This window comes from Centropristis striata, unplaced genomic scaffold (assembly GCF_030273125.1).
Source record: "Centropristis striata isolate RG_2023a ecotype Rhode Island unplaced genomic scaffold, C.striata_1.0 Scaffold_30, whole genome shotgun sequence".
Classification (NCBI taxonomy): Eukaryota; Metazoa; Chordata; class Actinopteri; order Perciformes; family Serranidae; genus Centropristis; species Centropristis striata.
In genome coordinates, this window is record NW_026739046.1 from 30,001 (window position 1) to 90,000 (window position 60,000).

The 60,000-nt window shown below is 40.5% G+C and overlaps 2 protein-coding genes across 4 annotated transcripts; one reads left to right on the top strand and one right to left on the bottom strand.

The window, feature by feature from the left end:
• Window positions 1–16,293: 16,293 nt before the first annotated feature.
• On the bottom strand, window positions 16,294–37,192 carry LOC131968013 (integrin alpha-L-like). 3 transcript variants are annotated; one of them, XM_059328761.1, is made up of 25 exons: window positions 36,954–37,192; window positions 36,693–36,857; window positions 35,219–35,336; window positions 34,605–34,696; window positions 34,224–34,303; window positions 34,034–34,118; window positions 33,798–33,928; window positions 33,566–33,708; window positions 30,873–31,023; window positions 30,155–30,290; window positions 29,990–30,039; window positions 29,126–29,240; window positions 28,868–28,998; window positions 28,632–28,774; window positions 28,297–28,447; window positions 27,594–27,729; window positions 27,416–27,465; window positions 27,151–27,268; window positions 26,715–26,857; window positions 24,011–24,151; window positions 23,690–23,887; window positions 22,896–23,026; window positions 18,278–18,444; window positions 17,826–17,942; window positions 16,294–17,462 (listed from the first exon to the last, which is right to left on the bottom strand). In XM_059328761.1, the coding sequence occupies exons 1-23, from the start codon at window positions 37,057–37,059 to the stop codon at window positions 18,312–18,314; spliced, it is 2,847 nt and encodes a 948-aa protein (XP_059184744.1). In that variant the 5' UTR covers window positions 37,060–37,192; the 3' UTR covers window positions 16,294–17,462; window positions 17,826–17,942; window positions 18,278–18,311. The 3 variants fall into 3 exon arrangements, with proteins under 3 accessions (XP_059184744.1, XP_059184742.1, XP_059184743.1); XM_059328759.1 differs by having other exon boundaries at window positions 36,693–37,192; XM_059328760.1 differs by lacking the exons at window positions 16,294–17,462; window positions 17,826–17,942; window positions 18,278–18,444 and adding an exon at window positions 22,348–22,669 and having other exon boundaries at window positions 36,693–37,192.
• Window positions 37,193–51,356: 14,164 nt separating this feature from the next.
• Window positions 51,357–53,589, top strand: LOC131968014 (uncharacterized). The gene has a single exon (XM_059328762.1). The coding sequence runs from the start codon at window positions 51,487–51,489 to the stop codon at window positions 53,587–53,589; it is 2,103 nt and encodes a 700-aa protein (XP_059184745.1). The 5' UTR covers window positions 51,357–51,486.
• The last annotated feature ends 6,411 nt before the right edge of the window (window positions 53,590–60,000 follow it).

Consider the following 60,000-nt stretch of genomic DNA (forward strand, 5'->3'; position numbering starts at 1 on the left):
AATTTCCCACAGCGGGCTGGAAGCAAGCAGGAGCTGACATTAACCTTTTTCTTTTTTTCCCACACATGGAGCTTCACCCGATCGGTGACTTAAAGCTTTAGACTAACCCCTCCCGACCGTAAGTGACCATAAAAGATCGTTTTTAATTAAGAGAATATAAATATGGAATTTTAAGTACTGTTTTATGATTCCCCTTCCCCCCTCTTTTTAATTTTTTCTAATAGAAGCATTTCTTTAAAACTCTGCCAAAGTTTACATGGTTTTAATATTTGTTTCACACTAAAGGGTTAATTTGTTTTAAATCCCTTTACTTCACCAATTTTAAAATCTTAGCTTTATTTTATTGGTTTTTTTATATATTTTATTTTTAACATTTTTTAATTATTTTTTAATTTCTCAAATTCTTTCCTTGTTTTTAACCTATCTCAATTGTGGTTTTTATTGAAGCAGGTTTTTAACGAAGGATTCCCTACAAGCATGAGGAGAGGAAACTGGAACAACAAATTCCAGGTTTTAAGCACTTTAGGGGAAAATAACATTCCCTCTCCACCATCTCCTCCGTCTCGTTCTCCACGTGCTTTTCAAACACAAAATGGTGAGCACCCTCCGACAGAAACAAAACCGGACCAAACCAAAACTTATTTTAAAATTCTGCAGGCAATCCATCACTCCGAAATCATTACGCACTCAATTTCGACAGACTCATTTCCCATTGGAATGAGAAAAAAAGTATCCAACTTAACAACATTCATTAAACCAGCAGCACCAAACCAGACCACTTACGAAAAAATTAAAATAAATACAGACTTATGGATGAGCAATAACATGACAATCCTGGGGCAACACTACGATGAAGTCATTTCAACCAATCTGGCAATACTCTCAACCTTTCAACCACAGGCAATGGAAAAAGCTTTAAAATGGGCAAAAAATAGGTACAGTCGCAAATTAACACAATCCTCCATAACATCCTGGAAATCTATGATACTCAGCATGAGGGATTTCCCAGACTCCACCGAGGACCACAGCATCTCTATAAACGAAACAAACTTCCCTTCCCTGCCCCCCCCTGCGGGTACCCTGGACCTCACCCCCCCTCACCCTAACCTTAAACCCTCCCCCCCCTCTCCTAACCCTAACCCCTCCTCTACCCACCCTACATCCCCCCTCCCTCCTCCCCCCTCTAACCCTAACCTCCCCCCTACCGGCTCTAAACCCCCCACCCCCCCTACCTCTAACCCTAACCTCTCTCCTACCTATCCTACATCCCCCCTCCCTCCTCCCCCCTCTAACCCTAACCTCCCCCCTACTTGCTCTAAACCCCCCTCCCCTCTTACCTCTAACCCTAACTCCTCCCCAACCACCACTAAACCCTCCCCCTCTTTCTCCTCTAACCCTAAATTCCCGCCCACCCCCTCCCTCCTCTCTACTTCCACACCCTCTCATCTTCACACCCGCATAGTTAACGTTACCATTGAACCAACCCCTCTGAAAAATAATCAACCAGAAATCCCTCCACCTTCCAACCATAACTCACCCCCACTATTACATCAGCAAAATCATAACTCATATATCAGTAACACCGCTGTTTTTATTGACGACGATCTTTTACCTGCCTCACTCTCTCCCTCTTCCTCTGCCCCTACAGGAGACAAACAAAGGTCGAAGGGGATCCCACCACAAAATAAAACACCCGACCGGGATGGTATGACACTGGGAGGACCTCAAATGATGAAGGGTAACATTTCGGAAAGTCATAATGACACGAAAAATACCCATTCTGAGTCCTCTTATTCTGCCTCCCCAGCTCCGGCTGCACTATGTGGTGGGTCCCCTCGCAGAGAACCGAAAAGACACATCAATACAGACCGTAAAGTGCGAGACTGGCAAATCAAAATAGAAAAAACAACAATAATCATAGGAGATTCCAACCTGTCCAGAATTCCACCATTTCAAGATGAAAATGTTCAGGTGGACAGCTTCCCGGGGGCGCAACTGTATCACCTGACAGAAATAATTAAAAAAATTGAACCAACAAAGGAAGTAAAACAGGTAATTCTCTCAGGGGGTCTAAACAACTGCCTAAAACAACTCAAAATAACAACAAGCAATAAACAATTACAAATACTAGTAAAAGAAGCAAAAAACAAATTTCCTAATGCCACCATCTACCTCCCGTTAATAAACTACTCGGACAGACTCCCCAACAACCAAAAAATACTCATACAGGAATTGAACAAAACCATAAGCAACAGGTACAACTTTTTAAATGAATTAAATCCCCTCCTTTTTAAAGTAGGCCATGACAATATCCACTGGACAGAAAAAACGGCAAAAGCAATTTTAAACACCTGGACGGATCAGTTAAACTTATAATGGGGGAAAAGGAATCACAGCCCACCCCCCATACGACAAATGTTATGGTTTTATGTTCTAATTTTAAATTAACAAAGGAACAGGGGGAGCTCCTCGAAAAGGGTCTCACGTTTATTCCGACGCCCGGCCCCCCCGACCCGCTGGAGCTGCGTAGGGACCTCCATACTTACCATAGAAGAATCAAACTACTGGACCATTTCAATTACAACTTACAATATCCACATATTCCTTTTACTAAACCGTCAACCTGGGAACCAAAAACAGAAAACCTTTCCGACCAAATAAAAAATTTAATTTCTAAAGACATTACCAGTTACAATAACCACAGACATAATAAAAACACTAAAAACAATATCACAGAAAAACATAAAATAGCATTAAAAAATCTCAAAAACTTGAAAGATATCATCATCAAACCAGCAGACAAAGGAGGCCAAATCGTATTGCAGGATAAAATAAATTATTTAACTGAAGCCAACAGGCAATTGGAAAACAAAAATTATTACATTCCACTCACTCACCCCTTAATAACCACTACCCAAACAATAATCAGAAACATCTTAACCTCACTATATAATCGGAAAATAATATCCTACAAACAGTTAAATTACTTATGGGGTCCAGAAATCCCACGACCCCGTTTATTCTATTTACTCCCCAAAATCCACAAACCACCTGAATCCTGGACAATACCTCACATAATACCAACAGGCAGACCCATAGTCAGTGATTGCGGATCAGAATCATATCACATAGCAGAATATATCGACCATCATATCAACCCCTTATCTCAGACACACCCCAGTTATATCAAAGACACTTATGCTTTCGTAAATAAACTTAAATCACTCACCGTTCCATCTAACACCTTTTTATTTTCCATCGACATCGACTCACTGTACACCAATATAGACACCAATTTAGGATTAACAGCAGTCAAAAGGTCCCTTGCAGCCTCCCCGGAGGCCGGGCGTCCTGACGAGGAGCTCCTCCAATTACTGAAAATTACCTTAACAAGAAATGATTTTGATTTTAACGGTAAAACATACCTCCAAGTATGCGGCTGTGCGATGGGGAGGAAATACTCCCCATCGTACGCAGACATTTATCTTGTGGACTGGGAGAAGACAGCCTTTTTAAAATGCAAAAACCGTCCACTTTTATACCTACGCTACCTGGATGATATTTTCGGCCTCTGGAAAGACACAGAGGCCGATTTTAAAGAATTTTTAGACATTTTAAACAACCATCACCCCAAAATCAAACTTAAGCACAACATACAAAAAACAGAAATAGAATTCCTGGACACAAAAGTTTTTTTTACAGCTAATAATCATCAGACTAAAAAACTGGCAACAAAGGTATTTTTTAAAGAAACAGACCGCCATGCACTCCTTCATAAAACCAGTTATCATCCCAAACATACATTTAAAGGTCTAATAAAATCTCAATTAATCCGTTTTAACCGCATTTGCACTTTCCCAGATGACATCGAAATAGCAACCAAAACCCTCTTTACAGCCCTCAGACCCAGAGGATACAGTAAAAGGTTTTTAAGAAAAATAAAAGAAGAAGTCAGAAACAATTTTAAACAACAACAAAATTTTAATCAAATAAAAAACTCAACCCCGTTAATTCCGATGGTCATCACATATTCCAAACAGTTATCCAAATTAAATTCACAATTCAAACAAAACTTTCAACAGACTCAGAATATTTTCAACCCGATCAAACCATTCAAACAAATTACAGCATTCAGACGAAATAAAAACCTCAGCGATATCCTGGTCCACACGGCATTAAACAAACCAACCGATAATCATAAAGATAAAAAGGACGACCATTTTCTCCCATATACACCATACATTCAAAATAAAATCTCAGGAAAAGGACAACCAATCACCCAAAACATATCACCGCAAAACAATAACGTAGTTTATGTCATCCAGTGTAGCGTTTGCAATAAACTTTATGTGGGAGAGACGGGCAGAAAATTAAAAATCAGAATCAGTGAACACATTAATAAAATCAGAAAACAAGATCAAAATACACTTTTATACCAACATTTTAACTTACACAAAATCGAAAATTTTAAATACAGAGGCGTGGAAAACAATACACTGTGGTCCAAAAAACAAAGACAAAAAGTGGAAAGGCTTTGGATTTTAAAACTAAATACAATTGATCCGATGGGACTAAATGAGAAATTTTAAAACCACTAGCACTTTCCACCGTTCTTAACTGTCAAAAACCAATCTCTCCCAACTGTTAAAATAATCGGACAATGAAGCCTCCCCAAAAAAAAGCACAAACAACCATACATAAGACCTGGCCTCCTAAAAGTATAAAGAGTTTTAAACAATTTTAAATATCCTTTATTTATTTTATTTATTTTATTTTTTGAACCTCTTACTTATTTATTTTTTTATGTACATTATTTTATGAACTTTTAATGCATTTTAGGTTTTTACCAACTCACCCCGAGGAATTTACGCCTGTTTTTTTATATATGCATGAAAGAAATAAAACCAACTGAAACTGAACATACTACCTGTTTTTTATATATATTTTATATTTTATATTTATTTGTGTGATGTTGCATGCCCCTCCTTTCCCTGGTTCAGTTTTATTATGACATATTTTCTTAACTATTTATGGTTTTATGAGGGTGATTTGGTAATACCCTATTTTATGCATTATTAACACAATATTTTTTATCCCTATTTATCCTATAGAGGTTTTTTAAAATTGACTATAAAGCAATTTTTATTCCGTTTTATTGATTCTTATCCCGCTTTTTATAACTCGGTTTTTAGGCCGTTTTTACCAGTATACCGTCGGCCGTTTTGTAGATCATGTTTTTTAAACCTCAATCAACCCAATTCTTAGCACTTACCCCGTAATTTTAGCACTTAAAAACCTTAAAACTCTTAAAATTACACGACCGCATTTCCGGGTCTTAGGAGGTTCACGGACAATAGTATGGTGTCTCCCAGCCGCATGACGCTCCACAAGAGGGAGACAGGGAAACGCCACTGAGGATTTTAGGAAGAATGTTTTTTTTATTGTGTCTTGATATTTAGTTATGTATTCTGAAATGTTTTCCCCCCCTCCCCCCCTCCCCCCTGTATTTTTAACCCCTTTTCTCTTCCCTCCTAATAACACAAAGCACTTTTTTATATATTATATATTTTATGTTTGATGATTGATTATTTATACTATGTTTTAATTGCATGTGTTGATTCTTTTAATATGTTGCATGTTTTTACCAAACAAAAAGGGTTTCTTAAATATATTTATAAAGACCAGAAGAATAATATATTTTTCAAATGGTCTATGCATGGAAATGAAACACACACCTTTATGGAATGATTTTATACACGTATTACTAATCCAACTTTTACCCTTTTTATCATGCTTTTATTTATAACTATCAAATCTATTTATTAAACTATCTAAGTAATATTAGTTTATTTCTTAAGGTTTTATTTGTCCTGTTTTAAATTCTGTAAATTATTATTTTAACATATTTTTTTATTATTATTTTTTATGTTTTATTTTATTTGCTTATTCTTTTAACTTCTTAAAAAATCCTTGGCATAATCCCTGACTCCCCTTGTGAAATAAAAATATATAAAAAACAAACCAACAAGTAGTGGGAGGTAGATTTTTTAACACCAATAAAATAACACAACCTTCTTAAAATAAAGACCCCCTAGGGAAATAAAAGAAATAAAAGACAGTTGCTCTCCCCACACAAAATACATAGGGGAAGCTGTCCCATACTTTTATTTCCGGTTTTTTAATTTACTTATTTTATATTTTATTCTTTTTTTAACATAAGTAAACATATTTTTAATCACAAAAGGAGTTATTTTTTACCAGATGATGGGATTTTAGATGATTTTAAGAAATAGCCTGTGCCAGTGCATGTGGCAAAACAGTCTTGTTTTGCCACCACCTTTTCTTAAACAAAACCTAACCCTAACCCCTAACCCCTAACCCTAACCCTAACCTTAACTTTATTTACAAAGTCTGTGTCATTCGAGTTGACTCTGTGCTGTGCTTTGTGAAACTGCGTGTTATTCTGCAGCTGTGCTCTTGGATGGATCCATCTGGTCTGTTCTCTGCGATCGATTGAGCTGATTCGTGGATTTTCGCGGCCCCGCCGACCTCCAAAGCCCCCGGCTTGGGGCCCCTGTCGGCCGGTCCACCTGGCGGCAGGACTCGGACGGGTCCAGCCCTGGTTCAGTGGCGGGCAGCGGCTATTCGGTGGGTTTCTCTGTCCGGAGCGATGGTTAGCCTCAAAGCTAGCGGGCCTGGGGCCTCTCGCTGCCTCAGCGTAGCTGCGCGGCTCTGCGCATGCGTGGTGCGTTCGCTGTCTGCCTCGGCGGTAGGAAACTTGGGTCCAACCGTTGTCATATTGAGGGAATTCCATCATCAAATATACAATAAACAATAAAATGTTGTGTGTTTTTTAATTTCTGTATTTCTGTAAATACAGGGAAAAAAGAAGGTGTCCTGCACCCAAAAAAAAGGGCACTTTGGGGGTGTAACTGAGTCGGAGGCGGGAAACTTCAAATCAATTTTATTGCAAGGTAAGAAAAATAAAAAAATACAAAAAATATTACAGTATAATTAAACAACGACGTTTCGGTTCAAATTGAACCTTCTTCAGGTGAATTCAATAGCAAAATGAGTGTGTTTTTTTGTGTCTGCAAGACCTTTCAGTTAGCTTCCGACCGTTAGCTGGAAGGCTATGGATGGAAGAGACAGGGCTTAACCAACAACATATTTTAAAAATGGCAGGCCCTACCCAGAAGCCCTTGCGGCCAGCAGTGCCCGTGCGGGCCACAGCGACACCGCTGGTGAACGCCGGCATTGCAGACACAGTTACATGGTAAGTAAATACAACACACAACAGTGACTGTTGATAAATGGAACTTAAAATTACATTTTACATACATTTCAGTGATTAAAACATTACATTGTGCTCAGTGATTCCATTGGGAAACTCCAGAACCGAGAATCACCTCTCAGGTTGTCCCCCTCAGAGTCAACGCCCCTGAAGGCACCACAGATAACACGGTGAGTTCTCATGTTATATTTCTTATATTTTTTCAGAACCGATTGTGATCATATATTTGTTCAGCTGTAGCTGAAAATCATAAAGAAGACTCTTAGTCCCACAAAATAAACAATACATAATCTGAACCTTTTGTCAGTTTTACAGTTATTATTTACAATTTTAATTTTGTTTTTCTTTTTGTTTTTGTTGGACTTCTCCTCTGTATTCCTGGGAGGGAGCTGCAGGACCACGCCCACTTCAGGATGCCAGGAGGAACTAGCCGGTTAGGGTTAGGGTTAGGGTTAGGGGTTAGGGTTAGGGTTAGGTTAGGTTAGGATAGGGGTTAGGGCTAGGGGAACTGCGTTGAGTCCCCCTCCGATAGGAGGGGGCGCGTGCGCGGTCCATCTCCCAGGACCTTCCGCTACCCTGATCCATAGCGGGCAGACGGTTGCGGCGGCCTCTCCGTCCGTACCGGACAACCGTCCACCCGTCCATCATTTGATGGTTTTTAAAAAAAACTTTTTTTTTAATTATGAATTTTTTTAATTATGAATTTTTTTAATGAAAAAATGAAAAAATGAAAAATTATTTATATAAGCAAACAACAAAAGAAGATGTGCCAAAACAAAAAACGACGTTTCGACCCTACTGGGTCTTCATCAGGTAGGCACACAAAAAACTATAGAGCAGCAAGCTAGCTGTCACTGGTGACTTGCAGAGATGTTATCTCTAGGCTTGTCAGGCTCAGAATGAGCTCTCTTCAATGGTCCCTTCTATTTATAGGCTCCGACGAATTTAAACCGTATACCCGGTATTAGGGTTAGGTTTAGGATTAGGGTTAGGGTTAGGGTTAGGGTAGGGTTAGGGTTAGGGTTAGTGAGAATTATCTCGGTGACTCCCCCTGCGTCGTCCGTCGACTGGGCAGTTGATAGGGAGTCAAAGGCAAGGCACTGGCCGGCGCTCGTGTATTTGAACTCTTCGACACATATACTTCCCCTTAGTGTTTTTTTTGAATTTTTATCATTTGTTTTTTGTACGTATCTTTTGTTTGGAAACATTTGTAGTATAATTGGATTAGGATCGTTTTGCACTTTTATAATTATCAAATCCCTGATAGGATAAGTACATCTAAATTTGGTGGTGAGGTGTTCTATTTGCAATTTTTTAGGTAGAGTAGAAATATTTTAGGTTTATTTGTCAAAAAGGCAAAGACACTGGTAGTGGTACTCCTGGGTTTCTGGGATGGGGTTCGATACCCTGCGGTGTCCTGCTGGTCATTTTGGCATTCGGATTGAGGCCAGGTTTAGGATCAGGGTCCTGGGGTTAGGGTTAGGCGTAGGTAAGTGTTAAATTTTAAGATTAGAGTTTAGGATTAGGTGAGTTTTTTAGGGGTAGGTTTAGGTATCTGTAAAGGTCGGGGTCGGTAGCAGTTATAGGTGGAATTTCTGGCTAATCTCTTGTATCCCATTAGGAATGTGTCCGGTCATAGAACGGCCTGGTTTAGGGTTAGGGTCTTAGGGTCCTAGGGTTAAGGTCCTAGGGTTAGGGTAGGGTTTGATTTGGGTTTTAGGGTTTTTTTTTTTTTGTTTTGTTTTTTTAAAATGCCCGTATATTTGGAAATTAAATGTCTAATTCCTCTGTTTTGATTCCAGGTTGAAATTTCTCCTGGAGAGGTCAAGTGGTCAGGGGAAACCCTGTATTCAAATGTTATGAAACTGGGACAAGGTTCACAGTGGATAAATCCTTGTTAACCCAAGTATAGTAAAAAATGAGGGTTAAGACTTAAATTAGGGTTAGGATTAAGTAGGGGTTAGGATTAAATAGGGGTTAGGATTAGGTTAGGGTTAGGGTTAAGGCTAAGGCTAAGTTAGGCCTAAGTTAGGATCAAGTTAGAGTTGGGGTCAAGTAAGGGTTAGGGCTAAGTTAAGGTAGGTTTTGGGAGTAAGTTAAGGTTAGGTTTTTGGAATAAATTAGGGTTAGGTTTTTGGGATTAAGTTAGGGTTAGTTTTTTGGGATTAAGTTAGGGTTAGGTTCTTGGGAGTGAGTTAGGTTTTGGTTTTTGGGAGTAAATTGGGGTTAGGATTTTGGGAATAAGTTAGGGTAGGTTATTGGGAATAAGGTAGGGTTAGGTTTTGGGGCTAAATTGGGGTTAGGTTCTGGGACTAAGTTAGGGTTAGGGTCAGGTTTTGGGACTAGGTTAGGTTCAGTTTTTGGGATTAAGTTAGGGCTAGGTTTTGGGAATAAGTAAGGGTTAGGTTTTTGGGCTAAGTTAGGGTTAGGTTTTTGGGGCTAAGTTAGGGTTAGGTTTTGGGGCTAAGTTAGGGTTAGGTTTTTGGGGCTAAGTTAGGGTTAGGTTTTGGGGCTAAGTTAGGGTTAGGTTTTGGGGCTAAGTTAGGGTTAGGTTCTGGGACTAGGTTATGGTCAGGTTTTGGGATTAGGTTAGGGTTAGGTTTTGGGACTAAGTTAGGGTTAGGTTTTGGGACTAAGTTAGGGTTAGGTTAGGTTTTTGGGGCTAAATTAGGGTTAGGTTTTGGGATTAAATTAGGGTTAGGGTTAGGGTTAGGTTTTGGGACTAGGTTAGGGTTAGGTTTTGGGACTGAGTTAGGGTTAGGATTTGGGAATAAGTTAGGGTTAGGTTTTGGGTTAGGGTTAGGGTTAGGGCTAAGGTTAGAGTTTAGGGTTAGGGTTAAGTTTAGGTTAGGTTTTAGGGTTAGAGTTAAATTAGGGTTAGGGCTAAGGTTAGGTTAGGGTTAGGGTTAGGTTAGGGTTAGGGTTAGGGTTAGGTTAGGTTAGGGTTAGGGTTAGGGGAACTGAGTAGGGTCCCCCTCCGATAGGAGGGGGCACGTGCTCTGTCCATCCCCCAGGACCTTCCACCCCCCTGACCCCAAAAGGGTTGGCGGTTGCGCCGGCCTCTTCTGCCATAGGGCACAACCGTCCAACCATCCATAGTGTGGTTTTTTAATTACCAACTGTTTTTGGTCTTTGTTGTTTTATGATTTTTTTGTTGTTTTCTGTATTTTTAGAATAGTAAATGAAATAAAATATGAATTGTTTTTAAATAATCAACAAAAGAAGGAGTGCCACATGAAATCAAAATGAATGAATGCCTTCTTCAGGTCTGGCACACAAGAAAACTGGAAAGCAGCAAGCTGGCTATCAATGGTCTGGCTGGCAGAGATGTTGCCCCTTCGCTGGCCAGGCTCAGAATGAGCTCTGTGAATTGACCACCCTTATTTATAGGTTCTGACGAACATAAAAAATATATATGTGTTAATGGCCTTAACTTATTTTCATCCATTTAAATCATTTTATTTTTGTTTTAGTAAAACTTATTTATTCAGATCCTCGCGGATAACTCGCGGTATTGTAAATTTTTGTTTTTAATTATTTTTAATAAATATTATGACTAACCCGTATTCGCGGTAAATAGAAATTTATGTTTTTAACAGTTTTTAACTCAATTTTAATTCAATTTTAACCCCCTAGTTGCCAAATTAACCCATATCCCATGAATTTTAACCTCTTTTTATATACAATTTTAACCCTTACCCCCCCCCATATGAGAATTTTAATGTAGTTATTTATATATATTGTAGTTATTTATTAAATCAACACTTTTAACCCTTCCAATGCCAATACTATAATTAATCCCATCAATGTTAAAGCATTTTTAACCCTTTTTAAACAATTATTATGAATTTATAATGAATGAACCATGAATGATGAGTTCCCCCGTAAATAATTTTAACCCTTACATGCCCAATGAAATCAAATTTAGGTTTTGGATGGGGATAGGTTTCAGGGAAGCAGGTTAGGGTTGGGGTAAAACATCCGAGTTAGGGTTAAGACAGACTAGGGTTAGGTTTAGGGTTAGGGTTAGGGTTAGGATTAGGGTTAGGTTTATGACTAGGGTTAGGTTTAGGATTAGGGTTAGGGTTAGGATTAGGTTTAGGTTTAGGTTTAGGATTAGGGTTAGGGGTAGGGTTAGGGTTAGGGGTAGGGTTAGGGTTAGGGTTAGGGGTTGGGGTTAGGGTTAGGGTTAGGGCTAGGGTTAGGTTTAGGGTTAGGGTTAGGGTTAGGGTTAGGTTTAGGGTTAGGGTTAGGGGTAGGGTTAGGGTTAGGGTTAGGGGTAGGGTTAGGGTTATGTTAGGGTTGGGGTTGGGGTTGGGGTTATGGGTTTCGGGTTGAAGTCTGTTGCACAGGCCTACTGAACTGTGAGCGGGAGCTGAGTGTGGAGGAGATGTAGGAAGAGAGCCGATGGATGGATGGCTGAGGGGGATAGTTGAAAAAAAAAAAAAAAAAAAAAAAAAAGCTATAAAGCTATAAAATAAAACAAGCTATGTGGATAAGAAACATTCATAGAAACAGAATAAAGTGATTTTTTATACAAAGAAGGGGGGAGGGAGGGAAACAAATATAATAAAATAAAATAAAAAATAAAAGGGTAATAACTTAGCCATCATTGAGTCCGGTTGGTGTGGTGGTGTTGAGTTTGCTCAACACCACCACTGCTGCGAAACCCTTTTTTTTAACCCTAACCCTACGTGTATATATCCAGTGTATAAATATAGTGCAGGTATGAATTGAATATACTATAGGATATATACAGTGAATGAATATGTTATAGAAATATATACAGTAAAGAATGTACAGTAAATCAGCAGTGCAGGTAGATGAATGGATGATAATAAATAGTCAAAAACAGTCATGAATGTGGGCAGATTACAGAACAGTAGGTGGGTCACCTCTGTGTAGAGTTCAAGAGGGTGACGGCTGAGGGGAAAAAGCTGTTCCTGAACCTGTTGGTTCTGGAGCGCAGGGAGCTATAGTGCCTCCTGGAGGGGTTAGGTTAGGGTTAGGTTTGGGTTAGGGTTTTGAAGCAGCATGAACTCTCTTTGAGTCAAAGAGAATTCATGCTGCTTCAAAACTTTTTTTTGGGCTGAAGCCGGTTCTTTGGGTTCTTTTGGCTAGGGTTAGCGTTATGTTCAGCTAGGGTTAGGGTTAGGTTCAGCTAGGGATAGGGTTTTGAAGCAGCATGAACTCTTTTTTTTTGGGCTGGAGCTGGTTCTTTGGGCACCAGCTCTGGTCTAAAAGCAGTACAGGTAAATAACAGCAGCCGGTCACACCCACCAAAAGCTGACATGGTGAAATACTTTTTTTTCCCTTTTGGATGCATAAAAATAAACCTAGTTGAATATGAATCAAAAATGTATATATGTATCCGGTGGAGGCTACTCTGCATTGTGTGATTTGACGAGGCTTAGACCAGATATCTTTTTGGAGGGGATCTCCGTTTATTCTGACAGATACAGTAAAGAAATTGTTCTCATTGGGCCCGTTACAAACCAAAGGATGGTACTGAGTCCAGTTGAAAACATACTAGAGTTCCGTATGGAGTTTGGGAGAAAAAACATCTTCAGCTATTACTTAAGAGTTTTCTACACATTTTAAACTTGACAGAAGAAGAGTTTTTAAATCTCTGACGTAAAGTTACCAAAACTATTTTGAAGAAATTTGTAACTTATGATAAAATGCCCTTAAGAAACTCATCCCTTTAACGTGTGCAGTTCAAGTTACCAAAGAGTTAAAATATCAAATGTGAAATTCTTCCAACATGGCGGCATGCTGTCCAAGAAGACATTCTTTTTAAAAAAGTGTACAGTTTACATTCTATTCTTAATATCACTAGTGTTATTTAAACATCTTTACATTATTTTACTTCATTTCCTGTGTTTGTGAGACATCTGTTTGGCAAAAGATACTGGTTGGTGTTTTTTCTTTCCTCACTGAGGGATGTTGGGAGAAGGATATGGTGAAGGGATTCAGACACTCAAAAAGAAACAATAGCAATGGACTGAAGGAGTCTGAACAAGGACATTAGAATAAAATGGCCAGAGTCAACACATCATTGATACTACATTGAGAGTCAACGCTGCTTAGAAGTTGCAGTGTGATATAAATGAGCTACCTTTGCACATCAGAAAAAGCCTCCTCACTGTCCATTTTTAAAACTCATCTTAAAACCTATTTTTATTCCTTGGCTTTTAACCACGCATGAGACTCTGCTCTTGTTTTTAGTGTTTTATGGTTTGCTTTTATTTATTGTTTTTTAAATTATTTTTTTTAAAAGCAATTAATCTATTTATTTCAGTGTTTATTCCTGTTTTATTTATTTTATTGTCTCTTGTTCTGTTTGTTTATGTACATCACTTTGTTGCGGCTGTGGTTGTTTTAAAGTGCTTTACAAATAAAGTTGAAAATATATTCTTATGTCTTTTCTTGCATATGTGTAATTGCATAAATTTCATTTCATTTAAATTTCATAGTATTTGCTTTACTGTATGCTTAGGGAAATTGGGGCTAGGCAGGGAAAGGTCCATTGGAAGGTGCGTAGCCTGAATTTGGACATTGTTTTTATCTTATTTTCGGAGGTTTCCATATGTATTTGCTTAAGTTGTATCCACATATATATCAATATATAATGCAATTTGTATAGAACTGATAAAAGTTCCTCCTTTTAATAGGCCTGGAGTACTATGTGTGGTTGTCAAAGTCAGAGGGGCCGTGAGAGAATTTTCCTGTCTAGATTGTTTGATGGAAGTTTCTGGAAAGATGGCTGCCGGACAGGTTTTTCACTCTCACACGCCATAAAGTTTCTGTATTGTTAATATTATGCTGTGAGAAGCCTTCGTAGGAGGAATTGTTAATCATCTCAAAATCATACTCATGTATATTTTATTTATTGTTTTCCGAGACTCTGCATAGTCTTAAAAGGGGGATATGAAGTTTATGATCTTTCATTATATGACATGTTAACGTTGGGATGTTAGGGGCCTCAGATTGGAATCTCTCTCACTTTCTTTCTCTGTTTGTTGAATAATATCAGTTTGCATGTTTTCCAGATCTTATACCTTGGTTTCTTGAGTAGCGAAGGCTGCTTCAGAGCAATCTTCACAGGCAATCCTGGGTGCTTGTATGATGCTGTGCTTTGTAAAATAAACCTTTTTAATACAAGTAAGACAGTGTCAGCGAAGACTCCATTTATCATCTGCACATCATTGCCATCAAACACACCACACTATATTTTGAAAAGGGCAGAATCTACCTGAAGCGGGCGTAAAAACTTCATACACATTTTAGAAAGTTGTATAGAATTTTGGTGTTTCCATCAAGCTTTTCTCATGCAAATCTTCCTAATGTGCATAAAAACAGTAACTTCTTGCAGCAGTTTGTACTCACTCACCAAAGTTGCATAATGATAAGAATGGGTGCTCAAAATGCAGAGCGGGAATGCCGGAGACACAATTCTCCCTATTACAAATCAGTGTAGCATCAAAAATATTGTTTTAAACGTAAAATGTCTATTGACCAGATGAGACTGTTGTTTTTTTATGCTGTCTTTCTCTGGACAGTGTGCAACTTGTCATGACTTTGTACCTTCTTTCTCCTGTTTTCCTGTAATTGTTTGTAATCTGCTCCTAAGACTCAAGATTCCCAGCCCAACAGTCCTCTGAGAAAGCAGCTGAACGCCCAACAGAGCACCAACCTGCTTTTCAGAGTCAGTGAATGGTTGACCTGAGGTGAGGAACTCTGGCTCACACAACCTGCCATGCAAAGCAGTGGCCCGGCTGATGCAGCATCACAGCCGAAAAAGACAGAAGCACTCATCAGAGGAAGGAAAGAGTGAAAATGGAAGCGTTGTGGCATCACCACTCCAGGACCTTTTTAAGACTTTGGAGCTCACGGTTTTCCACGTCAGACATTAACATTGGATTACTTAATTAATCTAAATTAATTTTGCTTTGTGGTCAGTCATGATAACTATGTTATAAGGATGTACATATTTAAATTGTGTTCCATATTTCAAATCAAAAGGCTTCATTCTTAGTCTTTTTTAACATTTCTTATTTGTTGAACTTTTACAAAAATGTAATAATTAAACCTTAAATATTTCTAAAATATATATACATCCAACAAAGTATTTGTTCTTTTATATTCCTTTTTTATTTTTAAATATCCCCAAACACTGTCATATAAATAAGAGGAAATTAGAGATCATTTTGTGATATGATCATACATGCACACATGGTTTAAACAATAGTAGCGTCATGGACGCACAATGTTACTGCATAAATAAACCATACAAATACTGCTGCAGAATTTTGCAGTTGTACCAGAAATTGATGGCACATTCTTTTACAAATAGAATACATTTTAGAAGAATAACTTCATTTTTTAACTGAAAACAAATGCATATATCAAGCATAGATATAAACAACTCCAGATTTAAATCTTGATTTCTGGTGGTTTATTTACCAGGGAAAAAGATTTTACCTCTTGATGCTGTCTTTTGTTGTACAACACAGAAGTTACATGTTTGGCAATGACTGAATTTTATCAGCACTACACCAACAAGAAGATGTGTGTTGTTTGATCCCAGAGACTGCCCTGATATAGGGACTTCTGGACCAGCTCTCCACTAAGGGGTCAGATTCCCTATCCTATGGATATTATCTCAGTAGGTATTTCGGGAATTTATAAGCTGGTGGCGAGGAGACTCGCCTAGCTTCTAACAGCCTAGATCCGGACACCTATCCTGCTTAATCTAGAATGGCACCTATCGAAAAACCCTGGATTTTAGATACCGCGCTAGCCGCATCCATTTAATGGCAGCTCTCCTCTTACTGATCTATGCACTTGGTGAATCGTTAGGTTAGTTTTATTGGCTAAGAAGACAAGCCCCAAGGATAAGTTAAATTTATTTGGCTAGAGTAACCAATAAGAACCTTGTTATAACACACAACCTTTTAATACCAAAAGATTCAAAAATCTAATGTCCACTACTTCACTTTAAATGCAATTGAGAATTTATTGATAATATAGCAAGGTGCAAGCATACAGCATATAATGATCAAAAAATGGATTACTCTAACTGCCTGTGTTGAATGAAGCTGTAGCTGGGAATTGTAATCCATCAAATTTGGAGAGGAAAACGGGAAAGTTGCCTGGCCAAGCAACTATAACGCACTGTCCGGCTTCAGACCTCAGCTGAGGCTCTCCACTTTATCCAAAGTCAGAGTAATCCTAGATCAGTACTGTAATCCTGACAACAGTGAGAACTGTTCCTCTAACTTCTCTTTCCCACATCTCGGTCCAGCTTCACACGTTCGACACGTTACAACATGTCTCAGCTCAACGTCGCCCTTCTCAGTTCCCTTTTTTCTACTGGCTTCGCCCTAACTGTTGCTTCTTTCTAACACAGTCATCAGAATTAATATCATTGTCACCAACATTTCTTATGATTACTTCAGTCACCACACATACTGTTTAACTGATCATTCTTGCATTTTGTCTCAACAGTTATTTTATCAAATCACTTCAACATTTTAACTATCATCGTACATATAATCATCACTTACTTCGTTCATTACAATCATTTCCACATCCATCAGTCATTTGTCATTTGTGTATCACACCATCACATCACATAGTAGGATCACTTAACAACAATTATCACAGTGCCTTTGTGTATTACATCATATTAGGAAAGCACCAAACTGTCCAGCTGCTATTCTGCTGGAAAGTCCTTGGTTTTCACAGTCTCATACCATCTTTTGCTGGTGTATGGCGAGTAGAGATCTCAACTTACTTGACAGTGTGTATACAGGAATGTTTGTGATATACACAGATTATACATGATTACAAAGATCTGTTGTATTATATGTTGTAATACAGCGAGTTGCCTCAACATGTGATACAGGAGAGGGGAGGGTTCTGGTGCAGCAAGAAATGGATAAGCATTGATCTTACATTTGCAAAGAACAGACAAAGCATTGTCAATATCAATATCAGTACTGTGGAAGAGCATTGCATTGTTATTTGATTAATTAAGTTATTATTAATGTTTATTTTCATTGTTGTCCTTCAGACTCCTTTTCCCAAGCACGCTTCTCTCTTGCTGCTTGTCAGATGTGCATCCTTAAAATCCATCTTTTTTCCATTAACTTCGGAAATTAATCTGCAAAAAAGTTATTATGTTCAGGTCACTTACAACAAAAAGAAATTCAGGTTTTTTTTTTTAAAGGGAAAAAAAGTGGCCATGCACACTGAAAAGACAAAAATATTTTTGGTGAAAGGCACACTTTTTTTTTCCCTCATCTTGCCAAACGTAGGCCTTGAGGGGATCATGAATTTGGTCTGTTTATCTGTCCTGTCTGTCAGTATGTCTGCAGTAATATGATCAGAGTTTGTAATGTTCAACCAACACTACAGCATTGGTAACTTGTCACTTATATCATTGGTTACATACTAACAGAAAAACAATAAACATGTTAATACTGGACATGGATTGCCTGCAGCCTTCTGCTGTTACTACACATACCTCAACAACTGCCTGCCTTTTGTTGTCCATGCTTAGGATGGCACTCGCTCTCTCACTGTCAACTTGGGAAAAATGTAGTCTGATCATGATGGGTGATAATGTGTCATCCACACATCTCTGCAGGAAAAGAAAAAAAGTTGATTAGATATTACATAAAAACATTAGATAAACATTCAAGAAAGCTTAAATATCACAATGGTAAAATGAACTTGGTTGTTGCTGTTGTCACTTTTTCTTTGAAATTAGTCTTTTGTTTTCATAAAAAATTCTGATAACAGGCATTGCTATATAGACCGGTGGGTTGTCAGGGATTTGAGCTTTCAGAAACAACCAGCTAAAATTAACAACAAGTGGCAATACTGTTTTTGTGGTAGGCTGATGGGTATTAGGACGAAGTAGGTGATATCCACCAAAAAATGTACACAGGGATAATAATATAAAATATTCCTTACTGGCATATAGATGGAGTAGTTACGGCAGGTATCTTTATCCTTCAGCTCTACGGTGCTGGTAAGAGTTCTGGCTGTTTTGTCGGTTTGAATGAAGAAACCCCGATTTGTTTGTCTCATTGGATCCACATCCAGTGTGAATGAGATTATTGGTCTGGAGTTCATTGCCCCTGCAAAGACATCCAAATGGATTAAATTAGCCAAAAACACACATTGAAGAGGTGAGCAGCATCATTAACTGTAAAGGAAACCATTGGGCTGGGGAGGGAGAGTCAAATCTTGCATTCACTTTTATAAAAACTTGTTAACAATGGCAAACATAACAATTTAGTCACTGTATTTTTGAACATTGTAGAACTGCTATTTTTCTACAGCACCGTGGCTGTTAATAAATGTCAGCTCTTCAATTCCTGTTTGCCACCTCCAAACTATAAATAATGATAATAAAAAGATAATGCCTGAGGTGATCCAGATGTCTCTCCCCAGAAACACTTTTTCAATCTGTTGAGAGATTCTGAGCCATTCCCAAATCGGATTAGATATATAATCTCTTCAGCATGTTCTAGTTCTACGATTGGGCCTTCTATTATTTGGACCTTCATGTCAGAACGCTAAAATGAAGGTGCTCCTGATGAAACTGTCCAGGTGGTTTCTTTTCTCCTCACCATGATGTTCCACTAAAATGCCTGCATTGCTATGAAGATGTAACCAATGTGTTGTGATCGAACCACAGGTGAATCTTGGGTTCATTTGTGGATTTTAACATTTGTGGACTAAAATGTGTAGTGGGTCTGGAATAGCCACATATAGTTATAGTTATCACATTAACAGACACCCCCTCTTTTTCATTTTAATATCTGAACTTTTATTTGAATCTTTATGAACAGTTTTGCAAAAAGCATTACCACTTTGCGCCAGTAGATGGTGCTCTAACAACCAGTGGGTCCAGGCAAATAGTTTCTGCTCTGCTTTGCTCTGCGCATGTGCAGAGAATAAACCTGCTGAGCAGCAGTAGCATGAGCTAACAACTCTCGTGTTTGTGTTTGGATCCACAGGTATGTAAAATGTATTATTTTGTACATTTTGGTTCGGTTAAACTATGTAACAACATACAGTGAAGCCATGACGAGAAGCTAAGCATGGTAGAATGTTGAAATATGTACTTTATCGTCTGAGTTTATTATGTGGGCGTTCCCGTCCAGGTAGGTCGGTTGAACCAGAGTGAGTGTGTACGTGTGTGTGAGAGCAAGTCCGACCATAAACATTGCCTTTCAGAGTTGTTGTTTATTAATATTTTTCTGGAAGTAACTGGTACAGTATTTATAGTGTTCTGTATTCTGAAATGTGAATATTAAGCGCATGTGCAGAGAATAAACCTGCTGAGCAGCAGTAGCATGAGCTAACAACTCTCGTGTTTGTGTTTGGATCCACAGTAACTGTTAGCCACACCGTAGCTCAGCCGCTCAGTGCCCGCCGCCTGAGTGGCTCATGCTGCCGAACCAGAGACCCCTAGCTCTGGCGCCGGAAACAAATGCAACAGCATCTTGATTCAACTCACAAAATGGCATTTCAGCTCCATTTTAGTTCTCTGATAAGGAACATCTTTCCCAGGATGCCTTGCGTTTATAACAGATCACATCATTGGTGAAGAGACCTGTGACACCACATGGGGTCCTGTTAAATCAGATCAGAGTCCTCTGGCCAGCCAGAGGGGCACAGCTCTGAGATCCAGTTCCTGGATTCACCAGCCCCCACCTCATCTCCTGCAGAGCCCTGCTGTGACGAGGCCTCCTCCTTCTGAAAATCTCCTTTCCAGGAGTAATTCTGAACAACTGCAACTCTGATCTTCCCTGCGCATTAAAGTTGCATTAATGAAGGCAAAGTTTCATTGCAACTGCCAGAGAAAGCTTCACCTCAACAACAATGACAAACAAGTAACTTAATTTTCAAGACAACAAATTATTGAAACTCAACCTGAAATCAAACTTCCTTCCACGTCCTCAATCCAAAGGGATTTCCCCCTTTTCCAACTGGACTGTGAGTAATGTAACTGGGCTTAGATAAGCAATCAGCAAGGACTTTGAGTACAAAGGATTTTACCTGTAATTAATTATTTGGTTTATATGTGTTTTTAAGTATATTTGTTCTGAAATTCATGTAGCTACATCATTCAAAGTTGTATGTTAATCTTGCTTTATTCAGACATTCAGTCTTATATGCAAACTAATTTAACTAACATTTGATTTGCTCACACACTGATTTACACATAATATACTTTAAATTGGCTGTAGCAAAGAGACAGTTTTGCAGAGCAAGGGGGCCAAGGGCCAGGCATCACTTCACAGCTTTTTATATATGTGTGCTTTTATTTGCTTTACTTGTTTAGAATAGAATACCTTTTTGATTACAAATGCTGTCTATTTAATTTTGTACACTGTGAACAATATGCTAACGTCTTCTGTGACAAGAATTCACAATTGCTTTAACCACTACTAAATATTAATTAGGTAATTTGATTATGATTCTATTCATAATTATTAATCAGTGTTCCAAATTGATAGTTTACTTTATGAGACTGATTTAGGTGAATTGGGTATATTTTTCTGTTTTACAGGTGGTGCCCCAACGAGCTATGACTTAGAGCAAATCAAGTCATATAATTTATTATAATTACTAATCATTTAGAATAATTATGAATAATTTGTATAGCCATATAAACACTCTTTTGAACCGTGAGATCCACACATGTGCTTAGGTTCATCCATACATACCTGATATCCTTATGGGAGTGATAGCATTTATGATTACGCCCTTTTATTTACATCCAGACTGCCTCACATTGGACTACAAACCAGTCTAGCACTTGCTGGACATAAGGGTCTGATGAAGCCAACACAACAAGATCATTAGAGATCAATCACTAAAGTAATTAGGAGGCCAACATTAAAAACAACTTTGACTTTGTGCTGGGCATTAGGACAAAGCTGTCACTTGGATTATCAGTAATAGATGGTTCATAGCATTTGCCCTGATACTCCATACTTCTGACACTGTACAGGCTTTCTGAGGGGAAACTGTCGTAAGCCTTCTCCAAGTCTAAAAAATACATCTAGACCCAATCAACTAACTCCCATGACACCCATTCCAACAACCCCAAGGTAAAAAGCCGGTCCAACCAGGATGAAACTGCTCCTCCTAGATCTGAGGTTTGACAACTGGTCAGTGTCTTCTTTCAGGCACCCTTGAATAAGGTGCTGCCTCCTCAATAGAGGCTTTGCACATAGCTCATTCCGATTCCACATCGCCAATGTTGCCTAGTATGCATCACAAATTCTTCCAGAGGTGGGAATTAAAGACCTTGCAGTCCTGACTGTCGGAAACATACAGCAGCAGACATGATGATACAAACACAAGTTGATCATCAATCTTTATCATCAATGTCCTAGTACCAAGTACAATTCTGAATAACTGTGTGCTTAAACATGGTGTTCCTTATGGCAAATCCCTGACTAGCACACAAGTACAGTAACAAAGCACCCCTCAGCTGAGCAGGCAGGCCATTTTTTCTACTTACCCCAGGATTCTCCCCTTTTGCCCACATGAGCATTGAAGTCCTCCAACAGAGCTAGGTAATATTCTATCCATACACAAAGATTTTAAAAAGGCCAGATACTCCAAACTGCTGTCTGGTGCACCAACAGCCCTCTCGGCACCTCATAGTCACATAGAGGCCCCCCTCTTGTTCTCCTGGGAGAACTGGGGTCTTGCCTGCCAAATACCTCTAACCCTGGGCAACTCTAGAGAAAGACAAGGTCTAGTCCCTTCCAGGATTTTGACTCCAGACCCAGTGGCATACATAGAGGTGAACACAACTGTATGTAGTTGGTACCGCTCTATCTCTGCTTTCTATGGTTTGTGTTTATCCAGATATCCGCTAGCTCCTTACAGACCACCAGTAATTCTGGCCATTACCTCCAGAGGCTAAATTATTGTCAGACCGGTAGCTTAATTGTTTTGCTACCACCTAGAATCAGCAGCAAGGGCCTTTTCCCCCACCTTTGTTTGCCCCCCCATTCGAAAATTAAATCAACCCAAATCCCCATATATGATGTCATGGCAGTTTCACGCAGCTTGAAACTTAAAAAAAGGGGAACTATTTGCAGACAAAAACTAAATTGAAAAAAGTACCTGATGCTAAAAGTGAGCTGAGCAGAGTAAAGCTAAACCATGCTAAACCATGCAGTGAAAACTCAGTGATTGGGTTAGTCAAAGCAGGCTGTTATGGTAACCATTGGTAAATTTTCATCTGAAATGCCAGGGCAGTGAAGCCTTTCAGTGTTTATCTCCTCAGGTTGAAAAGACAGATGGGTCAAGACATTGAAGATGGGCTTGTACCTGAAATACATTGATCACATTTATTGAACAATTGAAAAATTGATCATTAAGACATAGGAGAATGGAATACTAATTTTAAAGGGTTTAAGGAAATTTGCAACACCAGGCATTGATTTCAACCCCTCTGTTATTGTGCTCTGGCAAAGCCATGGATGAATTACTTTGAGACATGTTTTGTATCTGCACAACTTATACCACAACCTATATTCATATATAATATCCATACCTTAGCACAACAGCCATGCCCTGTGAGCCAACCACAATATCTGGGATTCCATCTTCTCCGAGGTCAAAGTCCCCATCAATGGCATGTCCAAAGAATCTGAGCTCAGGTTTTATGTCCAATCCCCTGATTTTCTGGAATAATAGAAGTTGAAAAATGATGTATGAAAATATTTTATGACACTCAAATGGTGCATGTTCAAAGTTATTTTGTTGTATCATCATGCTTTTAAAAGCGAGTACCAGCATTATATAAACAAGATCGAAAATATTAGCAACAAATGGTAAATGGTAAAGTCGCTTTGCGACCACTCAAAGCTCTTTACACTACAGACTGCGCTCATTCACCCATTCACACACACATTCATACTGGTGGCAGAGGTGACCCTAAATGGTGCCACCTGCCACCATTGGGAATTCATTCTCACATCAATGAACGCAGCATCGGGAGCAATTTGTATTGTTTTAGTATTATTTAGTTTTGTATATATTAGTAGTTGTAGAATTATTAGTATTATTATATCAATTAGTGTAAAAATAATTTTCTACAGCTTTAACCAGATTGCCACAGTTATATGCAATCATCAGTCATATCTATAGGGAATGGCTTCTGAGTTTTATTATAAAGCCGGTTTTAGCCTTATCTATTGGGAAATAATTGCATATGTCTAAACCTGGTTACGTTGATGCCCTACTAATTGAAGTGCAAATATATCTTTTTAGTCAGTCAGAAAATCTGCTGCTACTTCCTCATTTAGAGGAATAGCAATTTGATAACAGTCAGGATTTGTCTCTCACTTGGCTGAAAGTGCTGCGCATCCCTTTGTGCCTGTCACCAAGGTAGATATACACAGACCCTCTGTTATCATCTTCAAGAGGGGCTCCAACAGCAACGTCTCGGAGTCCATCTCCATTCAGATCTGCAAGACTGGAAATTGTGGTGCCAAATCTTCCCATGGATGGTGCAGTCACATTCAGTTGACTTTTCAGTTGCATCTGTGGGAAACAAGAGCATAAGTTAATCAACTTAGGAAAGTAAATGCATTCAATTTCTGTGAACCTTTTAAACCTTATTAAAGTACAGTGGCACACAAAACCTGAATGTTTATTGCTGCCCACCTCATCAGTCAGTGCGTAGACATAGATCTGGCCTTCTTTCTCTTCCTGAGAAAACCGTGGAGCTCCCACCAGCAGGAAATCAGTGTTACCATCTGAGTCGACATCTACTGAACACAACTCTGCACCAAAATAGGAACCAATCTGAAAAGGTGTGTGATATAAAGAAAGGATTTATATTGAATAGATTGATAGAAGATACACTAACTTAACCTTTTAACCTTAACCTAACCGAAAAACGTGTATATTATATTATGTACATGTATATTTTATATTCAAGATAAAAGTGATCTATGCTGCTACGTCAGTATTTACAAGCAATATCTGCTCCGTAAAAAATTACTATAACCTTCCTCTATTCAGCTCAATTTCCACCGCCCTCTGCCCCCCTCACTGTTTGCTTTATCTTTGAAGCCACTTGCACAGGCATGTGATATTTGAATTTATTTATTTTTTGAAGAATCCTGCAACATAACTACTGTTGGGACTAACAGTTATGCCACAGATAGACTTTTGTTCATTTGTGCATGTTGGACTGATTTGAATGAAAAATGCAGCAGCGTTTGTCTGAGTCTCCTTTGTTGGAGAACAAAGGGACACCACCCCAGAACCTCTATCCCAGCTCAATGATTTGCACCTACAAGAAGTGTGAGAACCTCATTGGCCTCTGACATCACAGGGAGTCTAAAGGAAGTTAAAATCCTCATTCACTTCCTCATGCTCTGCTCTTCCAGTTTGCAAAAGGAGAGTGTTTCTCTCTTTCAGCAGGGTCTTCCAGGGACACAAGGTCCTCAAGCAAACCAGGACCAGGTCTGGCCTAGCCAGACAGCCCCTGTTTATCTCTCTGCTTCCAGCTTGGGACACAAAGGCTTTAGAGGACTGGCTTGGCTGGCTCTCCAACTGCTCTCTGATTTGTCCTGTTTTTGGCCTATCTGAATATAGCCAACACAGTGCATTAAGATTTTGATAAGTTAACACAAAGTTTAACTACAGCAGCTGTTAGCCCAGAGACCAGGACTTAAAGTCTCAGCTAAGTTCGAATGCAACAGAAACCAACACAGCAAAATTACTACTCTTGAAGACAGTCACGCCAAGCCTGTCACCACACCCAAAGGATGGCTGGACCACACTCAGAAGCAAACCTTCACCGCTTTTCTACGCCTTTCTTCATGACCCTCCCCATCTATGGACTGGTAAAGTACTGGGCTAGATAAGATAGAAATGAGCAAAAGCCTAAGCAGAAGATTCAACCTTTAAATGCTGGTTTGGTTTAATGTGTTTTGTTAAGTACTATTGTTGTGATATTTGTGTAGCCACATCACCTGAAGTTGAATGTTAGTCCTATTTACACAAACACCAGGTCGTGCATTCAACAAATTCTATCAAATAACTCAATTTATTCTGGCACATTAATTCACATTCAATGTACTTTAGAAGTTAACACATGGTCCTTTTGTCCTCCTAAGCAAGACAAAAGACTTCTGGTTTTCACGACCCTTTGTCTGCTCTGACCTAACTCAGGCAGCCATCTTGCCACACACACACACACACACACACACACACACCTCACATTTTCACACTGTAAATAGTCTGTTAGATTGGACATTGTGTGTTTGGTTGCTTTACCTATTTTTTTTAAGAATAAATACATTTTGGAAAACACATGCTGTCCATTTGATGTTGTACAAGTATGAATGAGATGCCAACCTCTCCCAAATTCTTTCAACCATTACTAAATATTCATATGGTAATTTGATTATAATTATTAAGTTAATTATTAATCAGTGTTCCAAATTGATAGTTTAGTAACTTTATGAGACTGATTTTGTTGAATTGAAGATCTTTTCTCTGTTTTACAGAGTGGTACCCCATTTTGAGATGACTTAGTTATCAATAAAGTCATATAATTTATTATAATCAATAATTATTGATGATCATTATTAATCAGCCTTCCAATAGCCTTCTAAACACACTTCTGAACTGGGAAAGTGTGGCATTACTGAAATATCCAAATTTTGAATTCCCACCGTGGAGCATTTGTTTAATGTCAGTTTTTGTTTTCACACACAAACACACATTGTAGACAAACAGTCTACAAATGTCCAGCTGTATATGAGTTTTTAACATTTTAACCACATCTACGTTCAATGATCAAGACTCCCAGTCTGTTTGTGTTGCTGTTTCACTACATGCAGATTCCCCTCACATGCTATTGGGCAGGGAAATAAAATAGGCCACTCAGATCCAGTAGCTTCTGCTGACCGAACGCCACCGCAGTGACTAACAGGAAGCTCACAGACAGACCGGGAGCCGTAATTAATCAATTAACATGCAGTTAATTGCTTCAAAACACGTACACTTTTTATTGCGTGATTTATAACAGCTGTCTATGCAGATGATGATTCAATTCATGCCACCGAAGACAGATTCATTGTGGATTGCACAATAAAACATATACATGCAGCTCACATCTCCCTGATAACGTGTTTGAAATGGGGAAGGGAGAAACCAGGTGTTGTGAGCTTTATGTCAGTCAGTCAAATCCACACCTGTATGGAGGTGCTGACCTCTGGCAGTCCCTTAAAAATTTATATAAGTGAGGATAAAAGTTCTTTAAAACTATCTCAAGTGTTCAAGTACAATCCATCTTTCATTTTTGAATTTGCATTATTACACAAATGACAACTTTCTCAAGACAGTTACCAACCTGATCCCCATTTAATCTTTGGGCTGCAGTCCATTTCTTCCAATTGTGTCTGAGGAGTACGACCTGTCCTGTGTGCTCAAATCTTGGTGCACCCATGAAATATAGAGAAAAGCTGTTCTTCACTCCAGTGGAGATAGAGGATCCTGCAACAGTGTGGTTACATGACATAAGGTGTTAAATAATTACTTTTGTCACAGAGGTTTGAATGCAGTGTAAGAAATGTTAAGTGCAGGTACTTTTAATTTGAAATAATTAAAACATTCCACATTTTAAAAGGGTTGCAGATACACATTTATGATCCCATTTGTATGCTACATTTACCATATGAAGCCAAACCTTAGAAGCATTTGATTTTTGCCAAGCATATAACATCAGAAACTCAAGCCATATTTATTTATAATAGCAGAGAATCTGTGGGGAAGAAAACTTTGAATACCAATGTAGGAGTTCATCTGCATGAGTGGATCTTCAGAATGTGTTTCTTTTTGTTCATGATGGTTCTGAAGCCAACCACGCCAGCTGTTTGATCCCACTGAACCCAGAATCAAAGTATCCTGTTGACAGAAATGCAAAGGTTCAGTCATAGTGCAGCAAGGAGACGAGGCCATGTCACGAAAGTAAAACATAAGAGTGTAACTCTTGGTTGGATATAAATGTTACGGTGACTATAGTTACAGGAAAATATATTTAGAATTACTGACATTGTAGAAGACAGCACTGAATCCAGTCTGACCCATTTGTTCGTGAGCCACTGTGGAGTCGAAATATAAAGACATTAGCAGTTGATGCTGTTATAGCAGGCATTCACCAGGAAGATAAAATTGAGATTTGTGACAGCATTATTGTGCAAAAAGGAAAAAAATAATAAATTAACATCACCTTCCATTTTAAAGATCTTTTTTTGGATGTCTTCCAGTATTCCTGGGAGTCCTTCATAGTTCTCAATCTTGAAGGTATTTTTGTCTTTTGGTTCTGAAGCAATGGTTCTGATTCTGTCCAGCCCAGCATCTCTGACCTGAAACCAGTGTGCTGCTTGAATTTGTGAAGTATCTCAGATTCTGATTGGCTCCAGTACAATTCAACAGTTTTCATTTTTAAAAAAGACTGAAGTTAATCATCCAATGGTTAAAAACACAGGGGAAATTATTATTAGTTCCATAAACATAGTGAAAGAGAAATCTATAACAGTGTAGTTACATAATGGTTTGTCTTTTACTGCCACAACTAAATTAATTTCCCTTTAGCAGGATTCATCAGCTAAATTTTGTTTCATAAACAGAATTTTTCCCTCTTCAGAATTCCAATTAAGATGTGGCTTTTTTTTTTCAGTGTTTCCAGATTGGGTTACTTTTCTTCCTGAGTACTCTGCCATTGATTGTTGAAAAAGTTGTGTTTCAGATCACTTGGGCAAGTGTTTCATATCTGAACTTGTGTTCTAGTGTTAAATTGTATATGCTATATTATATTTCAAGTTACAAACCTAAACCAGTGGCTGTAAAAACATTAACTGTACAAAGTCCACAATTTAATCTATATATATATATATATATATATATATATATATATATATATCACAGCTTACCCCAATGACAAAGCGAATTATGTTTTTCTCATCATATTTGGCGATAATCCCATTTCTGTCTCTGTCGCTGGGATCTCCATCAGTGATGACGACCACAACTTTAGTTGCATCAGGAGAGGCGCCTGCAGCTGGGTTCTCAAGGATATTCTCCCTGAGACAAATGTAAAAGGAGCATTTAGAAAAAAAATCTTGATCTACAAATTATTGTTTATGTCAACAAATAAGATGCTCATAATATTCTCTTTGTACTGTACATCTTCCTGTTATTGTTTTCTCCTTTGTTATCTTCAATTGTTAGAGTTTGAAAACTGTTTATGTAATGCAACTGAACTTACAACACAAATGTTAGCGCTTTGTGTGTGTTAGTGAGATACTTCATTTGGGGTTCTTTCTTGAGTTGTTCAAGATCTCGACCAGCTTCGTAGTCATTGAAGTCAAAAACCTTCCTGGGAGCTGTGCTGAACTGAACTGCTGCAAACTGAAAAAGTAGACAACATCATACAGTATTCAACATTATGTGTATAAAATTTAACAAAAACATCCTGTGAATGCTTTAATGTTGCAGTAGCACCTTGATTGACAAGTTCTTCAGGCTGCTCATTATTTCCACTATAAAATCTTTATTTTTGTTGAACTCTGCTTCGGTCATACTCCCTGATCCATCAAACAGAAAAACTAGGTCTATTTTCTTACTTGTGCTTTCTGGAAAAAGAAACATTTTAAAGAATATTTAGACAGGATAAAAATATTGAGAATCATTTTTACTGCAGAAAGGACCAAGTGTTATAAGCACCAGGGGGAGAAGCTAACACTCTTGAATGTCTTGTACCTTGGAAAGCAGGTGTGAACGAGGAGATTGGCTGAAGGTCATCTTTTCTCTTGTAGCACACGCTGTTCACAACGGAGTTCTCCTTACATTCATGGGTTTCACTTGGTCTGCAAACCTACAGGAGACATATGGACTCTGTGTTATTAGCATTTTCTAATAAGACAGAGCAGAACGGCAGCATGTAGCCTTTATGTCGGAGAGGACGTTAGCTAATGCCGATGTAGATATGCAATTAAAAAAGTGAAAAATTGTCTTGAAACAAGAGATCGATCTGGCAGGTGTGTGAGCTGGCTGAATGTAACAATCAATTCAGCTAATCAAATTATGCTTAACTCAAGAACTTGAAACAGATAGTCCCATATTGAATACACAAAGAAGCAAGCCTTGCATATCTCGATGCACACACACAAACACTGAAAACATTCACCAGAGTGTTAGTGGTTAACGGGCTAACTAGCCAATGCTAGGCAAAAATCAATATATTGACGGGTCGATTAGACAGTCAATTTACCATTACATTTTCGTTTAACATCATCTAGCATAGTGCAACCATAAAGTCAACCATACAGCTGTACAGTACATCATTGCTGGTTATAGTTATCATCATTCTGCACCACCCTGCCTTTGGAGTCAGCTTGGCTGGGCGCCCACTTCTCGGGAGCAGAGCCACAGCACTAAACCATCTCTGTTTGTTGAAAATTTGTAAAACTGGACCAGTGAATAGCTAAAGTCTTTGAGATTAATTTGTAACTGCTTCCAGTCGAAGATACCATTTATACATACTTGTAAGTACAAGTATGTATAAATGGTTGGATAACAATGTGACGTTGACCATTTATGTGTTTAAAATTAAGATTTACTCACTTTGTAGAAGACAGCAGCAACTTCACTCTGACACATTTGTGCTTGAGCCACTGTGGAGTCGAAATATAAAGACATTAGCAGTTTATTTTGTTATAGCAGGCATAAGATAAAATTGATATTTGTGACAGCATTATTGTGCATAAAGAAAAAAAAAATTAACATCACCTTCCATTTTAAAGATCTTTTTTTGGATGTCTTCCAGTATTCCTGGGAGTCCTTCATAGTTCTCCATCTTGAAGGTATTTTTGTCTTTTGGTTCTGAAGCAAAGGCTCTGAATCCATCCAGACTAGCATCTTTGACCTGAAACCAGTGTGCTGCTTGAATTTATGAAGTATCTCAGATTCTGATTGGCTCCAGTACAATTCAACCGTTTTCATTTTTTTAAGACTGAAGTTAATCATCCAATGGTTAAAAACACAGGGGAAATTATTATTAGTTCCATAAACATAGTGAAAGAGAAATCTATAACAGTGTAGTTACATAATGGTTTGTCTTTTACTGCCACAACTAAATTAATTTCCCTTTAGCAGGATTCATCAGCTAAATTTTGTTTCATGAACAGAATTTTTCCCTCTTCAGAATTCCAATTAAGATGTGGCTTTTTTTTTTCAGTGTTTCCAGATTGGGTTACTTTTCTTCCTGAGTACTCTGCCTTTGATTGTTGAAAAAGTTGTGTTTCAGATCACTTGGGCAAGTGTTTCATATCTGAACTTGTGTTCTAGTGTTAAATTGTATATGCTATATTATATTTCAAGTTACAAACCTAAACCAGTGGCTGTAAAAACATTAACTGTATAAATTCCACAATTTAATCAATAATATATAATAATATATGTACTGTAAGTATCACATATATATATATATATATATATCACAGCTTACCGCAATAATGAAGCGAATTATGTTTTTTTCATCATATCTGTTAATGATCCTATCTCTGTCCGTGTCAGTTGGAACTCCATCTGTGATTAGTATCATTATTTTGGTTGCATCAGGAGAGGCGCCTGCAGCTGAGTTTTCAAAAATGTCGTTTCTGAAACAAATGTAAAAGTCATTTTCAGAATCATCGAAACTTAATTTATTAATCATCATAAGGCAGAAAATTAGGACTACATGAAGAATTCAGAGGATAAAGTAAAAAATTCTGACTTCCTGACTCTCAGAACTTTGAAGAAAGTTAATAATATTAATTTGGGTTGAACTGGAAAGTTTGGCGAACTGTAAGTACGGCCACATTTGAAAAATGTATTTCCTCCATCAGGGTATCACGAGTTTGGTCGTGTGTGTGCATGCGTGTGTCTCTGTCTGGCTGCAGCTAATCTTTCATACTACTGGACCAATAAGCCATATACATTTATGACTTTTTTATGACTGTAAGACTGTATCGTAACTAACACATTAAATTATCTTTATCTTATTAAGTCATCGGTTGTAGAAATCCTATCAGACATTATGACACCACAGTTTCGTATCTTCAAATACTGTGCATATACCATCAAGTACAGTTTTAGTTTTCATAAATTTTTGTCTGCACAATGGTTGCAGCGAACTGTGCTGTCAGGCGTACAGATTGCACCACACACGGTGGTTTCCAGCCTGGAAATAACTGAAACGACACACAGTCAGTAAACTCCCTAATGTCACCAACACAACAACAAAACTGACATCCAGTCAGTAAGGAGGGCCACATGAGATAAAATGGATTTCAGTTCTGAGTGTAAAGGTGCTGCACATGACATTCTGTATATTATTAGTGCTGTAAACAAATATTTGCTGAAGATGTAGTGAAGTAATGAGAGCCCGACTAGAGAATGAAAACCCTCCCGCTGTGTGTGTTCTTATCTTCTCCGGACATTCCCCATGTGAGTTCCTAGATCATTCAAAAGTGAGTCCAAAGGGACCTTTATCAGGGGCCTTTATTTGGGCCTTATCATATTCCAAAACATTTGTGGTGAAAATGTACGTATTTCATAGGTCTCAGAAATGGCTGTGATGTATGTTGATGTATAACATCAGTCCGATCAGCTGCTGCGTCTATTCAACAAGTCAGGGGGCGGGGCCACCACTCAAAGACTTCCGCATAGGATTCTCTCGTGTATCCTCGCTCGTGCCTCCTCTGATATGCCTCCTCTCTCCTCTATCCCAGGGGTGGCCAACCCGTCAGAGACCAAGAGCCACATTTTTTACTGTGTTCCGGCAAAGAGCCACATCATAGGCACAGATGAACATCACCCCATCCCTTCCTCACGCACAAACCTTTGCTCAGCCAGATTTATTGTAAATGTCACACACCAACATGATAATGACAGAAATTGACTCCTAAAGTACTAAGACCACAGTTCAGTCTTTTCAACAATGAACATTGTGTGCACTGACAAACTCCCAGTTCAACCAAGTCCACAAACATAAATAAAATCATTTACAATAGCGTTTTTCTTTTACTATGCATGTTACTGAGTGTTTGACTAAAATACCTTATTGAACTTGTGCAATCTTCCCTGCTCTGCCCTGTTCGGGACATCGCCGAATGTCACCGGAAAGACCCGAGTAGTCCCGAGTAGACCCGAATGAACGACGAACAGTTCCAGAGGAAAATTTACCAGTTCAGTGCGCCGCTGCTGCCTCACATCCTCGTCGGTTACGGCGGAGTCAAACTGAGCCTAATCATAACTGTTATCACTTAGTGTTCGTTCTGTGTGAGTACAAGTTATTTGCATAGGTTGATTATTATTATTATTATTTGCTGTATAATGTGCGTTTTTATGGATCCGGACCGGTCGCCATGTTGTGATGCGTGATCCCGCACATAGAGTTTTATTTTTGTAAAACCTCACCACAGCAATCCCTGTACCTTGTTCATGTGTGAAGCAATTAAAGAGGATAAAAAACTCTCTGAAGTAGCTGCAGTTTTTCTGACAGAAAATTAAGGCCAGACTGTGTACGCCAGCATTCAAAATATAGTTTACAGAACTCAAGTGAAGCGCACACGCACATTAAAAAAAACACAAACACAAACTTCGATATGAATGTAAGAGCCGCATGAAACCGGGCAAAGAGCCGCATGCGGCTCGGGAGCCGCATGCGGAAAGAACTTCTACTAAACGCGAAAGAACTAAACTAAACGCGAAAGAACTTCCGGTTCAAGCGAGGATAGAGGATAGAGGATAGAGGATAGAGGAGGCGAAAATTAAAGGAGATGAGACGCAGCCAGAGACTCATAAGAGGTGTCAGTGTACTCAGAAAAGAAAGCCATATTTGTTAGTTCTGCCATTTACTGTAACCACGCCCCCATTCATCACTCATCGCCCGCGGCGGCCGACGATCGCTGGACATTGCTGCTTGCAGCTTTAATTTAATTTAATTTCTTTTTATCTGTGTGCTTAAAAATATTAATAAAAAATTCTGACTTTAAATTTAGAAATCCAAACAGTTCATTCTGAGTCTAAGGAATACTGACTGTTGTGCATATGGCTCTCATTCTCTTCTGGAACTTCAATACGTTTAGATTTTAACAACTACTATTTAAGTGTAATTCAGTTTGTTTGTTTGTTTGTTTGTTTGTTTTTTTGACTTACAACACAAATGCGAGGGCTCTGTATGTGTTGCTGAGAGCACTCATATGAGGTTCTTGCATTAGATTTCTAAGAGCTCTACCCTCTTCATAGTCATTGAAGTCAAAAACTTTCCTGGGTTGTGTGGAGAACTGAACTGCTGCAAACTGGAAAAAAAGACAAGGTCATGTTTCTGTATTTTATGATTTAACAAATGCATAAATAGATACTCTGAATGCTTTGGCGTCTCAGTGACCTTGATTGATAGGTTCTTCAGGCTGTTCATCATTTCCACTATCAAGTTTTTAATTTTGTTGAACTCTTCTTCTTCCATACTACCTGATCCATCAAATAGAAAGACTAGGTCCACTGTCTTTTTTGTGCATTCTGAAAACAATTAAGAAAGGTTAAGGACATTATTGAGAATAATTTACTGCAGGAAGGACATGATGTTATAACCACAGATAAGTTTACACTCTAAATGTCTTTTACCTTGGTACGCAGGTCTGCTATTGTACCGTGTGCTGTTGAGATTGGAGTTCCCATAACATTCATGCACCACACTTGGACTGAAAACCTAGATCAGATGAGATTGTCAAATGTGACATTGATTTGTTTAGAATTTAGAATATTTTAGTTTTTTCACATTACATGCAACAGAATGAACGTTTCTATTTCTTACAGTGATTTGGGAGCATCTGGAGTCCTCACTTACTGACAGGCCAAAGTGCTTGACTGGTGTTTCGTTTGTGAGTAAAGTTTCTGTGACAGTAGCATCTGATTAGTACAATTAAAAAAGCATAATTCAACGGCAATAACAACTATGGCTGAGTCTACATGTCTTGATTTTCCAATACATGCAGACTTTTGGAACTAAATACACAAAATGTAATTTTCTGTCTCTTGGTGTCTATCAAAACAAAAACAAAAGACATTTTTGTATTCAGCCATTGTTTTCATATTTTATTTTATACAGTATGTCTACCTTGTTGGAAACGGTAGATTTGTATTTTATTTTGTCATTAGTTGTGTAATATTTACTTCACAAAACATATATATGTACCTGGAATAATGAAGCACTGATGGGTTGAGTTTAGATCAGATTTGCTTGTTTCTTCACATCCGTTGGGCTGCTGGGGTGCAGACCCAAGTATCCTGTGGATGACATCAAAAAATATGATGATAGAAAACTTTGTCCAAAATGTGTGCCCCCAGTTCTGTAACTGTGGACAGAAGCATGTGTATATACTGCTTTATAAATACAATGAAAAGAATGTGTCTGCATATTGTTGTCTTTGTGCGACTTTTAGTTGTGAATCTACACAGAGTTTTATTGCTCTGCTATGATCTGATTGGATGATCTGTATACAGGCCTTTGCATTTCCACCTGGTATTCTTAGGGCCCATTCAGATCACCAGCCCAAATCTGCTTTTTTGGCACTTCCCAATTGTATCTAGATTGATTTTAGAAAGTCTGGACATAAAAAAAACCCCACTTGAAATATGAGTGAGAGGAGACAATTGATTGTGGAGAGTGTTAATCTTTGGATGGATTAGAAAAACAACAACAAAAAATGTCAATATTTGTTGCTAAATGTACTTTACCAGCCGCCGATATACCCTGGCAACTGTAACATCAAATTCATGTCTAAGTGTTAAATATGTAGATGTACTTACCCTCCTTTCTTCCCAGATATGATTTGAAGCACTTTGTTTGCAAATAAATCATTTTGTTCTGCAGTATAGATGTGGGGGTTTGTCGTATCAATGTTGAAAGCCGAAGATACAGAGATGGCTGCAATTAGTGGAAGAAATGATCAAGTCAAGTCAAGTATAGTTTATTTTTCCCAACTTGGGCAATTTGGTTGCAGTCTAGGTATATAAAAGACATTAAAAAACAATACATTCCAACACACATACATACAACAGATCACAGCCTCATTATATATATATATATATATATATATATATATATATATATAAAAATAAAACAAAACAAAACAATAGTGCAACAGAAGGCAATTCCAGGTGAAGTGTCAACCACATAAGTCCCCAACATCAACAACATCATCGTCATCATCATCGTCAATATCAAACTCATCATCATCATCATCATCATCATCATCATCACCATCACCATCATCGTTCAACCAGGTTCAGTTCCCTAATGGAAGTGGGGATGAATGAATAGGACCTGGACCTGTTCTTTCATAAGACACACCAGATGGTACCAGACAGACTCAGAGCTGAGAGGATGGTACTGTCTGAACAGATCCTTCTAGCTTTCCTCACTACTTGCCTTTTAAATAAACAATTCAAATCAACAAACTGAGTCCCCACAATCTTGCTAGCAACCTTCACAATGCCCTGTAGGGCATTTTTATGTTTAGTTCCAAGGTTTCCATACCAGCAAATGATAGAAAATGAAATAACAGATTGGTCATTAAGATCTTATCAACTTGAAATGCAGTTACTTTTCTTAAACAAAAAAGGCGCTGCTGGCCTTTCTTACTTAGCGCTTCTGTGTTGAAATCAAATTTTAGTTTGTTGTCAAACATGGTGCCAAGACACTTATAAGTGGTCACCACATCAACTACTTGGCCATTTATGGCGCTGCTCTGGAGGGCTGCTGGAGCATGCTGTCTAAAATCAATACACATATCCTTAGTTTTGGTAACATTAGGTTGGAGAAAAGCATCTTTGCACCAACAAATAAAATCATTTACAATGTGTCTGTTTACATGGTGGCTACGACAATCATCTGTATACAAGATGTACAGGAGAGGGGAGAGGACGCAGCCCTGGGGGACGCCGCTGGATGTGCTCAGCTCCTCTGACAGAGTTGTGTTTACCCTCACTTTCTGAGTTCTGTTTGTGAGAAAATCAAGCACCCATCCTACAAGGCCTTAATCTAAATTAAAGCTGTCAATTAATTTCTCAACCAACATATCAATAAAATAAAATAAAATCAAACTTTATTTATATAGCGCTTTTCATACATATAAATGCAACACAAAGTGCGTTTACAAAAAATAAGAATAAAAGCAGACAATAAAAATGACAAAACCCACCCCTCCCTTCCCCACATACACATACATGCACACACACGCACGTAGACACGCACACACAGAAAACACACACTCAGACTCACACACAGCACATATTGATTGACAGTGTAGAGACATGGCAAGGCTCCGAGGATCCAGATGAGGAAAAAGCAACCTGAGGGAGCATCCACACTGAGAGGTGGCAGAGCCCACAGCCATAGAGGACGCCATCACAGAGACCACCAGGACCCGGGTAGACCACCACGAACCTGGGTAGACCACCAGGACCAGGGGAGACCACCAGGACCCAGGTAGACCACCAGGACCCGGGGAGACCACCAGGACCCGGGTAGACCACCACGAACCTGGGTAGACCAGGACAGACTCCACATATGGTGCAGAGCCGCCCAGACCCCCGGGCCCAAGGAATCTCCAAGACGACATCCCCACGGGCAGACTGAACACACCCATAAGGGAACACTGGAACTAAAAACTAAAAGATAACAAGACAACAGGACAGGATAAAAACTAAAAGACTAAAGGACAACAGGACAGGTTAAAAACTAAAAGACTAAAGGACAACAGGACAGGATAAAAACTAAAAGACAACAAGACAACAAGACATCAGGACAGGATAAAAACTAAAATACAACGGGAAAGAAAATATAAACAATGTGATGAACAACTAAATCAGTAAATACATAGTTAAATAGGAGAATAAATAAATAAATAGTAAAATAATCCGTTGAAAGCTAGACCAAACAGGTGGGTCTTGAGCCTCCTTTTAAAAACATCAACAGTCTCTGAGTCCTGATGTCCTCTGGCAGACTGTTCCATTGGCGCGGGCCATAATGGCTGAATCTCCCGTAGGTTTTAGTTTCAACTCTTGGAATAATTAAAAGGCCGATGCCAGAGGACCTCAGGACCCGCGAGGGTTGATATGATAAAAGCATATCCGATAGATAAGATGGCCCAAGACCGTTAAGACATTTAAAAACTAATAAAAGAACCTTAAAATCAATCCTGAAACACACGGGGAGCCAATGCAGTGATTTTAAAACCGGTGTAATGTGCTCTCGCCCTCTGGTCCTCGTCAGCACGCGTGCGGCTGAGTTTTGTAATAATTGTAAATTGTGGATGCTCTTTTTGGGAAGACCAGAGAGCATTACAGTAGTCTAAACAACAAGAGATAAAAGCATTACAGTAGTCTAAACAACAAGAGATAAAAGCATTACAGTAGTCTAAACAACAAGAGATAAAAGCATTACAGTAGTCTAAACGACAAGAGATAAAAACATTACAGTAGTCTAAACGACAAGAGATAAAAGCATTACAGTAGTCTAAACAACAAGAGATAAAAGCATTACAGTAGTCTAAACGACAAGAGATAAAAGCATTACAGTAGTCTACACGACAAGAGATAAAAACATTACAGTAGTCTAAACGACAAGAGATAAAAGCATTACAGTAGTCTAAACGACAAGAGATAAAAGCATTACAGTAGTCTAAACGACAAGAGATAAAAACATTACAGTAGTCTAAACGACAAGAGATAAAAGCATTACAGTAGTCTAAACGACAAGAGATAAAAACATTACAGTAGTCTAAACGACAAGAGATAAAAGCATTACAGTAGTCTAAACGACAAGAGATAAAAACATTACAGTAGTCTAAACGACAAGAGATAAAAGCATTACAGTAGTCTAAACGACAAGAGATAAAAGCATTACAGTAGTCTAAACGACAAGAGATAAAAACATTACAGTAGTCTAAACGACAAGAGATAAAAGCATTACAGTAGTCTAAACGACAAGAGATAAAAGCATTACAGTAGTCTAAACGACAAGAGATAAAAGCATTACAGTAGTCTAAACGACAAGAGATAAAAGCATTACAGTAGTCTAAACGACAAGAGATAAAAGCATTACAGTAGTCTAAACAACAAGAGATAAAAGCATCAGCACCTCCGTGTTGGCCTGGGAGAGAAACGGGCGGACTCTGGCTATGTTCTCAAGATGATAAAAACCTATCTTTGTTATATTTTTTATGTGTGGAATAAAATTGAGCTCAGAGTCGAAAATGACGCCCAGGTTCTTTACACATTGTGAAGTTTTAAAATATCGTAGTTTTGGTAAAAGTTTCTCTCTCTTGCCTTCAGGACCGATGACTAAAACCTCTGTTTTGTCCTGGATGAGCTGTAGGAAGTTCACTGCCATCCATGACTTGATATCTAAAATACAGTTTATAAGGGAATCAATTGGCTCTGTGTCATCAGGGGCCGGTATTTCAAAATTTGTAATCTGGATCAGGATAATCCGGATAACGAAATCCTCCTTTTCTCAGTCATGGATCAAGGTGATCCTGCTGACTTTATCTGAGTATTTCAAAACATTGGCAGAGTGGATCACCGTGACGTCGATGTGGGCGGATCTGGATTTCCAAATCTTGCCATGTCTCCACCTCTGGGATCGAAACATGGCGGACTACCTGACGAAAGGAGCAGGGAGCACAACTTTCACGTCAAAAGTGTAAGTTTATCGGGGCGTCCCGGTGGCTCACACCGGTAGAGCGTTAACCATGTATGCCGTGTGCTGTGGCGGAGCCGGGTTCGAATCCAGCCTGAGCTCCCTTTGCCGCATGTCTTCCCCTCTATCACCCCCTTTCTATCTCTCACTATCAATAAAGCAACAAAATGCCAAAAAAATAATCTTTAAAAAAAAAGTGTAAGTTTACCGCCGTCTAATGTGTAGCGGTTTTAAGACCATACGAACGGCAACCAACATATCATGCTAGCCAACTTCTTGAATTGTCACCTAATTAAAACCAGGCCGCAGCGATCTCTAATTGAGACGCGGCCGTGCTAACGGTAGCTAACTCCGCTTCATTGACTTGTGTGTTAAGCAGCTAGCGGGCTAGCTGCTTTGTTGATTAATTTTAATCTATGATTTAACTTATAAAGGAACTAATCGGACGTACATCATACCTGAACTCTTTAAACCAACACCACCTTGTTTAGAGTTTATTAGCATTACATTATTTGCAACACGGCAGACTTAAAAAAAATATGCTCCATGTGTACAGAGCAGACTGCTGCAGTACTTAATACTCGTACCGTGTAACGTTACGTTTCCTAACCATACGGGTCATTCAGAAGTGTCAGAATGCTCCAGTAATGCTAGTGATGATGTCATGCTTTGTGTACATAAAGACACAATCATACACCTTCTCTTTATTCTACTTTCAGAGTCACTCACAGCCATGGACCTCTCAGCTATTAAGGACAACCGGATCCCTGAGTGATGGAAATCCTTAGAAACGCTTTAATTATATTGATTCATTCAATGTTTAAGTTATTGGATTCTGAATAAAGTGATTGAAACTGCTTGAAATTGTAATTGCATTACTTTCATGCTATATAGTTTGGTCAGTGACACAATAAGAAACATTATTCATCCTAATTTGTCTCCCTTAAAAGAAGACTCTCACTAAACATAATTATGGTCATTTATAGCAAAATGGCATCTGATTTGATGAAGTACAATAATCAGTTTGTACACAAACACCTTACTGCATGTTTTAAAAATCATATTCAAGCTATTTCCAGACATTTTAAAAGTGCATTTTTAAGTTTCTGACAGAATTTGTCTTCAATAATCAGAAGCATGAAAAGATACCTTGAAAATGCTTGGAAAGAGCTTCAATGTGCAGCATGATATATTTATAGCAGTTTCAGAAAGTGGGGTCAAATATTTTACTATGCTTAAAATTTCTTTCAATTAGGCTACTTTAATTATAAAAAGTAAAATACTAACACTTGATTAAGTGTAATGAACATCTTGAGTAAAAACATCTAGGAGAAGTGGAGCTGAGACTTTGTCAATCTAAGTGAAATCCTCTGAGGTGGATCAGAATGATCCTGAAGGTTTGGTACCAAGGTGATCCAGATATCTGCCTTGAGTTTTGAAATACCCAAATCCAGCCTTTTATCTGGATTCAAGGGAGGAGTGGATTACCGGAGTGGAATCCTGATCTTCAGGATCAGGGTTATCTGGATCCGTGTTTGAAATACCCAGTTTTCAGATCAGATCTAGATTTAATCCTATCCGACCAGGATAATCCTATCTGATCACTTTTGAAATACCGGCCCCAGGAGACACGGTGATGTACAGCTGTGTGTCATCAACGTAGCTGTGGAAGCTGATGCCGTGTCTCCTGATGACGTCCCCAAGGGGAAGCATATACATATTAAAAAGAACTGGACCTAAAATTGACCCTTGGGGAACCCCACACTTGATTTCATGCGTTCTGGCAGAGCATGTATCCATACTTACAAAGAAACTTCGATCTGAGAGATGTGGGAGCGGGGATACTCAGGTTGCCTGAGACTTAAAATTCTGACCTGACCTGGGTCATACACTGACAGGACTGGTCATTTACGGTTAGGAGAGGTCTAAGTTCAGGGAAAGGTATGCATGGGGGAGCAGAGGATAGGATGTGAAGCTTCAGCAAACAACAACACACACATAAAGTTTGAAAGATCAGTGAGATGTTCAATCCCCAGATGCTTGGTTAATGGGTGGTAACCAGTGCATATCATTTACAAATTGACCAATTGCGTTAAAGAGCCCACCCATTGTCCGGGATTTCGCCAAAATCCAAGAAGCTTTGTGTAACATCAGGGTTTTTGTAATCACTTTGTCCTGTGATGCCATTGGGGTAACTTGGCAGAGTCCAGCGCTGAGCATTGCATTTGGCTATGATTCTTTCAATAAATGGTTAAATTTATTAATTTGTTCTGAGTGTTTCGTAAGACCAAGTTTAGAAAAAAGAACCCGGGTGAGAGGTAGAAGCTGTAAAAGCTTTACGCTCTAACAGAGATAAGAACTGAACCAGTTAAAAACAGTACCAGAGAGGCCGACCAGGGTTCGGAGTCTGTTTAATAAAATGTGATGGTCTACTGTATCAAAGGCAGCGCTGAGATCCAGTAGAACCAAGACTGTTAATTTATGTGAATCTAAATAACACCTGAAGTCATTTAAAATCTTTAAAAGAGCTGTCTCGGAACTGTGGTTCATTCTAAAACCAGATTGATATTTCTCTAAAATGTTGTTTCTATTTAAAAAATAATTTAACTGGTTAAAAACCAGTTTTTCTAAAGTTTTCCTTAAAAATGGTAAGTTGGATACAGGCCGGTAGTTATTTAAAATGTTGGGGTCTAAATTACTCTTCTTCAGAAGGGGCTTCACTACTGCCGTTTTGTAGGCAGTGAGGAAGACACCCGTCTGAAGAGAGCAATTCACAACATTTAAAATCTGTTCCTCAAAATCATTTTATGCTTTCTTTAAGAGCGATGTGGGAATAGGATCTAAAAGGCAGGTTGTTGGGTTTACTTGGGAGAAAACTCGACCAAGTGTCCTGGCATCAACCAGGGCAAAACTCTCCAGTGTTTGGAGAGTTGGTTCAGGTGTGTAAAAAATTACATTCTGGGATAAAAGACTGCATCTGATACCATCGATCTTACTTCTGAAGTGGTCTGCAAAGTCCTCGCAGAGGGCCTCCGATGGTGTCATGTGAGCTTTATTAAAACTGGTGCTGGTTAAAAGATATGTGGCTGGATGATATTGAAGGCCGAGGAGAAATCAACAAAAAGCAGCCGAGCATGAGTCTTATTGTTTTCCAGGTGTTTCAATACATAATTCAATAAAGTAAGTGAAGCATATTGAACACCTCTCTTGGCCCTATATGCAAACTGAAGAGGATAAAAGATGCTCAGTCCTAGTTAGAAGCTCCCTTTTAATCAATGTCTCGAAAGACTTCATAACTAACGAAGTTAAGGCCACGGGCCTGAAGTAATTTAAAACCTTGGGATGAGGACTTTTGTCCACAGGCACCACAGTGGACTGTTTCCATAATAATGGAACCTTCTGCTGGATAAGAGACAACTGAAAAATATAGTAAAAAAATAGGGCCTAATTGTTCTGCACAAACAGTAAGCAGACGGCTACAGATTCTATCTGGGCCTGGACTCTTTCTTGGTTTGCAGCTTTTAAAGCACTTTACCACACTGCCCTCGTCAAAGGAGGTGGTAGGATATGAAGGTGCGGATATGAGTCTTTTTCTGAGATCAACGTGTTTATCATAAAATACTTGCACGTCAAACCGCACATAAAATGTATTTAGTTCCTGAGCCAACTGCAGGTCTGAAGGGTAGCCAGGGAAAGGCAAGGCAAGGCAAGTTTATTTGTATAGCACAATTCAACACAAGGTAATTCAAAGTGCTTTACATACACATTAAAAACAGCAAGACACAATTGAAAACAGTCAAAACAGTCAATTAAAACAGGGAAATAGAAATAAAAATATAAATACGATAAAATAAGATACAGCAGGATAAAAAAAGAGATAAAATAATAAAAAGCACAAGTCAAACATTGTGTAGTTAAAAAGTAAGGGCAGTAGAGTAGAGCAGATAAGTGTTAAAGTTAAGAGTACGCTGCAGTAAACTTCAGTGTGTTTTCAGTCCTGATTTAAAGGAGCAGACCTCAGATCTGCAGGTAGTTTGTTCCAGGTGAGGAGCAGAATAACTGAAAGCTGCCTCACCCCGCTTAGTTCTTGTTCTTGGGACACGCAACAAGCCAGCTCCAGATGACCTAAGGGGTCTGGATGCTTCATAGAGAGGGAGCAGATCAAGCATGTAATTTGGTCCGAGACCATTCAGTGCTTTGTAGACCAGCAGTAAGATTTTAAAATCTATCCTCTGACTAACAGGAAGCCACTGTAGTGATTTAAGGACCAGTGTAATATGGTCCAGTTTCCTGGTGTTTGTGAGGACTCTGGCTGCAGCTGCCTGGTTGATTTTTTGTTAAGACTCGTGAAGATGCCATTGCAATAATCCAACCTACTAAAAATAAATGCATGGATAAGTTTTTCCATGTCTTGTTTGGACAGAAGACCCTTAATTCTAGCTATGTTTTTCAGGTGGTAATAGGCAGATTTAGTGATCAGCTTTAGATGGCTGTTGAAGTTCAGGTCTGAGTCAATAATTACACCAAGATTTCTGGCTTGATTTGATGCTGTCAATGACATAGAGCCAAGGTGAGCGCTGATCTTAGACCTTTCATTTTTAGGGCTGAAAATGATCACCTCTGTCTTCTCTGCATTTAGCTGGAGAAAGTTCTGGCACATCCACTCAGTGATTTGATGAATACAGTTACTCAATGAGAGTAAGGGACTGTAGTCGTGTGAGGACACTGAAATGTAGAGTTGTGTGTCATCGGCATAAGTATGATAGGAGATGTTGTGATGTTCCATAATCTGAGCTAGCGGTAGCATATAGATGTTGAATAGAAGCGGCCCGAGAATGGACCCTTGAGGAACCCCACATGTGATCTTAGTTCGCTCAGACTCATGGTTTCCAATTGACACAAAAAAGTCCCTATCTTGTAAGTAAGATTTGAACCATTGTAGCACAGTGCCAGTGAGCCCCACCCACTGTTCCAGTCTGCTGACTAGTATGTTATGATCAACTGTGTCAAATGCAGCACTGAGATCCAGTAAAACCAGGACAGAGGATTTGCCTGCATCAGTGTTCAGATTAATATCATTTAAGACTTTGATAAGTACAGTCTCAGTGCTGTGGTGTCGCCGAAATCCAGACTGAAATGTGTTAAAAAGATTGTTTTGCATCATAAAAGCATGAATTTGCTCAAAAACAACCTTTTCAATGATTTTCCCCAGAAGGAGGGATTGATGCTGTGGGATTTGTCAGTCTGTCTACTACAGAAAAAAGTGTGCGGGCATTATTACTGTTTCAATTGATAATCTCAGAATGCAAGGCAGTCATATTTTTCAGAGTGCCAAACCACCCAGCTGCTATTATGCTGGAAAGTACGGTGGTTTCACAGTCTCATACCATCTGCTGTCGGTGTATGGGCAAGCAGAGATCTCAACTTTCTTGACACATAACATAGATCTATTATCTTATCTTGTCTGGTGGGGCATGTCATATACTGATAAAAAATCTCTCAGTGTTTTGGACAAAGTACAATGGTTCATGTCACCCATAATAAAGTTAGGAGCTTCAGGAGAAATCATTTGAAGCCTCTGCATTACTTGAAGAATAACTTCACATGCGTTTCCTTCATTCCCCTTCTGATGAATGTAAACCAGCGTGACGAAAACTTGAGGAAATTCCCAAGGCAAGTAACGAGGGGATCCGAGCAGGGGGACTGGGAGTGATTAAAGAGCAGCCCCACTGACCTCCACATCACTGTCCAGAACACAGTGGTTGTCTCCACAGAAACCGTTAAAAACCTTGGCGTGATTCTTGACAACCAACTGTCCCCCACTACAAACATCAGTAGCTCCTGGTCCTGGTCCAGGTCCTCAGACAGTCTGTCTTCAAACATTTCACACACCGTCCTGCATTACAAGAGCAATCAACCTGCCGCGGACCAGCTGAAATCAACATACACTTACTCACATGACTGACTGACCCCTCTTGAATCAGGTACACTCTCCACGACTAGCTCCCCCTACACATCGATCCTGGTCATAATCACAAAATCAAAAATCACAAACCCACTCATGGTGTAAACTTTCACAATCTCATATCTCTGCACACACATAAACCAACATCCACTACCCCATCACCTACAGCCACTCCACCCATATCTTTGAACTTGGCACTTTTACATGTTAGATCTCTTCAGAACAAGACGTTTTTAATTAATGACCTTATTTTAGATAATGGAATTGATTGTATGTTTTTAACTGAGACGTGGCTTAGCACTGATGGACCAGCAACACTGATTTAAGTGTCTCCACCTACAGCATCTATTTTGCCACAATCATTTTCTCATAAAAACATAACATTTGGTAACTACACAACTTTTGAATATCACTCCATCTTTTTCAGCAGCCCTCCAATACTATGCATGACAGTTTACAGGCCACTCAAACGTTGCTCATCATTTGTGTCAGATTTCTCAGAACTTTTATCAATCACCCACACCAAATACGACTGTATTCTTGTTTTAAGCGATATAATCTACATGTGGACATTCAATCAGACTCTTTTATGTTGGATTTTATGAACATTCTGCATTGTATGGATTTTAATCAAGACATTAACCAACCAACTCACAACAGAGGTCACACTTTAGATCTTGTCATAACATGGACTATCTGCAAGTGTGACCTCTGTTGTCGATGTCGGGATATCTGACCATTTCTGTGTCTTTTTTACTATCACTGGTTTTATTCAGTAGGACTTTACAGAGCAAACTGTGAGGAAGCCCCATTTTAACTCTGAAGTGGCTGCAAATTTTATTGATGTTTTAAGCAAAACCACTGCAGATATTTTACCTTCATCTTGTGTTTTTATTGTAGAAAGTTTTAACAGTAAATTAAGGCTTGCAATTGACAAGGTGGCTCCCCTAAGATTAAGAGAGGTTAACTCCAAACCAATACCTCCATGGAAAAATTAGAGAATTAAACAACTAAACTGCCGCAAAGCAGAAAGAAATTGCAGAAAGAACAAACTTATGATAAACTATGAAATATTACTTGAACAATTGTCAATCTATAACAGGGAAATTATACACGCAAGACAAGCACACTTTTCAAAATTGATATCCGACAACAAAAATAACCCCGAATTCCTTTTTTCAACTTTTGAACGAATAACCATCCTGTTTTTTAAGAAGCCGAGCACCTTGTCTACAAACATCAGTTGTGAAGAATTTGCAGTCCACTTCACAAACAAAATAGATACGATGAGGTTGGATCTAGGTCAGTTTCAGTCTTCGAATAAAAACTTCCAAGAGGGCGCGTGGCGCGTGGCGAGCTATGGAGTAGCTGTGTTCCGAGGAGGCTCTGCTCGACTTTAATTTAAACATTAATTTCCCGCTGTGATAACTCTTTAAAAGTTGCTTAAGTTCAGCATAAAAACATGAAGAAGACAAGGCACAACAAAGGAGGGGAAAATAATGATAAAACGACCGATGAAGTCGGTGAAACGGGCGTGATGCTCGAAAAATTAGCTACCGAGCTTAATGAGGTTAGCTTAGGTGCAGCTTCCTCGTGCTCGGAGCCGAATCCATCTACAGCAGATCTCATGAAAGCCATCAACTCTCTGAGCAAAAACGTGACGACGAAATTCGCTGCCATCTCAGACACCATGGGCGCTTTGCAAACTACTCTGGCTACAGTGACAGGGAAGGTACGTGACATGGAAGAGGCTGTGAATGAACATGATGGCAAGCTAACTTCATTGGAGACTTTGTGCAAAAACCTGCAAGAAGGTTTGAATGAACAACGTAAGAAAGTAGCGGAACTGGAATCCCAGTCAAGACACCAGAATGTGAGAATCATCTGTATTCCTGAGGGAGCAGAGAAGGGTAAACCAGTGGAGTTCATCACCAAGCTGATTCCAGCGCTGCTCGGGGCTGAACACTTCTCAAATCCAACGTGGTCGTGGACTGTGCGCACCGCTCCCTGGGTCCAAAGCCGGCGGACGGAGCTCGCCCACGGCTGTTCATAGTCAGACTCCACTACTGCCAGACTCGGGAGCTCATCCTCAGACTCGCCACTCAGAAATCACCGCTACAATACAATGGGACAAAGCTCTTCATCTTTCCGGATTTGACAGCGGAGGTTCTTGGCCAGCGCAGAGTGTTTGATGAAGTTCGCAAGAAGTGCAGGGCGGCCGGCCGGCCTCCGGTACGGCTTTCTGCACCCAGCTAGATTTCGTGTGACACTGGATGGTGTTACCAGGATCTTCAACAACCCGAATGAAGCAGAGCAATTTCTCCGTGATAAGTTATCCGCCTCTTCGTCTTAAATCAACGGTCACCGATAAGGGATGAACATGGACTTTCAATAGTGTCTTTCGAGCGGAGCCTGGGAGGGTAAGGAACGAAGCACACGCACCAATGGACATTAGGGAAGTTTGAAACGAGTTTCAGTTGGGGAAGCCTGTCAACTTTTAAGGGGAGGGGGGATAAGCTGTTCAGGGTGTGCAAAATGTTCATGTTTCATGTTGGTGGTATAATGTACACATGTTATGTGGGGATGTTGACAGAGAGAAGGCATGTTTATGAGGTTATGAATGGCACATAATAGCAGTAAGTCATACAATGGCACAATGAAGATATTAAGCTGGAATGTAAAAGGTCTAGGTAATCCAGAGAAGAGAGCTAAGGTTCTTACTCATCTCAAATCATTAAATCCTGATGTTGTTCTATTACAAGAGACTCATGCCAAGCGCTCGGTCCAGATGGTGCTACGTGCAAACTGGCTGGGCCAGATGTATCAGGCTAACTTTAGTGCTAAGGCCAGAGGAGTGGCGATTTTGTTTAGGAAAAATATACCTGTTATTCAGAATAAGACAATAGCAGACCCCAGTGGTCGATTTCTAGTAGTGTCTGGCTGCCTGTGTTCCACTCCAGTGACTTTTGTGAATATATATGCTCCAAACTTTGACTGCCCAGAGTTCTTTAGAGAAGTATTCAACTCTATCCCAAATATAGACCAAACGCATATCATTGTCAGGGGGGATATGAATTGTGTTCTTGATGTAAGATTAGATCAAAAATATTCAAAATCTTTGCAACAATCACAATTCTCGAAAATTTAAACATTGTGGATATATGGAGGTTGTTGTTTCCTACTAACAGAGAGTTTTCTTACTTCTCTCCAGTGCATAAATCCTACTCTCGCATTGATTATTTTTTCCTTGATTCTAAACTTATTCCAGCAGTGGTTGATGTCACTTATCACTCCATATTGATTTCAGATCATGGCCCTGTTTCCTTAACCCTGAAAGTGGCAAACTTAAACACAAGAGGGTGCAAAAATTGGCGCTTTGATGCTGCCCTATTGAAAGATGTAGTCTTCCACAAACGTATGGAGGAGCACATCAAATTTTTTCTTGAAACAAATGATAATGGTGATGTTGATGTTGATGATTCAGTCTTATGGGATAGTTTAAAGGCAGTCATGAGAGGACATATTATTTCATATACATCATGGAAGAGTAAAAAGCAGGTTGCAGCTATGAAAGACATGGAGTCTGAATTACACCGGTTGGAACAGTCTTACCAGTCGACTCCAACAACAGACACCTTGGGTGAGATCACCAAGTTGAAGTGCGAGTACAACACCATACTCTCTAAACGTGTGTGTTCTCAAATGATTAGCTCAAGACAGAGATTATTTGAGTTAGGCGATAAGCCACATAGGTTGCTGGCGAGGCAACTGAGACATTCACAGGCATCACAGGCTATACTCTAAATAAAGAACAAGAGAGGGCAGATTGTAATGTTTTGAAGATTTTTATCGTAATCTATATAGCTCAAACAATAATACTAGTAAGGAGGAGATTAATGAGTTTCTGGAAAAATGTGATCTACCCAAACTTGATAATGAAGCTACAGCAGAGCTAGATGCTGAGATAACTCTTGATGAAGTAAAAGCAGCAATAGTCCAGTTCCCAAATAATAAGGCTCCTGGGCCTGATGGGTTTGGGGCAGAATTTTATAAGGCATACAGCTCACTGCAAGTGGGCTCCTTAACTAGCACATTGTATCAGGGTAATATTTCTCTACTGTTGAAAAAGGACCAGGACCCCATGAATGTCTCCTCATATAGATCTGTGTCACTTCTCCCATTGGAAACTAAACTTACAGAAGATATGGTTATAATATCCCTTGACGCCGAAAAGGCTTTTGACCAGGTAGAATGGCCATATATGCTGTCTATATTGGTAAGATTTCCGACTATATAGAGGGACACGCCAAGGGAATCCTCTGTCTCCATATAGCTTTGCTCTCGCTCTGGAACCTTTAGCCTCCTATATACGCTCTAGCCCTGAAATACATCCTATCACACATCTAGGAACCAAACATAAGATCTCGGCCTACGCTGATGACGTTATATTATTTATTTCAGATCCCAAAGCATCTATACCTCCACTGCTGCAGTTAATAAATAAATTTGGCTCATTTTCAGGATATAAGATAAATTGGGGGAAAAGTGAACTAATGCCATTGTCAAATTTAGTAGATATGACATTCCTCAAGACAACTCCATTTAGAATTGTATCAGAAAAGTTCAAAAGTCTGGGTATTATAGTCACAAGGAAATTGAGTCAGCTATTACGACATAACTGGGATGAGAAAATTGATCAGTTGGAGAGGAATATACAGTTTTGGAACACTTTACCTATATCAATGGCAGGGCGTATTAACGCCATCAAAATGGTGGTCTTGCCAAGGTTCCTCTATATATTTCAATCTATCCCAGTATGCATCCCTCAAACTCACTTCGGAAAGCTGGATTCAATTATATCATCTTTTATTTGGTCTGGGAAAATACCTAGGATCTCGAAGAAACTCGTTTTGGTTGGGGTGTTTACAAGGCAATAACCTGGAGGAGATGCCAGCATGGTTACAAATTGAACACCTCTCCTGTCAACGCACCTCCTTACCAGCACTCATTTATAGTCCAGTAAAGAGTAAGAAGTGCTTGTATAATGAAAACCCGATAATTCATAACTCTTTAAAGATATGTAAACAACTTTTAAAATGCCCAAAGTATATTTGGATTCTCCTATTTGCTGTAACCATGCATTTAAACCTGCACTGGATGATGTAGTCTTCTCAAACTGGAGAGAGAAAGGTATTATCACATTGAGAAATGTTTATATTGAGGGTCATTTGGCCTCCTTTCAACAGTTACAGCGGGCATTCCAGCCCCCAGCTTCCCATTTTTTCCGTTACCTCCAGCTTAGACATTTCATGAGGACTCATATTCCACAATATGAACGTAAACCTCAGCACATAGCATTAGACAGGTTTATTCAAATCAAACCATATATGAGAGGGGCAATATCTAAACTCTATGGAATCATACAGAATGTGAATAACACATCGTCGGACAAATTTAAAGAGGCTTGGGGGAGAGAATTAGATAGGGAAGTTTCAGATGAGATATGGGACCATTGTATCAAGAATATCCATGGTAGCTCAATCAATTCAAGACATCATTTGATACAATTCAAGGTAGTACATAGACTACATTATTCTCCCTCCAGATTACAGAAAATATTTCAGGATGTGTCACCCCAATGTATCAGGTGTCAAAGTGATGAGGGAACATGTGACGGAGCAGTCCCGTCACTGACGCGGCCAGCGGCACACACACACACACACATGCAGCGCCACACACACACACACGCAGCGCACACAGACACATATTCCACATCGTTCCTCGTCCCCCTCTGCTCTTCAACAAACGGACTTTACAAAGCACAAATCCCCCTTCCCTTCACTGTACAATAGCGCTGCCAAGGGTGCACACTTGGCAGTTCTAAAAAGTTATGGACAAACATGTTAAACTTACCGATGTGTAGAAATAGGCCCGCTCCTACTTACCTGCCCGTTTCCGGCAGAGAAACAGGGCGTCAGGACCGGCGTCATTATATAGGAAAATGACGCCAATTTATGATTCCGAGGGGGAAGAGCTACCTCTATATAAGAGGCAACCAGAACCCTGATCTGGGAGAGTGGTTGTTGTTACAGAGGAGGTAACTGATTGGTGAAAGTAAGAAAAGTATTGATTATTGTGCAAAGAGTTATTGAAGAACTCATTTTGCTCTATTTTGTTTTGTTTGGTACTTGTATATATATATATATATATATATATAGCATTTTTTTGCTTCATTTACTTTGTTTTATTTGTTTATTATTTTTTTGGGGTTGTACATATTGGCACTGTTTGCACCTGAGGAGGAGGAGAATAAAAATCAAGAACATTCATTTCCCGACTAAGCCTGGATTTTTTGTATTTTAACGAGGTTGCTAGTAGAACCCCGCCACATATGGTGTCAGAAGTGGGATGGCAAGTCGGAAAAAAACCCTCCTTCCCAGACGCACCGGCCTGCGTTCCCAGCGGCCACAGCAGCCAGAGGAAATGGCGACCGGCGGTGCCGACCTGGACTGGGAAACTGACGTAGAGGATGAGGACACCTCCTGGTGGCGCCCAGCTGCTCCTACAGCTCCGGCACCCACAGCTGAAACAGGTGGAGAGTTGGTGGACATGATGCGGGACTTTTTGGCAGCACAGCAAAGGAGAGAGGAGGGCCTGCTGGCAGAGATCAGAGGGCTGAGGGCCTCTCTTCCATCAGCTGATCGGTTACCTCAACCTGCTGTCCTGACACATCCAAGGGCAGCCCAGCCACTGCATGTGCTGAATCAGCTGCCTGCCATGTCTACACCCAGCACGGCTACAGCCACCAGTCCCAGATTGGACCTGCCCACACCAGCACCCCGGCGTATGCAGAGGGACACACCACGGGAGGTATCACCAGCAGCATCCATCCAGTTTCCGGGGGCAAGCAGTAGGTCCGACCAGCCAAGATCAGACTGGAGGCCCTATAGCGAGCCCAGAATTCCCCAATATGAAAATGGGGAGGACATTGAAAACTATTTACTCCGCTTTGAGCGGATTGCAAAAACATGGCATTGGCCAGAGGATGAGTGGGCATGCCGCCTAGTGCCACTGCTATCGGGCAAGGCATTGGAGGCCTACACTGCGATGGATGAGGAGAGGGCCCACTGGTATCCTGACCTAAAGACTGCACTTCTGGCCAAATTTGACATCTCGCCAGAAACCTACCGGCAGCAGTTCAGGTCCATGACGACACCACCCGGCGAGAACCCTACTGAGACCTACCACCGCCTGAGGGGCTTCTACCGGCGCTGGACCTGGCCAGAACAGCACACCAAGGAGCAGATTGGGGAGATCATCATCCTGGAGCAGCTGCTGAGGGTACTGCCGCCGGAAGTACGAACCTGGGTGAAGGAGCATGAGCCAGCGGAGGGGCTTATAGCTGCCAGGCTAGCGCTGCAGTATCTAAATGCTCGGAGAGGAGGCCCAGCTTCACGCTCAACCAGTGCAGCACCCCGACCAACCTACCAGCCACCACAGACCCGGCCCGGGAGGAGAGAGTACAGACAGGAGGTTCCAGGTACCAGCACTGCCCCAAACCAACAAGCCTCTGGTAAGGATTTTGTCTGTTACTATTGCCAGCAGCCAGGCCACAAAGCTTCCGTTTGTCCCATACGGAAGGCAAAGGTCAGTGGCGCCTGCTATGCACCACGTCCAGAGGTGGCGCCCAATGAAAGTAAAACAGACCAAATGCAACATCATAAAACTGTCAGTATAAATGGGCAGCAGGTTACTGCTCTGCTGGACACTGGTAGTTTCACATCCCTGATTAAACACAGCTTGGTGCCAGCAGGCTGTGTGGACTACAGCCGACAGACAGACATTTTGTGTGTACATGGGGATAAGCATCCCTATCCCAGAGCTGATGTGACAATCACCATTGATGAACAGCCTTACCTGTTGACTGTTGGGGTGGTGCAGAACTTGCCTGTGGACATGATCCTTGGATGGGACTTACCTGTTTTGATGGACTTGTTGCACAATAAAGAGGTCCCAGTGGAACCAGACTTTGGGGAGGGTAATGTAAATGCTTCTTGTCCTGTGATCACCCGAGCCCAAGCAAAGGGTGTCCAACCACTCCCAGACTTGGACAGTAGTCTGTGTGAGGGTGGCACTAAGGGCCCAAATAAAACTCGTCGCCAACGCCGCTTTGAAAAGCAGTTAAGGCAGACTGAACCGAAGTGGGAAAATGTGGGGTCAAAAGAAATGTGGGAAGTGCCTCATAATATTGCTGAGCTGCAGAGGGGAGATAAAACCCTAAAGCTGTTATTTCCTAAGGTGGGAGAAGAGGCAAATGGAGGTTGTGTGGGGAGGGAAATGTTCAGTGTTGAAAATGATGTGTTGTACACAACTACAGATGAACACAAGCGCCTGGTGATCCCTGCTAGCTGCAGACCACTGATTATGCACCTGGCACACACACTTCCATGGGCTGGACACCTTGGCCGTAACAAAACATACTTACGGTTGAACGGTTCAACCAGACACTAAAGAAGATGCTGCAGAAGTTTGTGGATGACACAGGCAAAGACTGGGATCGCTGGTTGCCGTTCCTGCTTTTCGCCTACCGGGAGGTTCCCCAGGCTTCAACCGGCTTCTCACCATTTGAACTCTTGTATGGCTGGGAGGTACAGGGACCCTTGGACCTGCTTCGAAAGAGCTGGGAAGGCTCTTCCAGCACTTCAAGTGACAGAGGGGTGGTGCAGTTCGTGCTGGAGATGAGGGACCGGCTGGAGAGGTACCAGGAGGAGGCCAAGGTCAACCTGCAGGAGGCCCAGAAAAACCAGAAAGCCTGGCATGACCAACACGCTCGACACCGCGAGTTCCAGCCTGGCCAAAAGATCCTGTTGCTGCTCCCTTCCTCCAACAGCAAACTTCTGGTAAAATGGCAAGGGCCCTACAACGTCACTCGCAAGATGGGCCCGGTGACCTACGAGGTGCATCACCCAGACAAGAAAAAGACGAAACAAACTTATCATGTCAACCTGCTGAAAGAGTGGAAGGAGCGTGATGTCCAGGTTCCAGAAAAGGCTCTGCTGGTGAGGGAGGTAACTCTGGATGATGAGGCTGAGGTGGAACCCGACACACTAACGGTGCCTGCGGCTCCTGTATTGGACCATCTAGAACCCCAGCGGGCTGCGCAACTGATCGGGCTCTTCCAGGAAGTTCCTTCCCTCTTCGCGGCTAGGCCAGGAAAGACTACTCTGGTTGAACATGTGTTTCGCTTAAAGGACGGTCAACCAGTGCGCCAACGCCCCTACCGTATCCCACAACAGCTGATTGGAAAACTCAAACAGGAAATAGAAGAGATGCTGAATCTTGGGGTGATTGAGCCTTCCAACTCAGAGTGGTGCAGTCCCGTGGTCATCGTGTTCAAGAAGGATGGCTCCCTTCGGATCTGCATCGACTTCAGAAAGCTAAATTCCATCTCTGAGTTTGATGCCTACCCCATGCCCAGAATCGATGAGTTGCTGGAAAAGATTGGAGCAGCCAGGTACATCACCACCCTGGATCTGTGTAAGGGATACTGGCAGGTGCCCCTGGAGAAGTCATCCCGGCCATGCACAGCATTCCGGACACCAGTGGGGCTCTTCCAGTTTACGGTGATGCCATTTGGCCTGCATGGAGCACCCGCCACCTTCCAGCGACTGATGGACCGAGTCCTCGAGGGTTGCGATCACTGCAGTGCAGCCTACCTGGATGATGTGGTGATTTTCAGCAACACCTGGGAAGAACACTGTGAGCATCTATCCCTCGTTCTGGGAAGGATCCAGGAGGGGGGGTTGACCCTTAACCCCGCAAAGTGTGAGTGGGCCCGGCAGGAGACACAATACCTTGGTTACCTACTTGGGCGAGGACAGGTGCGGCCCCAAGTGGATAAGGTGGAAGCTATCCGGAACTGCCCGCAGCCTCGCACCAAGAAGGAGGTCCGGTCCTTCCTGGGATTGGCTGGTTGGTACAGGCGGTTTGTGCCTCAGTTTGCCACCATTGCAGCCCCGCTCACAGCACTGACCAGCAAGGACCAGCGGAACCCTGTGACCTGGTCCAATGACTGTGAAACAGCCTTCAACACCCTTAAAACCTACCTGTGTTCCTCACCTGTCCTCCAGAGTCCAGACTTCAATCGAAGGTTCCTGGTCCAGGTGGATGCCTCTGCAGTTGGCCTTGGTGCGGTCCTGGCCCAAGGAAACCTAGGAGAGGAACAGCCAATTCTTTACCTGAGCCGCAAGATGCAGCCACGTGAAACCAGGTATTCCACTGTGGAAAAAGAGGGCCTGGCCATCAAGTGGGCACTGGAGAGCTTGCGGTACTACCTGCTTGGAAGGGAGTTTGATCTCGAAACGGACCACAGAGCTCTCACATGGATCAACTCCATGAAGGACCACAACAGCCGCCTGACTAGATGGTACCTTTCACTCCAGCCATACCGGTTCACCATCCGCCACAGAGCAGGCAAGGCTAATGTGGTGGCAGACTACTTGTCTAGGTTGCCGCACATCGTCAATCTCCGGGAGGAGGGAGATAATGTGACGGAGCAGTCCCGTCACTGACGCGGCCAGCGGCACACACACACACACATGCAGCGCCACACACACACACACACGCAGCGCACACAGACACATATTCCACATCGTTCCTCGTCCCCCTCTGCTCTTCAACAAACGGACTTTACAAAGCACAAATCCCCCTTCCCTTCACTGTACAATAGCGCTGCCAAGGGTGCACACTTGGCAGTTCTAAAAAGTTATGGACAAACATGTTAAACTTACCGATGTGTAGAAATAGGCCCGCTCCTACTTACCTGCCCGTTTCCGGCAGAGAAACAGGGCGTCAGGACCGGCGTCATTATATAGGAAAATGACGCCAATTTATGATTCCGAGGGGGAGGAGCTACCTCTATATAAGAGGCAACCAGAACCCTGATCTGGGAGAGTGGTTGTTGTTACAGAGGAGGTAACTGATTGGTGAAAGTAAGAAAAGTATTGATTATTGTGCAAAGAGTTATTGAAGAACTCATTTTGCTCTATTTTGTTTTGTTTGGTACTTGTATATATATATATATATATATAGCATTTTTTTGCTTCATTTACTTTGTTTTATTTGTTTATTATTTTTTTGGGGTTGTACATATTGGCACTGTTTGCACCTGAGGAGGAGGAGAATAAAAATCAAGAACATTCATTTCCCGACTAAGCCTGGATTTTTTGTATTTTAACGAGGTTGCTAGTAGAACCCCGCCACAGAACACTATCCCACTTATTTTTGTCATGTCACAAGCTACAACCATTCTGGTCATCCTTTCACTGGTTCACCGTGTTGTTGTGTTGTAAAAAATAGTTATGAAGCTAAGGCTATCTCCCTTTCAACATTGTTAGCCAGAAAGCTAATTCTACAGTCTTGGAAATCTGAAAGGGCTCCGACATTTGAAATGTGGTTTAGAGAGCTGGGTAATGTATTACACTTGGAGAAAATCAGGTACATCATATCTACTAAAGAGGATATCTTTTTTAAAATATGGCAACCTTTTCTTGATTTAATGTCTAAAAACTGAATTAGTGCTATTATGTTGCTCTGCCATTTATGTTATACCCTTGTTTTGTTGGTTTAATGTAAAAAAAACTGTCAAAAAAAAAAGTGTTGTTCTGTGTAGCTCCACCAATTATCTCTAATTTCTATATATTTTTCTGTTACGAAAAACAATAAAAAATAAATACATAGGAAGGGCACTGGATCTGGGGGAGGTGATCTTGCTGCATGGACAGATGGTTTCACTTGACGGGATTTCTTGAGTTGGGATTGTTGGGTCGAGAGGTGGGCATGTTGAACGCTTTAACTCTTAAAATAAGATAAATTATCTTACACTTCTAAATCTAAAGTTTTTTTATCTTGGTAAGAAACAAATAATTCACAGTGCACTCTGCTCGGGCCAGTTCATCGCTGCTTGCAGCTTTAATTTATCTTGTTTTAAGAGTTAATTTCTTATTTTCAGTATACAACATGCTTGTTTCTAGATTTAGTAGTCTTGATTTGGGAGGTCTTGTCGGGTGGGGTTGTCTGTCCATGCGGCGGGATCGTTTCCCTCAGATTCAGTGTTTTATCTTGTTTTTAGACACAAAAAAAAAAAAAAAAAACCTCCCAAGATCCTTTGCTTTTATATGAGGAAACATTGGAGAACTTTGTCTGGTTGATGCTGAAATGCTTGGTAAGGTTTTATCCCAGTTAAAAACATCAACGTCTATTTTAGATCCGATTGCCATGGCCTTTTAAAAAAAGGTTTTTAATATTTTATAAGAACAGTTGCTCACAATTGTCAATTATTCTCTTCAGACGGGTGTCTTTCCCACTAGCCTAAAGACTGCCATAGTCAAGCCTCTGCTGAAGAGAAACAATCTAGATTCCTCAGTTATTAGTAATTACAGATCAGTATCAAACTTGCCATTTTTAAGCAAAATTTTAGAGAAGGTTGTTTTTAATCAGCTAAATGATTTTATCAACTCGAACCATATTTTCGAAAAGTTCCAATCTGGTTTTAGGGCCAATCACAGCACTGAGACAGCTCTAGTAAAGGTGGTAAATGATTTCAGATGCAATATGGACTTGAAAAAACCCAGCATTTTAGTGTTACTTGATTTAACTGCAGCCTTCGATACAGTTGATCATTCAATTATTTTAAATAGATTAAATCATTTGTTTGGCATCTCTGGTACTGTTTTTAACTGGGTCAAATCTTACCTGAATGACAGAGAATTTTTTGTAAGTATAGGTGACTGTTCATCCATTAGTTTAAAAATGAATTGTGGTGATCCCCAAGGTTCAATTTTAGGACCAACTCTTTTTAACCTTTACATGCTGCCACTTAGGCACGTCATCAGGAGACAAGGCATTAACTTCCATAGCTACAGTAGTGTTCAAAATAATAGCAGTCCAATGTGACTAACCAGAGTAATCCAGGTTAAGTATATTTTTTATAGCTACATGGCAAACAAGGTACCAGTAGGTGCAGTAGATTCTAAGAAAACCAACAAGCCCCAGCATTTGTGACGTAAACGCTCTTAAGGCTGTGACATTGGGCAATTAGTTGAAAGGGGTGTGTTAAAAAAAATAGCAATGTGGCATTCAATCAGTGAGGTCATCGATTTTGTGAAAAAACAGGTGTGAATTAGGTGGCCCCTATTTAAGGATGAAGCCAGCACTTGTTGAACATGTATTTCTCTTTGAAAGCCTGAGGAAAATGGTTCGTTGAAGACATTGTTCAGAAGAACAGCGTACTTTGATTAAAAAGTTGATTGGAGAGGGGAAAACTTATAAAGAGGTGCAAACAATTATTGGCTGTTCAGCTAAAATGATCTCCAATGCTTTAAAACGGAGAGAAAACCAGAGACAGGTGGCAGAAAACGGAAGACAACCATCAAAATGGATGGAAGAATAAGCAGAATGGTAAAGGCTCAGCCAATGATCAGCTCCAGATGATCAGAGACAGTCTGGAGTTACCTGTTAGTGCTGTGACAGTTAGAAGACGTCTGTGTGAAGATAATCTATTCACAAGAATCCCCACAAAGTCCCTCTGTTAAAAACAGGCAGAAGAGTTACAATCTGCCAAAGAACGCATCAGCTGGCCTAAAGAGAAATGGAGGAACATTTTGTGGACTGATGAGAGTAAAATTGTTCTTTTTGGGTCCGAGGGCCGCAGACAGTTTGTGAGACGAGCCCCAAACTCTGAATTCAACCCCAGAACACAGTGAAGACAGTGGAGCATCATGATATGGGCATGTTCCTGTACTGTGTTGGGCCTATTTATCTCATACCAGGGATCATGGATCAGTCTGCAGATGTCAGAATACTTGAAGAGGTCATGTTTGCCTTATGCTGAAGAGGACATGGCCTTGAAATGGGTGTTTCAACAAGACAATGACCCCAAACACACTAGTAAACCAGCAAAATCTTGGTTCCAATCCAACAACATTGATGTTATGGAGTGGCCAGCCCAATCCCCGGACCTTAATCCAATTGAGAACTTTTGGGGTGACATCAAAAATGCTGTTTCTGAAGCAAAACCATGCATCCATCCATTTTCTTCCGCTTATCCGGGGCCGGGTCGCGGGGGCAGCAGGCTAAGCAGGGCATTCCAGACGTCCCTCTCCCCAGCCACAACGTCCAGCTCCCAGGCCAGGAGAGAGATATAATCCCTCCACCATGTTCTGGGTCTTCCCCGGGGCCTCCTACCAGTTGGGCCTGGAACTCCTCTAACGGGAGGCGCCCGGGAGGATCCTTACCAGATGCCCAAACCTCCTCAGCTGGCTCCTTTAGAGGACAAGGAGCAGCGGCTCTACTCCGAGCTCCCTCCGGATGTCTGAGCTCCTCCCCCTATCTCTAAGGCTGAGCCCAGCCACCCTACGAAGGAAGCTCATTTCAGTCGCTTGTATCCGCGATTTTGTTCTTTTGGTCACTACCCAAAGCTCATGACCATAGGTGAGGGTTGGAACGTAGATGGAGCTGTAAATAGAGAGCTTTGCCTTCAGGCTCAGCTCCTTCTTCACCACGACGGTCCGGTACAACGCCCGCATCACTGCTGACGCCGCACAAAACCACCTGTCCATCTCATGCTCCGTTCTACTCTCACTGCTGAACAAGACCCCCAGATACTGGAACTCCTTCTCTTGAGGCAGTATCTCTCTCCACCCAGAGGGGGCAGTACCTCTCTCCACCCAGAGGGGGCAGTACCTCTCTCCACCCAGAGGGGGCAGTACCTGTCTCCACCCAGAGGGGGCAGTACCTGTCTCCACCCAGAGGGGGCAGTACCTCTCTCCACCCAGAGGGGGCAGTATCTGTCTCCACCCAGAGGAGGCAGTACCTCTCTCAACCCAGAGGGGGCAGTACCTGTCTCCACCCAGAGGGGGCAGT

What these genes read in the sequence shown, in the direction of transcription:
- LOC131968013 (XM_059328759.1), bottom strand. Translation starts at nt 37,059, where the DNA reads ATGGGTGTGTTCAGTCTGCCCGTGGGGATGTCGTCTTGGAGATTCCTT. An exon ending in TAATTCGCTTCATTATTGCG is followed by an intron (nt 30,291 to 30,872) that starts GTAAGCTGTGAT and finishes CACTGGTTTCAG; the next exon opens with GTCAAAGATGCTAGTCTGGA. An exon ending in GTTCACACCTGCTTTCCAAG is followed by an intron (nt 28,999 to 29,125) that starts GTACAAGACATT and finishes TTCTTTTTCCAG; the next exon opens with AAAGCACAAGTAAGAAAATA.
- LOC131968014 (XM_059328762.1), top strand. Translation starts at nt 51,487, where the DNA reads ATGGCAAGTCGGAAAAAAACCCTCCTTCCCAGACGCACCGGCCTGCGT.